Here is a 72089-nt window from a genome sequence, read left to right as displayed (position 1 = left end):
AAGTTCCTGACCTCATTGGTGGAAGATAGAGCAATGCTATCTAAGTGAATTGCAATGATGGAGAAATCATCTCTAATATGCTTTGGCCCAATAATAACGACTTCAGTTTTGTTACTGTTCAACATTAAAACATTTTGAAGCATCCAGGATTTAATATCCCTGAGGCAGGTTTCCAATTTAATTAGCTGGTCAGATTCAGTTGTTTTAATTGATAGATATGATAGTGTATTGTCATAAAATTAATTTTCATAACAATGAAAATTAATGTTATGTTTCCTTATAATATTTCCCAATGGTAGCATATAGAAATTAAACAGAATTGGCCCCAGAACAGATCCTTGAGGTACTCCACAGGTGAGAGTCCCTCGATCTGAAGATTTATTATTGACATAGAAAACTGAAATTGGTCGGATAGATATGACCTAAACCAGTCTAGTGCCGAGTTTTTAATCCCAACTTCCTCTTCCAATATCATTAAGAGAATATTATGGTCAGAAGTATCAAATGCTGCACTCAGGTCTAATAAGACCAGAACAGACAGAAGACTTTTATCTGACGCTATTAACAGGTCATTTGTGACCTCTAGCAGTGCAGTCTCCATACTGTAGTTTGTTCAGGCAGCACGCAGAGCATCATTGCTGCAGAACATGACCTGGTCAGTCATCACTTCCTGTTGCGGTAAGCGTTTTCCGTCATTTCCTGGTGTGTTTTTTTGACTGTGGCGTCTTAGTTTACTTTTGTCACACATCATTGTCAATATCTTGTGCCATTTTATAATTGTAGAGGAAGCTAGTTGCTTCTCTCCATCTCAAAGCTTAATAGTGAAAGCTCTCACATATTTCAGCTAAACTTTTACGAACTGTTTTATTAAAGTAATCTTCCATACTTCAGAGCTAGCTTAGTTTATCTTTGTTGCTAACTATGGCTACGCTTCCTTCTGTCCACTCTCCTCCCTCTCCTTCTCTCTGCTGCTCAGTGTGTCCAATGTATAGTTTTCCCCCTGCTTCCTTCAGCGAAAGAGGCATCTGCACAAAGTGTAGTGCTTTCTCTTGGATGGAAGCAAGGCTTAGTCAATTGGAGGCACTGGTTCGCTCCTTTACTGAAAACATAGCTTTGCCACCTACTCAGGTAGCTTTAACCGGAGCAGACCCACCAGGTCATGCTAGCCACTCCCCAGCTCAGGTTAGCCGTCCTCCAGCAGCCCCCGAGCAGGAGCAGAAGGTGACTGTTCGTAGGAAACATAGTGGCTTTTTCCCGCTCAGCAACACACCCCCTGAGGTACCTACTCTGGTGATTGGCAGCTCTGTGGTGCGGCACGTTAAACTAAAGACACCAGCGAACATAGTCAAGTGTATCCCGGGTGCCAGAGCAGGCGTCATTTTTGAAACTGCTGGCTAAAGATAAACATATATATAGTAAGATAGTGATTCATGTCGGCGGTAATGACACTCGGTTATGCTAATCAGAGGTCACAAAAATTTATATCCAGTCAGTGTGCAGCTACGCAAAAACAATGTTGGACTCCAAAGTGTTCTCTGGTCCCCTTCCCAATATGACCAGTGATGACATGTATAGTCGCATGTCTTCACTCAACCGTTGGCTGTCTCGGTGGTGTCCTGCTAATGACGTACAGTTTGTCGATAATTGGCGGACATTTTGGGGAAAACTGCATTTGGATAGACTGCATATATCCCACTTGGAATGGCGCTGCTTTCCTGTCAAAAAATCTGACCACGCTTATTTCAGCTCCAAAACCCTGACCCAGAGTTTAGACTGGGATGCAGAGTCACAGTCTTAAACAGGTCTCCGCACTCCTAGAACGGTCACCCACTGTACCTTCACCCACTGTAATGTTACCCACTGTAATGTTACCCACTACACTTTCACTTACTGTATTGTCACCCACTGTACACACCATTGAGACTGTGTCTGTCCCTCAACCGTTTAATGTTAACTCATGTAAACGTAAGTAATTTCAAGTCCAGAGGAAAGCAATTGGACATCCAAATTTAATAGAAATCAAAACCAGGACTTCAACAGCTCCGGAGTACAAAACAATAAAATATGGTCTTCCTAAATATTAGATCTCTTCAAAAGCTGTTTTAATAAATGACATTATATCAGATTATCATATAGATTTATTCTGTTTAACGGAATCCTGGCTAAGTGAGGATGAGTATTTTTCCCTTAATGAAGCTACTCCTCCTAGTTAGCTAAATTATCAGATCCCTCGAGTCTCAGGCGGAGGAGGAGTTGCATCTATTACTAATTCCTCCATCAAGTCTCCACAGCAATGATTTTATGAATTTCTTCAATAATAAGATCCTGCTCATCAGAGACAAAATTAATGGCGTCCTATCCTCAAACTCTGGTCCTTTTCTAGGTCCCTTAGATCTGGAAAACATACAGCTGAATCCTGATCCAATACAGATCAGTCAGCTGATTAAAATAATCTCCTCCTCAGCTAAACCATCCTCCTGTCTGTTAGATCCAATTCCAACTAAACTCATAAAAGAAGCCTTACCTTTACTTAGCAACCACTTCCTTAATATAATTAACCTGTCATTATCAACTGGATATGTACCGTGGTCCTTTTCAGTAGCTGTAATCAAGCCAATTCTCAAAAAACACCTAACCTGGACCCATTTCAAATCTCCCGTCTTTATCTAAGATCTTGGAGAAAGTAGTCACTTATCAGTTATGTGATTTCCTTAAATCCAGCAGTTTATTCGAGAATTTCCAGTCAGGTTTTAGGGAACATCATAGTATAGAAACAGTACTTGTCAAGGTTAGCAATGACCTTCTAACCGCTTCAAAAAGAGGACTTGTTTCTATACTGGTTGTCTTGGACATTAGTACCGCATTTGACACAATTGACCACAATATTCTTCTGGCACGACTGGACCAAACAATTGGTATTAAGGGATCAGCATTGAAGTGGTTTAAGTCCTATTTAACTGACCATTCCCAGTTTTTTAACGTTAATAACAACTCCTCCCAGTGAACTACAGTTAGCTATGGAGTTCCTCAAGGCTCAGTTCTTGGTCCAATACTGTTTGTCTTACACATGCTTCCTCTGGGTAATTCGATAAGGAAACACTCCATCAACTTCCATTGTTATGCCGATGATATGCAATTATATTTCTCGATTAAACCTGATGAAGTCAGGTTTCAGCTGTGCAAATTACAGGCGTGTATCAAAGAGGGTTAGTTTTTCTAACTCAGAGTAAGTTGACCCACAGTTTAACAGACACAACAACTTGAAAAAAAGCCATCATCAATGGAGCTCCGATTCATTGATTCACCATGACAACGGACGAGACGCGCACCGCAACGCTTTACGGAAGTCGGAGTACAGATTTTAATTTATGAATGTAAAGACTTTGAGGAAATTTCCAGAAGAAAGAGAACGGCGTTGCAGCTGCAAAGAAGAGCGAGATGTCGTGGGAGTGAATTGCTGCTCACGTCGATGCGTCCGTTGCACTCACAGTAAAAATACGTAGGTAAACGGCTTCAAGAATATTATTAATTTATTTTATTTAGGTGCGATCCAATGGGGGGAGAAGCGCACATCAGCAGCTGATAATGAAAATAAAAACATCAGTCACACAGGTCAGACTTCTGCATCATCTCGTTATGGATCCTCCTCATCCTCATTATGTTTGATATTGTACAGTAAATATTAAGTGGACGTTTGACTATTCAATTTTTTTATCGCCAACATAACGCTCTTTTCACGCACATAAATGCGCTCTCATCTATATCAGGTTCTGTTAAATAATGAAATACATTAAAATGTTTTATTTTTGTGTAAATAAAACAGTAAATCGACATATTCACATTACAAAAACAGTTGAGAAGGATATTCACACCATTGTGTATACCTATATACCATAAGAACTGAAATCAAGAGCTGACATGTAGCTCGTTTGATACAGTAATAGCCAAAACTGCTTTAGTTCTTACATCAGTGGCTGTGACATTGTACTGCTTAGAACCACTTTAAGGTATTCCAGGTTTTATTTTCTGTCTGTTTTAGTCACATGATACAGACAGGAGTTAATATTGATTAAAAAAAAAGAAGAAAGAAATTAACAAGAAATTGAAGAAGACAAAGGTGGGATAATATTTTATGTTACTGATTGTTCTCTTCCCATTGCTTCACATTCTGGTGGAATACAGAGTGTGACATTTATCCGCTACTAAGGTATTAACAGATTCTCATCCCTTTTTAACAGAGCATGGATGGACAGTAGCAGAAGGGTCCCAACTGCACAGACTGTCACAGTGAAATAGACGCTCAATGACCACCAGCGGTTCAGTCTGTGGAATTTATATGTAACTATGTTTTATTGTGCTCCTCATGTACTGTATTCCCATCTATCTGCTAAAGAGGTTTATAGAATTCAGTTTCTAAAGAAATACTGAAAATAGAAATGCTTTACTAGGACTTCCAGATTAGGAGGACAGATCTGGACATAGAAATACTGGACCACAAGTTAGAGGTGGGTAATGGTCACAGGTGAATCATGTTACGTATTAGAATGTTAAGTATTGTAATAATACAAAAACTAACTTTATATTTGTCAGAAATAAAGATTACCACAGGAAATGCGTATTGTATGTTTTATTGCCCGCTGTGATGGTGGTGATGGTGACTCCGAAATGATTCTGGTAGATGGTGTCTGTCACCGCTCTGACGTCCTGGATTTCAGGAATCATCCTGAGGTGTCGTAGGCTCTCTCCTGTAATGTATAGTGTATTCATTAGAGTGGATTACACAATGAAGACAAGCAAATTATTGTGCAAATCTGTAGATTACTGACCACATTACAGTCTGCTGCTCAGGTAAGAACATATATCCAAGAGTCAGGAACAGACCCAGACCTCCACATCAGAAATGTAGTCTGCAGCATCACATGATCTGGACAGATGTTTGTTTGTCTATGATGCAGTCATTAACATGTTGAAACAATGTTAAGTCTACATGTACCTAAATGGGAATGTGGGTACCATCTGTGCAGCCAATTACATTGGGAAATCCTAAAAGAAATTAAAGTCAATAATCCAAGTCTGAGGTTGTAGCACAATGTCATTAACAGAATATCATTTGAAATTAATTTATCAGATTTCTACATTATTCACCTGCAATCCTGTGGAACTCCTCCTTGATGATTCTGATGGGTTTATCTCCAGGGAAATAGAAAAACTGGGGTACAAGTTTCAAGGCGAGCTGCACTGAGCATCTCTCAAATTGTATAGAAAAACTACCATTTGCATATAAAAAAAATAAAAAAACTGACCGGACCACTACCTACACAGCACTGCTGCAGATGTGAGGATGGGTCAGTACCGCGCAGTATGATCGGTACCGATCATAAAGAGAACTGTCCAACAGGATATGACAGGACATCTGAACGCGATACAAAAAAAATTAAAATCTCTGTGAATTAATGCGGAAAGTCCATCAAGGGGCTCCTCGTCAAACGGACATGCCATGTTCACCTCTGAAATACGGAGTTATTTATAAAACCTCACTTAGGTCAAACTCTCCGTCCGACAGAACCAGGAAATGAAGCCGCGCGAGCGGCGGTGAAAGGAGGCGGAGTAAAAAGAAACCCTGGGTTTGTGGAATAAAACCTGCTCCCGACCAGGTTATGTTCAGAGAGTCTGTTACTGTGGTAACAAACCCAGATGTTCACTTTACCTTGCTACGTGAAACAGGCCAGGGTTACTGCTCTAACTCTGGGTTAAGTTATCCCCCTTTGTGAAACCGAAAACCCTGGTTTTGTCTGATTTCGGGGTTATCTTACTCCGGGTTTCCACTGCACCTGCTTTGTGACATGGCCCCTCCTCCAGACCAGGCTAGCTTTAGAGTCTGTTACTGTGGTAACAAACCTAGAGGTTTACCTCGTGACACAGGCTAGGTTTACTCCTCTGACTCTGAGTTAAGTTACCTCCCATTGTGAAACCGGAAACCTTGGTTTTCTGATTTCAGGGTTAACTTACCCTGGTTTTCCACTAAACCGGCTTTGTGAAACGGACCTAGGATCTCTCGTTAACACACACATTAAGCAAGTTTCTAGAACGGCCTTTTTCCATCTCTGAAACATGCTAAAATCAGGCATGTTTTAAAACGGAATGATGCAGAGAAATTAATCCATGCTTTCATCACTTCCAGACTTGATTACTGTAACACACTTCTTTCAGGCTGCCCCAAAAAGTTGCTGAAGACTCTTCAATTAATTCAGAATGCTGCTGCCCGTGTTCTGACCAGGACCAGTACCAGAGACCATATTTCTCCTGTGTTAGCTTCTCTGCACTGGCTTCCTGTGAAAGCTAGGATATATTTTAAAATACTCCTCCTCACTTATGTACAAAGCCCTTCATGGCCAGGCACCGACCTATCTGAAGGAACTTTTAGTTCCATATAATCTATCTAGAGCAGTGGTTCTTAACCTTTTTGGACCTACCGAACCCCACCAGTTTCATATGCGCATTCACAGAACCCTACTTTAGTGTAAAATATAGTATCTTTTTTTTTTTTAAATTCAAGACATGCAGTTTTAATACTGGTGCACAAAATGAACCGTGCAGAACAAAACCAACATAGTGCATGAACGCACAACAAATTACATACCTGCAATCAGTGTGACTTCTGCTGTTGTCTTTGAGACACCAGTTCGGCTATGCATGGCTTCACCTTGGCAAGGGCTACTCGCATGTCATTTTCACAGCAAAGTCCATTTCTTTTCTTTGTTTTTATCTTCAGCGTCCTCGAAAAGGATTGCTCGCAAAGATATGTAGCAACAAATGGTATAAAAAAACTCCAGGGCTTTCTTGGCAATAACTGGATACTTTTCCATTTGTTGACACCAAAACTTTGAGAGCGTTGTTATTCTGAAGAGTTGCTGTTGAACCTTGCTCTGCTGAATTTCATCGAGGTATTCGAGGTATTCATCATTAACTTCTGTCTCAACATCAAACGTGAACGGCTGTCTCACCCATGCTGGATATGAGTCTCGTGCAGGGAAGTATCCATCGAGAGACTTTGCAAGCTCATCTAAGTGCGTGGTAATTGCTTGTTTCAGTTCCATGGGTACAGAAATGTCACCAATTCCAGACACATCTTCAATATTAAGTACACAGTTGTCAAGAAGGTGAAAGTTTGCATAGCTATTGTTCTCTGTTTGTTGTTTCCATAATAGCAGCTTTTTTTGAAAAGCCCACCCCCACCCCCCTGCATCTGCTGATTAAGGTGATTGAGAGCTGCGAATATATCAGTCATGTATGCTAAAATGAGAATGAAGTCAAATTTTTTGAAGCAATCTGCATGACAATGTTGGTGCTCTTTCAAAAACTAGGCTAATTCTACACACAAGGCAAAAACATGATTCAGCACCTGTCCCCGGGATAACCACCGAACATTAGAATGGTACAGAAGTACCTCGAATTCAGTGCCAATTTCTTTACACAGCTCACTGAAGACGAGGTGCCTCAGAGCACTATTTTGCACATAGTTCACACATTCCACTACAGTTTTTAATACTTCTACCATTTTTGGAGGCAAAGTTTTTGTTGCCAAGGCATACCTGTGCAGAATGCAATGCGTACCAATGATGTGTGGTGCATCGGCTTTTACGAGCGTGCCAAAACCAGAATTTCTTCCCAGCATGACTGGAGCTCCATCCGTACAAAGTGCAGAAACCATATCCCATGAAAGATAATTTTCTCTGAAGAAGTCATCCACAAGCTTCTTCACATCGGCTGCTTTAGTTGTTGTTGTAAGAGGCTTACAAAATAAAAACTCTTCTTTTATCATGTTGTCTTTCACATACCGCTGGCTTAGGTTAGCAACGTCTGTGGTCTCGTCAAGTTCAAGGCTGAATTTTGCCGGGCTTGAAATCAGATCTGCGACTACTTGAGCCAAGATTTCTTTACTCCTGTCCTCTACTCTGTCGCTGATCCTGTCATTTGAAAGAGGAACTTTGGATAATTTACCTTTGGCCGCTGTTCCGAGTTCCGAGTATCAGATTTGCCATCTTTAACGCGGCTGGTTTTACAAGTGTTTCACGTAGAGTGTGTGGCTTGCCCTGCTGTGCGATCATGCAACTCTGTATGATGCTGTGAGGATCGGTTTCTTAATGGGTACAAATCCAAGAGCAGGCAGAGTGGCCTCATCAGCAAATCTGGCTCTCTTCACCTTGAATTCAGCAACCGTTGTGTTCTTATATTCCCCATCTCCATGCAACTTCTCGAAGTGTTCCTTTAGTTTTGGAGTGCAAGGCTCGAGTTACTCAATTTAGCATTGCAAATCATGCAGATAGGACGCTGACTCCCATCACGTTCCGCGATACATGAGAATCCATATTGTACATATTCGTCGGACCACTTTCTTTTTTTGCTCGACATATTTAGTATAGATTAATCTTTAGTCATTAAAATATGAAGAAAGTAATTACGCATAATTATCACTCCTGAGTGATAATTACTCCTGACATGATGAGTCGGTGAGTCTTTACCTCCGCTCCACCTAACCCCTGGGGTTCGGTCGAACCCAGGTTAAGAACCACTGATCTAGAGCATTACGCTCTCAACATACTGGCCTACTGGTGGTTCCTAGAATTTAAAAAAGTAGGACAGGGGCTAGAGCCTTTTGCTATCAAGCCCCTCTATTGTGGAACCACCTCCCTACCTCAGTTCAGGAGGCAGACACCCTCTCACTATTTAAGACTAGACTTAAAAATTTTCTTTTTCACAAAGTGTACAATTAAGGCAACTTAGGCTACTAATTTTTTTCTTATAGATCTACACTAATGGAGACTCAACATCCAGACTCGCTGAGTTTCTCTTTCCTCTTCCTTCTCTCCAACCATCTCTGTTACTCCTCCTCCTCTCCGATCTCACTCTCCAAGTCTCCAAATCACACCCTACTAACTCAACTTCTTCCCTCGAGTCTCTGTGCTCTATGTCCTCACAGGTTTTTCTCAGGTTCACCCCTCATCCACCCATCCGCTATGGACCTGCTCTTCTCATCCCACCAGTGTCACCCCTAACCTAATCATTGGCTGGGGTCCGGCTTCCTTTTTTTTTTCCCTCCGCGCCACCGTACTGATCCACCCCTCATCCACCCATCCGTTGTGGACCATCTGCTGTGGACCTGCACCTCCCATCCACCGGTATCACCCCTCACCTAACCATCAGATGGGGTCCTGCTGCCTCTTTTCCTTCATGTCAGCATACTGTTCCATCCCTCATCCGCCCATCTGCTGTGGACCTTCCTCCGTGGACCTGCACCTCCAAGCCCACCAGTATCACCCCCATCTATCCATGTGCTGAGGTTTATTTATTAATGGTAAAAATTCTTTGAGGAGCGTACTTGGAATCTTGTCTAGTAGACAGGTGGTGGATTTAGCAGAGGAAATTATGGAATTTAAATCGGAGATATTGCCAGAATTAGTCGATTTCTATGCTATTTTACCAGTGTTTGGCAGTACGTAATGGATCTCATCTCCAAGATTTGTAATTTTGCTTTGAAAGGGATGAAAGTCGTGACATTCCAGATTTAAAGGAATGGCAGGCTCGATAATGTTGTGTTTCTTAGTCAGCCTGGCTACAGTGCTGAAAAGAAACCAAGGGTTGTTTTTATTTTCCCCTATTAATGTTGAGTAGAAGTATTAATTTCTACTTCTACTGAGAAACTTCTTATATGATGTAAAGCTGTCTTTCAAAGTTGAATAGGCTATGTCAGTTTTTGTCGATGGCCAAATTCTCTACAGTCTGCAGGAGCATTGTTTAAGCTTGCGAACTGATGAGTTAAACTATGGGGCTGACCTTTCCTGTTTTTTAAATTTTCTTTTTAACAGGGCTATGCCATCAAGAGTTGTTATTCGGATGTCAGTCACACTGTGAGAAATTCAATATTTTGCCTAGTACTGGTATAGGGGTCAGGGGAGCATACTTGTCATGATCCTGTTTGTTATGTGTTTTTGCTTCCCAATGTTTCATGTCTTGTCTTCCTGTTTTATTTTGTGATCACTCACCCATCTCTGTTCCAGGTACCTGTTTGCACTGCCCCCTCCCCGTCTATATGCACCTGATCCCTGATTGTAATTCCCGCACCTGTCTCCTATCACCCCCATTAGTCCTACATATATTCCCCTTTTATATCTTGTCTCGTCGCCAGTTCGTTGTAGTTCATAGCTCACATTCCAGCCTTGTTTCATTGCTCTTGTTCTCGTCATCGTGTTTGAACCTTGCTTGTATTTTGACCTTGCCTTTTCACCTCCCGCCTTGGATACCTCTGCCTGGATTGACTGCCTTACCTGTGTACCGAACCTTGTCTGGAATAAACCTTGTTTTGTGATTTTACCGCTCAGCATCGTGCACTTGAGTCCTGCCTCCCTGCGCTACGTTCATGACAGAACGAACTGGCCAGAATGGACTCAGCCGATTCTGATACGGTTCGTAACGCCCTTCGACTACGAGAAAAGCTGGCTCAACAGCAGGAGCATCTTACGTCCCTGTGCGCCATTCTGAGAGAACTGGCGGCTCGCCAGGACTCGATGATGACATCGTTGGGCTCACAGGTCAGTCAATTACTCAGTCACCTGCCTCGAGAGGCACCTGCTGTGGTGGTGTCTAACCCGGCCACTCTTGCGGGTTTTGCCTCCAACTCTCAGTCACCGGCCAGCGCCGCTTCTTCCTGCCTCCACCTCTCTCATCTGGAGCGATTCTCCGGGGAATCAGGTGACGTGAGACCATGTTTAACTCAGTGTGAACTACATTTTGAACTGCGGGCTTCAACCTTCCCCACAGACTGAGCCAAGGTTGCGTTTATCATCTCCCATCTTACTGGGCGGACAGAGACGTAGGCCACCGCCGAGTGGAACCCAGGGCTCGAAATTAACATTTTTCCTTGGTAGCACTGGTGCTCCCAAATTTAGGAGTCAGTAGCACCAGCAAAGACTTTAGGAGCACCTACCCAAAGCAAGGCAGTGACGGAGCGATAGAGACCGCTCCGTCCATCTCCTTTCCGCGCGCCTCACCCAGGAGAGCAGCCGCAGTTGCGCTCTCATTGTTTCCTGGCAGGACCGCAGGAGTGCAGTCTCACAAAAAAAGGCGCACCAGATTTTTTTCCCTAGTCGCACCAGTGCTCCCAAATATATTTGTTAATGTGCCGCCATGTTACCATGACCTCACCAAAGTTTTTAAGACTAAGGCTACGTCTCTGCCACCGCACCGTCCGTATGACTGTGCTATTGACTTGTTGTCTGGTAGCACCCAACCAGGGGTAGGTTGTATTCTCTCTCTGCTCCAGAACGCAGAGCCATGGAGGATTATATTAAGGACTCTCGCCTCTGGGATCATCCGTCCCTCCTCATCCCCTGCAGGAGCCGGGGGTTTTTTTCGTGGAGAAGGACAAGACCCTCTGACCCTGCATAGACTATCTGCATAGACTAGACCTCAATGACATTTCAATTAAGAACAGGTACCCTCTTCCCCTCATCTCTTCAGCTTTTGAATTGTTGGAGGGGGCTAAAATTTTTTGAAACTTGACCTCCACAATGCATACCATTTGGTGAGGATCAGAGAGGGGGATGAGTGGAAAACTACTTTTAATACGCCCACAGGCCATTACAAATATCTTGTGATGCCTTTTGGTTTCACCAATGCTCCTGCAGTGTTCCAGAACTCCTGACGTGCTCAGAGATATGCTTAATGTTTTTGTATTTGTTTATTTAGATGACATCTTCATCTTTTCTCCTGATGAAGAGACCCACACTCAACATGTCTGCTCAGTGCTTCAGCGGATGCTTCAGCATCAACTGTTTGTGAAAGCAGAGAAATGCGAGTTTCACAAACCCTCTGTCTCATTCCTTGGGTTTGTGCTTGCTGAGGGGGAGATCAGGATGGATTCCGACAAGGTTTCTTCAGTTGCCGAGTGGGCCACCCCCAGTTCTCGCAAAGAGATCCAAAGGTTTCTGGGTTTTGACAATTTTTATCGAAGGTACATCCACAATTATAGCTCCATAGCCACACCTCTGCATGACCTGTCTTCTCCTCACAGACCTTTTGTCTGGAGTCCAGAGTGTGCAGCAGTGTCCCAGACTCTAAAGAAGAGCTTCACCTCCACCCCTGTTCTCATCCTGCCGGACCCCAGCCAGTAGTTCATGGTAGAGCTAGACACTTCAGACGTCGGGGTTGGGACGATTCTCTCTCAAGTCAGTTCCAAGGACGGTAAGCTGCACCCCTGTGCGTTTCTGTCAAGGAAACTCTCTGCAGCTGAGTGCAATTATGATATTGGTGACTGCGAACTGCTGGCTGTCAAGGTGGCCCTGGAGGAGTGGAGACACTGGCTGGAGGGAGCTTATCAGCCTTTTTTGATATGGACGGATCATAAAAATCTTGAATACTTAAAGACTGCTAAGAGGCTTAATGCTGGGCAGGCAAGGTGCGCTATCTTTTTTGGTTGTTTTAATTTCACGCTTTCCTACCAACTTGGCTCAAAGAATGTTAAGCCCGATTCCCTGTCCCGTATGTTTGCCCATGACAGTAGATTATATCCATACAGAGCCTTCATGACCTCGGGACAGCCTGGTGCCACCTTCACCAGGCTGTCCCACACACACACACACACACACACACACACACACACACACACACACACACACACACACACACACACACACGCACACACACACATGCACACACATGTATGGATATATTCATGCAATACAGATCACACCAGAACACCAATACAACAATCCAGGTCTTTGGTTCTATGGTTCTATGAAATGATATTATTTTATTGTATTATTGTATCGTATTTAAAACATTCCACCACAAGGCTCTCAAAAGTAATGTAGCTAGACTCAGGTTTTGGGTTAATAGCTAAATTAGAGTTGTAAATGGCTGCCATGCCACCTCCTTGTCCACTATTACGTGCTACGTGCCCATTGATGTGGCTGGGAGGAAAAGCTTTGCTAAGACTAACATACTCATCCTTATGCAGCCAGATTTCTGTTAGTCCAAAAATATCAATGGTATGATCAGTTATTAGATCATTAACTAATCGAGCCTTAGATGATAATGATCTAATATTTAAAAAAACACATTTAATTCTCCTGTCCAAAATTTGTCTGGGTCACATTTAATGTGGATTAAGTTATTAGGGTAAATTTAAGCAATATTTCTAGATTTTGGCAGTCTAACATTTCTATAGGTCTGAAGGACAGTCACAGTCTTAATGGGGTGTGTATTAGTTTAATTAGAGTTAGCTATGGCTGTGTACTGCAGTAGGGGAAACTCAGAGAAGCATGTAAGACTGCACCTCTGTTGCCTCATCTCCACTTCGGTATGTCAAGATTTAAAGGATAGACTTTGAACTATATTTTTAGATAAGAGGGTTGCACCATCCCAAGTTGGATGAATGCCATCCCTCCTAATGAGACCAGGCTTGCCCCAGAAAGCTTTTCAATTATCAATGAAGCCTACTGAGTTATTGGGACACCACCTAGTCAGCCAGCGATTAAAAGATGACATGCGGCTAAACATCTCATCGCTAGTTAAATTGGGGAGGGGACCAGAGAAAACTACTTATTCAGCCAGGGTCTTCGCAAATGTGCACACTGACTCTGCATTAACTTTTAGGACCTCTGACTTTCTTAGGCGAGCATCATTTACTCCACAATGAATTACAATTTGTTTAAACGTTCGTTTAGTTGTACTTGTTAACTTAACTCTCCCTCGATGTCGCCCGCTCTGGCCCCAGGGATGCAGCTAACTGTGGCCGCTGGCTGTCTTTAATGAATGTGTCTCACAATGGAAGAGGCAATAACCAGCGTGTGCTTCTCAGTCGGCATGCAACTGAGTGGGGCAAACTTGTTTGAGACACAGACGGAGGGGGCTGGAACAGTTTGAGGTTGGTGGTGTCCAGTAGGCGTCTTCTGCCTATGTTTCACCCTCAAAGTTATACAACCGTGCTGTTTCCCCGGCTGCTCGGGGCCGCTGAGAGTGGGGAGCAGCTAGAACTAGCACCAGTTGGACCTACTAACTGGGAAGCTACTCTAGGACTAGCGCTAGCCGGGCCTACTAGCTGCGGTGCTAAGCTAGGGTGCTCCACTCTGCTCCCCCTATCTGGGGGCTGCTTTTTGCGGGGCTATACCTATGCTCAATGGAGCGGAGTCACCCCTCGACCTGACTGAGCCTCGCCTCCAATGCTAAAACAAAGCTATAATTTACACAAATTCCTGACTCGCTAATGGAGGTCGAGGTATAGCTGAACATAAGACAGTTGGAGCAAGAGTAGATAGGGGAAGAGACGGAGGAGAGGCTAGTGGGAGAAGCCATAGTTGGTAGAGTATAGTTAGAAAAGTACGAGTTTAGAATAAGTTATATAAATGGAAAATATCACCTTACTGATCGGCTTCAGCTTGTGGGTAGCTAACACCAGCTAACACCGGACAGAAGCAAATGCAGGTGCTTCCTCACATAGGTGAAACTATGAGCAAGACACACACACACACACGTACACATTTATATGGTCATGGTATGCAGTACAAAGAATAAGAGTGTAAATTAGTAAATATGGGGTAACTTATGTATATTATTCTAAAACTACCCTGAAAGGTCAAAGCTATGCACTTGTCAGGTACTACTTCTGGGTACCCTGACCTAAGTCGCAGGATGTTGCAGTCTCTGACTGCCTTGGTTCTTGTTACATTCCGCTTCAAAGCGGTGATGCATTGTAATTGTCAGTGTTCATGTGTTCTTCCGTTCGTTCATCAGTTTGTTCATTCGTGTGTCCACCAAATTTCGACACCATTACAGATAGAAAGATGAAACAAAAAGCACCATTACTCACATGGCAAGGGGAATGAAAATGACATGATGACCTGGACCTTCAGAAAACTAGGTCAAGGTGAAGTTTTAACTCTAGTACACTCAGGAACCAGAAAAGATAGAAATACGAGGCAGAAGGCCAATGTGAGTAAGACCTTAGATCAAAGCTAGTGATCAATGACAGTAGGTCAGAGCACTAACTTTGATCTTTGACATATGCAAGTAGGTCAGGGTAAAAATTTGATATCAGGGGTGGTGCGGAATGTTGCAGTCTGTGACTGCGTTGGTTCTTTTTTTGATTACATCCCACTTCAAACTGGTGATGTATTGCAATTGTTAATGTTTGTGTGTTTGTCCGTTGGTTGGTTGGTTGGTTTGTTTTTTTAACCAAATACAGGTAGTCGTCGACTTACGACCGCGATTGGACCCGACAGACCAGTTGCAACTTGACTTGGTTGTAAATCGACTCTTAAGTAAAAATTCAATCCAGCATCACTGGTGCTGGTGCTTGGCTGTGGGTCGTCCGGATCATCAGCTGGGGCAGCGCGTGGGTTGGTGGGAGCAGGAGACGATCTTTTCATAATCATCGTGAGCTATGTCTGAATTGTTCATTTCTTTTTCTCCTCATAAATTTCACGATATGGACGGAAAGTGGTGTTTGCCATCCGTTCAATCCTTGCAAATCTTTCTATGTTTGGGTCCATTTCTTCAAAGTGTGCAAGGAGCTTATTTAACAGGGAAAAGCCTTCTGACAGGCCTTTGGTGGTGAAATTTTTTTCTGTTTCCTCCTCTTCTTTCTCTGCTTCTCTTCTCTCTTCTTCTTCTACTCTTTCTTCTTCCAGCGCGATCAGTTCTTCTTCCAGCGCGATCAGTTCTTAATTCTTAAGTTCTCCAAGGAGAGGTTTTTTGCCAGTTTCACTATTTTCTCCCGAATCTGATCAAGTTCTTTGTCACTTTCAAATCCAGTAGAAGAGTTCACGTAACGCTTGACAGTTTTTCCATATGCCACTCATACATTTCTCCGTCACAGCCTCCCAAGCAGCCCAGCCCATCAGTAGTGGGCTGGGCTACTGATCTCACAGTGTGACTGAACAGTGTGTGTGCGGCGTGGTGACTGAAGAGAGCGCGGGAGTCTCAGAGTGTGAGTACTGTGCCAGGAGGGAATGCCTGCGTTGCCCGGACATTTTGGTCGTAAAGTCGGTCGGTCATAAGTTGCATAGGTCGTAGGTCGACGACTACCTGTATCTTAGCAACTGTTACTTGGGTGGCAAAGGGCATGAAAGGGAGATGATGACCTTGACCTTGAGAAAAGTGGTCACTCAGGAACCGGATAGGATAGAAAGACAAAGGAGAAGATCAGTGTAAGTAAGACCCCAGATCAAAGCTAGTGCTTTGATCTACCTATGCACTAGCCCTGATCTATGATCTTACTCACACATATGCAGTATGTTCGCATGCTCTCCCCGTGTCTGCGTGGGTTCTCTCCGGGTTCTCTGGCTTCCTCCCACCTCCAAAAGCATGCGCTTCAGGTTGATTGGCCGGTCCCAAATTGACCATAGGAGTGAGTGTGTGTGTGTGTGTGTGTGAGTGATTGTTTGTCTCTATGTGGCTCTGGTACACTGGGGTGCCCGGGGTGTCCCCCGCCTCACGCCCTGTGACTGCCGGGATAGGCACGCCTGCGTAAGCGGATTAAGTGGGTTAAGAAAATGACTGACTGTGACAACCCCAGCTGGTGGTCGTGTGGTGCTCTTCAGGGCAGTGCCAGCAGAAGGGTAATCAGTGTCTCCTGGTGACACCCGGGCCCGGTGTTCACCAGCAAATAAATGAATGCCTGTTAATCACTCTCTCTCCTTCTTCGCAGGCACTGTCAGTTATGTGACAGCTTCAGTTTCTTTCATGAAGGTATTGATCCGAATGTTGATACACTCACACACAGCCCTCAATCACACCAAACATGCACTTCATGCTCATTTTACTAATTCTCCCACCCCATGATATGTGACTCTTGTTTGATATATTATTTGATAAAATTTCTATTAATCTTTAATCTGTGGGGGCAGCAGTGGCTCTATGGCAGAACAGACGTCTTGAAGATCAGACATTGCCCAGCCATCGGCGGTTCGATTCCCGCTCCCGCCGAGACACCCTTCGGAGTGTGAGCTGACAGCGAGAGTTGTTGGCTCACCTCCCAGCCACTGCTGAGGTGTCCTTGAGCAAGGTGCCGTCCCCCCCACAAGCTGCTCATTTGGGCTCATTTGCATGCCTACAGGTCCTAGTGTGTTGTGCCTGTTTCAGGGGCATGTATATAACTTTGTGCTGTGATTAACACATATACAGTATGTACATGTATGAGTGAAAAAATAATTTCCCCATTTGAGGGATCAATAAAGTGAACTTAATCTTAATCTTAAATGAATATTTTGTTATTCCTTTAAAACACAGTGTGTCTCCATCTTTGGCTGTGAGGGCAAGGCTGTGACAGCTAGTTTATACACTAGTCAGGTACTACTTTCAGGGTACCCTGACCTACCCTGAAAGTAGGTTAGGGTAAGACGAGGGATGTTACAGTCTCTGACTGCCTTGGTTCTAGTTTAGTTTTGTAATTGGTCTATTGTACATTTCCATTTTTGACTTGTTAGGGGTCTTTGAGCTCCCTTTACTTTTAGGGCTTTACTTTGGCTTTTTATTAATTAGTTCTTTTCTTAGTTAGCTTGTTATTTTATTTTTTATTTTGTATTTTTTTTGTGCTTGTTTTTTTCTGTTTTGGCCATTTGGCTGGGAGCGGACTAGGTTTGTTGTCCAGAGTCTGCAAACTCACCGCTGCCCAGCCCACTCTGTCTCAAGGCTCTGACTGTTTGACTGGCTATATTAGTAAACTTTACTTTTGTATTTTGGTTATATGGATACATGGTTAGTTGGATACATCCAGAGTACGAGTCCCCCCAAAAAAAGAGGGGTGGAAATTTGAGCAACCCTAATTCTTTTTTACATTGATGGTGGACCCCACGACCTTAAATTCTGTTCAGTTGAACATTCATATTTAGTTAAAACTTTAAAAAAATTAAACATTTACTTTTCTGTGGCAACCACAATGTGGAAGATGTCCTAATTAAGCTTCTGGACCATGGTTAAGGGCCAATCATGCGAACATGGCAAGACGATTTAGCTAATGTGAATGGTCTGTAAAATGTATCATCAAAATAACAGCAAATATAAGATTAACTGAAAAGTTTGCTTTGATATAAGACTTAACCCTTATGAGAGAATGCCCAGAGTGAACAACGCAATAACAACAGCAAAGGGTGGCTATATTGATGAATCCAGAATATAGGATCACTACGATCATGGCCCCGCGATCAGATCACATGCTGTTTATAAACCATTCTTAACAAATAAATCTGTCAGATGGATTTCTGTGCACATATGTACGTGACAGTATAGATGTGAAACTATCTTCCGGTTTTTATTTGGAGCCGATTGACACCGGAAAACCGGAGATAAGATTGTTGACATTTGATTAAGACAAATGGTTCAAATGGCTTCTTTTATTGGTATAATCAGATAGCACGCGCCATATTTCTACCATTGTACAAGCAGGGATGCATTTATTCATGTGATCTGAACATGTCTCGCGATTTGTGAATTTCATTCCGTGATGCAAACATGTACCGTGATTGGTGCATTTTGTCATGTGATGCAAATATGTCTCGCGATTCATGCATTTCACCTGGCACTGCCTCTTATTTTGAAAAACTCATTTGAAGAGTGGGATAAGTGACACAAACTGTATATACTGTAGCTATCTTCGAAGCCTATGGCAAACTTTTTTGAGTTCAAAATCAAATTGACGAGCATATTTTTGGTTTTTATGTGCAATAAAATACAATTGGTTTTGAATTGGACTGCGTGTCTATTTTAATCCCAACAAACTCCTTTGAAGAGTGGCATGAGTGACACAAACTGTATATGGTTATGTTAGAAGCCTATGACAACCTTTTTGGAGTTCAAAATCAATTCAATGATCATGTTTTTGGTTTTTATGTGCGATAAAATACAATTTTTTCCATTTTTGAATATGACTGTGTGTCTATTTGCCCCAATATGTCAATATAGTAAGTTCTAGGGAAATAATAACTATTTCTTCATCTAGCTGAAGTTGTGCTGAAGATAAACGTACCAAGCATGGGTATGTTAAATCATTCTTAATGTGGTATATAGAGACAAATATCAAAGGTACCAAAAAACAGCCAAAATAGGTCAGGGGTCTAATAATAATAATAAACCCTTATTGTCCCACAGTGGGGACATTTCTGTTTTCTAAGAGTTAATATGGTCTTTTCGACTTTCTTGTTGTCGCATCACCTGCAGCAATTTGTTCTTCCTTTATCCTCATCTCTGCAAATATCTGAGCAGGAAACAAACGCACAGTGTATTTATGTGCTTGGGGACGTTCGTGAACATCAAAACTGCCGACAGTTCAGGTAAGGTTGAAAGTTAGTACTAACAGTGTAGTCTTCATGTAAATCAGTCCAACACTTTGTGAGGTCATGTCTTCTGCTGACAAATGAGAGGAATTTTCTTATGACTACACTGGCTTCAGTTTCTTTAGGAAACTAAAACCAGATGTGTTAATTAAATAGAAAATTTATCAACAAATATTGAATATACTGTATAATAAAATGAGCAGGCAGAAGATGAAGTCTGAAGACTTTACCCTGACCTGGTGAACAATCTTGATAGGCTTTTTTCTCAGTATTTTTTTAATTGTTTTTTTTTTTTTTGTATGGTTCCTTTGGAAGAATTCATTATAAAAATAATTTTCATTAGATTGCACTGAGGGACGTCAGAAATTGCAAGTTTCTAAATGCATAAGGAGGATATTTTGGTAAAAGAAAAACACGATATTCAGGGTATGATTTTTTGGGGGAATGAGGGATCATCCTCTTGTGATTTTTACATCTGTACCTCTGTTGAACGACTTTCATCCTGGGGGGGGACAGCCCTGCCTGCCTGCCTGCCTGCCTGCCTGCCTCCAGTAGGCCAGATAAGTCTCGTCCACCACTGTGTCTTCCACTTTATGGTAGAGAGCCTACCCCAGCTGATTATCAGACTAGCTCATAGCGAGAGGTGGACACTGTTACAGACACATCACACCCTGTCAAACACATTTTAAAAAAAGAAAAACAAAACAAACAACAAGCAGGTTGTGACAGTTTTCTTATAGGTAGTCTATGGTATTCATTACTGTTATTAACTTTCAACCTGACCCAAATTGTCGGCACTCTTCATGTTTGTGAACATCCCCATGCACATAAATACATTGTGGGTTTGATCCCTGTTCAAAGGTTCATACAGATGTTGATAAAAGAAGGATGAAACGCTGCAGATGATGCTCCAACAGGAAAGGTGAAAGGCTACATCAAGTCCAACATCAGAGCAAACAGGTCACTTTGTCTGATATTTGCAGTTAGTTTTACATGATGTGAGATCTATGGGTACTAATGTTACATTTTACTGACTTTTCGCAATCGACTAAATACTCTTGCCATGTTCAAGTGACAAAATTTCGTGCCAGCGAAAATTAAATGTTTTGTGTCTTTCTAAGTTTGTATTAAATATGAATGTTGAACTGTTCAAAATTTAGGCTCATATGGCCTTCCATTAACCTAAAAAAAAAAAATTAGTCCAAATTGCATGTTTTTTTCTCTGTTTTTTTGACAAATGACTCCCTCATTATAATGATACAGCACTATTACTTTACAGAAGACAAAATGTCTTTCATCATTTTTAAACACTTTTTACTTATTTAAGACATGTTTTTTTAAAACTAAATGTACATACTTTCCACTTACAATAGATTACTATGCAAAAAGTTTTGTCTCATACACTCAATGAAACTGCTTTCAGTTGGAAAATGTTCCCGCATTAATGCTGACATTGTTATAGAGCACAACACATAACTCAACTGCATGGTTTGTCTTTTGCTGAGCACAGAACAGCACAAAAAGCAGTTGCACGTAATCAAAATTTTCAAACCTCCCCTATCAAGTGGTTGCCCCATTAACACTCTCTAAATGTTTCTATTATACTGCCTAATTATTCATGCATGATTGATGATTTAAGTCCACCATCTCTTTGTTACTTGAAATCGAAGATATATCCCTGAGTCTGTGGTGCAAAATTGCGTCTGTTTGAGGAATTTTAAACCATAGATTTTAGCTATAGCTAATAATATACACACCCTAGGCATATGTTTATTTAAAGAGATCAAATTAATCTTTGGCCTAGATCAGTGCAATTTCAAAACAGCTTGCTGGCATGAGACAGCAAAGCTCTCTATGTGTGGAAAAATAACAAAATGAGATGTGGACAATGAGGTCACCCTTGAAAATCATTCATTTCAGAGGACCTTTGGAGAAAAACAACACCACAACATTTGAGGCAGTGTTAAAGAATGAAGAGATAAAAAGCACAGCATTGCCAAAACATATTCTCTTTGATAGTACTGAAAAGGAAATGTTCTGCATCGACAGTCCATTCCTTTGGTGAAATTATTTCATTATGTTTCATTTTCTGACCAGAGACTTTTCCAGTCTTCCTCATTCATTTTCTTTATTCCTTTTCGCTGCTTTAATCACATTTTCCTTTTTCATTCCATTCTGATTTTTTTCTTTGAGACCTTCTTCATTTGCCACTCTTCTTCATCTGTTTCATTTTAAATTATGTCCCTCAGATTTATTTTTACATTTCTTTCCAGTTATTTGTAAAATCACGCTTTCTCTGTTTGTTCCAACCATTCACCCAACCAAACTCTTCTTGTTTTCTGCTTCTTTCTTCATTCCATCCAAAATTGTCCACTGAGTGGATGTGTTGCAGTTTTTATGCATGAAAATCAAGTTAAAATCTGTTCCAATATCTGACCAAACACCTAGTCCATGCTAAGCCAGTGACCAGTCCGTTAACCTAGCTTGCCCTTAAACTCAATTCCTATCCATAGTCTCAGTATGACTGCAGCTCCAAACAATTCCGGTGACAATCTACATTCCTAAAGGTGTGTAAGCTAGAGGTGAAATGGGGGATGGTGTATTTGTTTGTGCAGTGACGGATGAGATTGTATGTTCAGTATGTGCAAACAAATGAACAAATGAGTTGTATAATCAATGTTGAAAAATAGAGGTTAAACCATATTAATCTATATGGCTTTGGTACAGTGGAGGTATGTATAGCATGCTTGCCCTTGAAAAGTAAGTCAATGACTTGATTGAGATGCAGCAACAGAAACTGAGTTGTTCACTGTGAAATTTTCAGAGCTGGAATTGGGAATAAGCAGTGGATGGATCATGTCAAGACAATGGAAACATTAAGATCGAAAATGGAAGAGGACAGTTTTACCATAATCACATCTATCACTTTTTCTCCTTACCCACATCCCTCTCCCCCAGCATTTCATTTTTTGCTCTGTGACATGTTAATACACACATGCACCCTTCTCACTTTACTCTTCATTATTATTATTTTCTATTACTTTCTGTGAATTCTCAATGTGGTAATGTGGAACAGAACCTGGGTAGAAGGCAGTCTCTCCAATTACCTCTTTCCATGTCAAGGCACTCCGTCGCATTTAAAAATGGAGAGAATGCTTGAATAAGGAGGACATGAGCTGAGTCGGGAGTCACTGACAGCATGCAAATTCATGCATTTGTGTGCAAGCACAAAAATACACAGACACATGCATGCACAACTCAATTGTGTCCTGAAAGCACATAGCCTCCCTCACCAGTTTCTGTTCACCTCTCAGATGATTGGAAATAGAAACCTCCATATCATTTGCAATGGAAAAGTAATAAGACATCAAAGGAGCTTTCCCAGATATATGCATAGTGGGGGCAAGAGAGTACAAATTAAAAAAAAGTTTATCTCATAGAGTGCCTACTGTAAAGCACTCTATGAGATGCAAAGCCTAAGGTTAGATTAAATAATTTCTGTCACATGTACAGGGACATGAACTTTCTGTTTTGTGTGGATTTTTAATTAAGAGCAGATACTGAATTTCATTCAGTATCAGGAACTGAAGCTACAAAATATGAACGTTTCTGGCTATACTTTAACCTACAATGCAGCATCCCCCCACCCTACCATGCCCCATATGATTACATGGAAATGAAGCCAGCAGGTAATAATGTTTATCTGCTTGTATCTTTTCATACTACTGTTGTTCCGATCACGTCTCCTTCGCTTGGCACCAGCCTCGTGCTTAATTTCTTGAGTCAGACAAAACCATCTGTTAAACCTCTGTTTTAGCTTTCTACATAGATGAAGCATGCAGCTGGCCAAGAGCAGCAAGGACAGATTTGCTGATTTCTCAGCCATGGGGGAGGTGATAGAAAAGCAATGGGAGCCAGCTGGGAAAAGACAATAATTCAGAACGTGCCAGAATTATTCTAACAGACCTATTCCCCCCCCCTTTTTTTTGTCTGCATGTATTCTCATAGTCTAACCCCATAAAAGGGGATCAACCTTTTATGAGATCAATGTTTTTTTTAGTCTTGAAGAAAACTCTTTTATATATTTTAATGTGTGCATGTGGCCATCACCAGTCTTCTCTGGGAACTAAGTAGTTGGTCTAGTAGTAGTAGTCTTTATTAGAATTTCCTATTGTGAGCCAGAGAGGGAAGTGCTGCTCCTTTGTGTGTTAGTAAGGAAACCAGACAGAGAGAAAAATCACAAACAGGTTAATGGATAGACAATTAGTGCTGTTAGAGTGGTAGAGATTTGAGCTGTTTCACAAGTGATGCCTTTATACCAGTGTTATAGAACACCAGATTAGTGGACGTGCAGAAGGAAGATAGAGGGCCTGAGATAGGTGTGATTTCTGAAGAGAGAGTCATCACGTTCTGCCAGGACCCAACGGTTCTCAAAAATTGGACTCCACAGAAGCTGGTAGGCCCTGAACCAACATGCATGTGTGATGGAAACCAATGCCCACACTACTCAGGCAACGAGGAACCCCCAACCACTTTCTCACATGAGAGCTTATCATCCTCTCCATCTTCTCAACTCTTGTGAGTGTTAGGTCATACATGGTTAGCGGCCACGTGAGTAGAGGCAGTAATCCGAACTGTAGGCACCAGATTTTCTACTTGCCGGGCAACATGGATTTGTCGATGACCTAAAGACCTTTGATGAGTTCCTGCCTGAGTTCATGTGCCTGGTCAGAGTCCTTCAGCTTTGAATCGTACCATCTTCCCAGACTTTTGATTGGCTTTTCCGTGACTGTAGGGATAGGTTCTTCATCGATGAAGAACCTTTGCTCCGTCAGTTTGCCTTTAACTATGGAGATGCTTATTGATTTGGATGGCTTGAATTACATTCTGGCCCCAGCGATGTTCTCTTGAAGCTTCCCTAGAAGGTGCCTGGTACACGGTATTGTTGTTGTCATGGTTGTCATGTCATCAATGTAGGCCCTGATGGGCGGCAGCCGGATTCCAGGTGACAAGAGCTCACTGCCCACCACCCACTTGGAGGCTCTTATAATGACTTCCATAGCCATGGTGAATGCCAATGGGGAGATGGTGCATCCTGCCATTATGCCAATCTCCATGCGGTAACATGTGGTAGTAAAGTCTGGCATGGTGAAGCAGAGCTGCAGATCTTGGAAGTAGGACTTGACTAGGTGCTTCATAGTCTCAGGTATCCGAAAGAAATGAAGAAAATCTTACCCTCCACATTAAGCAAACTGACCAGGCGGAATTGGCTGATATCCGTTGATTCCTTCTCTTTTGGAATCAGGACTCCTCCTGATCGGCACCATGCTTTGGGCACAATTCCCTTTTCCCAGGCCACTCTCATTAGTTTTCACAGAAAACGAAGAACATCTGGAGCATTCTTGTAAAGTTGGTACGGAACTCCATTTGGCCCTGGCGCTGATGAAGCTCTCGCCCGCTTCACTGTGTGTTCCACCTCCCTCCACTTGGGAGGATTAGTGTCCATTTGATGTTCGGGTTCCTCGATTGGTGGAATATCAGATGGAATAGCTATCTGCTCGTGCTTCCTGACATCTGCACACATTCTTTACAGAAATGTTTCCAGCTCTTGATTTGATGTTTTCAGGTTTCCTCCCTTCTTTTTGGTGAAGAGTATTTTCACAAACTTGAAGGGGTCCTTAAAGAAACGGGATCTTGCTCGTTCTCTCTTTTTCCGGGACTTTTGCTGGTTCTCTGCCCGTCTCAAAGTGGTTAGCCGGCTTTTGATGTTTTCCTGTAGAAAGTTGATGCCCTCTTTCTCAATGTCAGAAGCCTTCCTCCACTGCTTCTTAAGCTGCTTTCTCTCCCGGTACAGTCGGTCGATCTCCTGTTGTCGTCTGGATTTGCTCTCTAATGCTGGTGCCCTTCTCTGCTTGTTCCTCACTCCATACCGCTCTGCTCCGTATGAGTAGATGACGTCTCCCATCTTGTCAAGCCTTCTTTCAACTCATGCTTTGCAGGATGCTGGCCAAGTCCCTGTTTATTGTCTCCCATTGTTTCTTCTGCGAGGCTCCAGGCCATTTCACCCGGGGTTTGTTTCCACTGATCTTTTTCTCCATTGCTGGTTTTGGCTGGATGGGCTCCATACATTCCTCTGTCTCCTCCAATGTCCTTGAGTGTCCTTCTTCAGGAGGACTTATGTCCTGCGAACTTTGGTGAGATTCCAGTCGCAAAACTTCATTCGACTGACTTGATTGACTTCTCAAGAGGTACATATCAATGCGAGGTTCCTGTTTTCTCTCTTTCAAGCACTTTTTTTCTGTCTTGATGTATTTTCAGGCCCAGTGAAGATGTCACACTCCTCCAGCCACAGGGACAGATCTGAAGCCTTTTATTGGACGATGTTGGTGCGCAGGTCTTCCTCGTAGTCTTTTCCGTTCCAGGATCTGTTGCCGCGTTATCCATTGCCGAGTCTTCTTCCGCCCCCACTCTCGCAGACTCTAGGGGTATTTCCTCTTGTATTGGGTTTGTAGCAATTTGCGAGTGTCTCCAAAATACTAATTAGTACTGGATCCATCTGACATGGGTAGCTAGCCCATGCCTGACCCAGGTGGGGTCTATTTCCTCCTGTCAGTTGTCTTTCCAGCAGTCACATGGTCTTTCCCTTGTTGTCAGCCATTCTGTTCACAGCAGTCACTGGATTACTCCAAAGTGAATTATTTCAAAAACACAGAACATGATGTTAGTAGATCCAAAGTGCCTAGGGAGTGTAAACAGCAGCAACAATAAATCAGTAAATTAAAACAGGGATCAGTCAAAAATTGGAAGGTACCAGTGTTAATAGGATTTTGCTTGTGATTAGTATCAAGTGAGGGAGAGTGTTGGTGTGGTTCAGGGTTTACATTTATTTTATTTATAATGTATTACCTACAGGTGTTTTGTATTGTGTACTGAGCGAATCCTCTCCTATGTAGAGATGCTGGGGGGTGTGATATCTGGACTCCAGAAGCTGCAAACCTTTTTGCAGTTAAGTCCATAATCTTACGTTGTAAATAATAATGTGATTCACATGTCACTGAGAGAACCCACTGTAATAGCAGTTTTCTGTTACAGTCTCATTCTAACACAGATGATGAAACAGAGTCTAAGACCAGGAAATAACAGTACTGAGGGAATGAGGGTGTCCCTTGATGCTGTTCTCAGGTTTTCCTGAGAATAGCATTGAGGAACAGCATTTTCTAGTAATTTTTTTTATTTATTCAACTGTCCCTGAGAAGAAATGGTTTCTGGGGAAGCTGGGCATGGGATAAAAAAAAATCACCAATGGCAGTCAGCTTTTGAAAGAATGAAGTTTTCAGGTTCTCCATCACACAAAGAGATTGAATCCTATCACAGAGCAGACCTGAAGCTTTAGTGGATGTTGTGTCCATTTCAGAAGACTAAACTTTTGTGTCTGAATTTGCTCAAGCTTTTTTGTTTTTATACATACATGCCTTTCCTACGACCATGATTTGTAGCTGGTCTCCTCAGCTGGTCACAACCGTAAGCACAAGATAGCTCTTCAGAAACAAGGCTTCAAACTGACAGGAAAAAAACATGTCTACATTAAAGAGAATCTCACTAACAAGAACGCTAATATCACTAAAAAAGCTCACCATCTGAAGAAGAATGGGTTGATTGACAACACCTGGATGAACAATTAAAGGATCTTCTTCAAAACAAAGCAGCTTTCTCCATAACAGATGAAAACAATGCTAAACTGCAGCGCAGAGGAGTTGGCAAAATACGATCAATTAGTTATGGCCAAAAATATAAACTTTGTAACTACAGCACAGCAAAAAAAAAAAAAGCAATCACTGTTCAATCTGAAGAAATGGATCTAAACCACAGAATTGCTAAGCAAGACAGTTTCGAGTTGATAAATTTGTGTATTGTGCCATGACTGACCTAAATGGAATTATTGAGCCTGACAACTTCTACAATGACAGGATTGACAAGAGTTGTTATTACAACAAAGATCAGTACTACAAAATCACTTCAATAGTGGGAGCCTCTACACCAATTTTGGACAAATTACAGATTACGTAAAACAGTTGAAAAACCACTCAACATCACCAGTGTGAGAAACATGGATTAATGAAAACAAATACAAATGGGATTTCTTCCCATGGGCTCACCAACTGTGGGAGGGGCCATAGGGGTCGGGTGCATTGTGAGCTGGGCGGTGGCCGAAGGCAGGGACCTTGGCGATCCGATCCCCGGCTACAGAAGCTGGCTCTTGGGACATGGAATGTCCGCTCTCTGGCAGGGAAGGAGCCTGAGCTGGTGTGTGAGGTTGAGAAGTTCTGACTAGACATAGTCGGGCTCACCTCCACACACGGCTTGGGCTCTGGTACCAGTCCTCTCCAGAGGGGTTGGACTCTCTTCCACTCTGGAGTTGCCCATCGTGAAAGACGCCGAGTTGGTGTGGGTATACTTATAGCCCCCCGGCTTGGCGCCTATACATTGGGGTTCACCCCGGTGGACGAGAGGGTAGCCTCCCTCCACCTTCGGGTGGGGGGCCGGGTCCTGACTGTTGTTTGTGCGTATGCACCAAACAGCAGTTCAGAGTACCCACCCTTTTTGGAGTCCTTGGAGGGGGTGCTGGAGAGCGCTCCCACTGGGGACTCGATTGTTCTGCTGGGGGACTTCAATGCTCATGTGGGCAATGACAGTGAGACCTGGAAGGGAGTGATTGGGAGGAACGGCCCCCCCGATCAGAACCTGAGTGGTGTTCAGTTATTGGACTTCTGTGCTTGTCACGGACTGTCCATAACGAACACCATGTTCAGACATAAGGGTGTCCATATGTGCACTTGGCACCAGGACACCCTAGGCCGTAGTTCGATGATCAACTTTGTGGTCGTGTCATCGGACTTGCGGCCGCATGTCTTGGACACTCGGGTGAAGAGAGGGGCGGAGCTGTCAACCGATCACCACCTGGTGGTGTGTTGACTCCGATGGTGGGGGAAGATGCCGGTCCGACCTGGCAGACCCAAACGTATTGTGAGGGTCTGCTGGGAACGCCTGGCGGAATCCCCTGTCAGAAGGAGTTTCAACTCCCACCTCCGGCAGAACTTCACTCACGTTCCGGGGGAGGCGGGGGACATTGAGTCTGAGTGGACCATTTTCTGCGCCTCCATTGTCGAGGCGGCCCACCGCAGCTGTGGCCGTAAGGTGGTCGGTGCCTGTCGTGGCGGCAACCCCAGAACCCGTTGGTGGACATCAGCGGTAAGGGATGCCGTCAAGCTGAAGAAGGAGTCCTATTAGACCTTTTTGGCCTGTGGGACTCCTGAAGCAGCTGATAGGTACCGGCTGGCCAAGCGGAATGCGGCTTTGTTGGTTGCTGAGGCAAAAACCCGGGCGTGGGAGGAGTTCGGTGAGGCCTTGGAGGACGACTTCAAGACGGCTTCGAAGAAATTCTGGTCCACCATCAGGTGTCTCAGGTGGGGGAAGCAGTGCAGCATCCACACTGTATATAGTGGGGATGGGGAACTGCTGACCTCAACTCGGGACGTTGTGACTCGGTGGGGAGAATACTTCGAAGACCTCCTCAATCCCGCAGACACGCCTTCCCATGAGGAGGCAGAGTCTGGGTTCTCTGAGGCGGGCTCTCCTATGTCTGGGGTTGAGGTCACCGAGGTAGTTAAAAAGCTCCTCGGTGGCAGGGCCCCAGGGACGGATGAGATCCGCCCGGAGTTCCTAAAGGCTCTGGATGTTGTGGGGCTGTCCTGGTTGACACGCCTCTGCAACATCGCGTGGACTTTGGGGACAGTGCCTCTGGATTGGCAGACTGGGGTGGTGGTCCCCCTTTTTAAGAAGGGGGACAGGAGGGTGTGCTCCAACTACAGGGGTATCACACTCCTCAGCCTCCCTGGTAAGGTCTATTCAGGGGTTCTGGAGAGGAGGGTCCGTCGGGAAGTCGAATCTCGGATTCAGGAGGAGCAGTGTGGTTTTCGTCTTGGCCGTGGAACAGTGGACCAGCTCTACACCCTCCGCAGGGTCCTTGAGGGGGCATGGGAGTTCGCCCAACCAGTCTACATGTGTTTTGTGGACTTGGAGAAGGCGTTCGACCGTGTTCCTAGGGGGGGTTCTGTGGGGGGTGCTTCGGGAGTATGGGGTGCCGGACCCCTTGATAAGGGCTGTTCGGTCCCTGTACGACCAATGTCAGAGTTTGGTCCGCATTGCCGGCAGTAAGTCGGATTCGTTTCCAGTGAGGGTTGGACTCCACCAAGGCTGCCCTTTGTCACCAATTCTGTTCATAACTTTTATGGACAGAATTTCTAGGCACAGCCAAGGCGTTGAGGGTGTCCGGTTTGGTGGCCTCAGTATCGCGTCTCTGCCTTTAGCAGACGACGTGGTGCTGTTGGCTTCATCAAGCCGTGATCTCCAACTCTCACTGGAACGGTTCGCAGCCGAGTGTTAAGCGGTTGGGATGAGAATCAGCACCTCCAAATCTGAGACCATGGTCCTCAGTCGGAAAAGGGTGGAGTGCCCTCTCCAGGTTGGGGATGAGATCCTGCCCCAAGTGGAGGAGTTCAAGTTTCTTGGGGTCTCGTTCACGAGTGAGGGTACAATTGAACGGGAGATCGACAGGCGGATCGGTGCAGCGTCTGCAGTGATGCGGACTCTGTATCGGTCCGTCGTGGTGAAGAAGGAGCTGAGCCAAAAGGCATATCTCTCGATTTACCGGTCGATCTACGTTCCTGCCCTCACCTATGGTCACGAGCTATGGGTTGTGACTGAAAGAACGAGATCCCGGATACAAGCGGCCGAAATGAGTTTCCTCTGCAGGGTGTCCGGGCTCTCCCTTAGAGATAGGGTGAGAAGTTCGGTCATCCGGGAGGGACTCAGAGTCGAGCCGCTGCGCCTCCGCATTGAGAGCAGCCAGATGAGGTGGCTCGGGCATCTGGTTAGGATGCCTCCTGGACGCCTCCCTGGTGAGGTGTTCCGGGCACGTCCTACCGGGAGGAGGCCCCGGGGACGACCCAGGACACGCTGGAGAGACTATGTCTCCCGGCTGGCCTGGGAACGCCTTGGGATTCTCCCGGAGGAGCTGGACGAAGTGGCTAGGGAGAGGGAAGTCTGAGCTTCCCTGCTTAAGCTGCTGCCCCCGCGACCCGACCCCGGATAAGCGGAAGAGAATGGATGGATGGAAGAATACATGGATTTCTGCTTGGAGGGATAAAATGAGATATGAAACGTTAAAGAGCATGTTGATATCTGTTGACAATTTAATGGAATTTGTAACTGTTGAAGTGTCTGTGACAAACTGGTTAGTTCTTGGATAAACTCTGCTGACGGAGGTTAATCCATCCATTCATTTTCTGCCACTGCTTTATCCGCTGTTGCGGGTCACAGGGAGCTGGAGCCTATCCCAGCTGGCTTAGATGGGGAAACACCAGGCGCAAGGCTAGTGCGCTGCAGAGCCACACACAAAGACACAGATAACTACACACTTACACACTCACTCCTACAGTCAATTTCGGACCGGACAATTACCTGAAGCCCATGTTTTTTGGAGGTGGGAGGAAGTTGGAGAACCCGGAGAGAACCCACGCAGACACGGGGAGAACATGCAAACTCTGCACAGAACGGGATGCAGATGCATTGCTGTGCAGCGGCAGTGCTACCCAGGTTAATATGATCATTATACTCTTGTCAAGAACACTGGCAAGGTCAGCTTCTTGTTTTGACCATCGATAATGTTAACAAACTTAGCTGTTCTCAGGAAGAATGTAAACATGGTTATGCTCTAGGTCAGGGATTCCCAAAGTGTGGTGCGCGCACCCCCTGTGGTGCGCGCACCCCCTGTGGTGCGCGAGCTGCCGCTAGGGGGTGCGCGAGTGTAATGGCAGCTGAGCACCTTGAAATACATAAATAATTAAATAAATAATTTAAACACTTTTTAATGGAGGATTAACAGTTTAAATATTTACATTCATTCATGTAAATCATTTGTAATTTTCAATTTAAAAAAGTTTTGGGAAAAATTTAAATAAAAAAAAAAATACCCAAAATGCACTTGGCTTTCTCCTAGCAACATAGCAACAACAATAATATGCCGAAATGCATAACTGGTTAAAAACGGGCAGTCTGTCCGGTACTAAATCTGGGAGAAATGAAAGAGGAAAGGATACATTGACCTCAACTGCGAGCTGGGCAGTCTACCAGGCTGAAGAAATCCAGCAGGAAAAAGAGAGTGATGATGACAACTGAAAATGAGGAGCACAGAACACAGAAAACTCACCCGGACACTTCATCGGGAGAAGGGGGTAAAGAACACAATGAGACTCGTACTCGAAAGAGAAAACATGATTTTGAACTTGGGCCTATGTTATTTTGATTCTTTGTGGGCGGAGTAGCATATTTGTTACCATTTAATAACTGTTACAGTTTGTAAATAGGCCTATTTGTTACATAGCAGGGCTCGAAATTGCGCCCATTTTGGTCGCATATGCGCCCAAATTTTTATCAGTGCGACTAATAAATATATTTGGGAGCACCGGTGCGACTAGGGAAAAAAATCTGGTGCGCCTTTTTTTTTGAGACCGCACTCCTGTGGTCCTGCCAGGAAACAATGAGAGCGCAGCTGCGGCTGCTCTCCTGGGCGAGAGAGAGAGGAGGAATGGAGATGGACGGAGCGTCTCTATCGCTCTGTCAATGCCTTGCTTTTGGGTAGGTGCTCCTGAAGTCTTAGCTGGTGCTACTAACTTCTAAATTTGGGAGCACCAGTGATACCAAGAAAAAAAGTTAATTTCAAGCCCTGCATAGTAATAACTGCTGTCCATCACTCATCTGTACTTGGCTCGCTCGGCGACCATTTTGACTTAAAATATTATTATTGTCATTTTTATATTGTTACTATTATTCTCCCCACCGTTTCTAAAGTGAGAGATCATTAGGCCCATTATTGCACAATTTATTCTGTGTTAACAGGAGCCTATATTATTAAACTTGATACCTATATGGCTATAAAGACTACGCCTGTTCTTTCTTTCTTTTTTTTCGTGTTTTGGGCATTGGGCTGCGTCAGCGCATTGGGGGTGCGTCAGCTAAGTCGGGAGGTAGAAGTGGGTGCGCGGACTGAAAAGTTTGGGAACCGCTGCTCTAGGTTATATCTGGGACAAAGGCTAATATCTGGCTTTGCAGAGAATTGATGTAATGATTTTATGACTACACTAATAAGGGAATGAATGGTTGAAACAAAAATGTGCCAGAATGAGTTTAAAAATTCACTGTATGAACTGGTTGAAGACATTTGATGTCTGACTTGGTTGATAAAGTGTTGTAATGAGAGAGGTGTTTGTTGATTCTGGGGGATGGGAATTTCAAAAGCCAAATGGCCTCTACTTGTCACCCCTTTTTTTTTGGATGTTGTTGATGTTGCCAATGTGAGGAAGATGTGAAGTCTGTAGTAATAACATATCAGAAAAAACAAACAAACCCTACTTTCTCCTGATTGAGGAAGGGGGATTGACACAAATACAAACAAGACGGCCTACGTAATGAATGTAGTTTGCCACAGCAGTACACCGAAAGTACAGCATTAAGGGAAGCATTTACTGAAGAATAAAATATAATAAAACCAATTATACATGAGATAAAATAAAATTAAAATCTCTTCTTGATTTATCTTGACCTGTATGACTGAGAACCTACATAGACATTAAGTAGTCATAGTTTACTGCAGACAAATGAGGTATTGACCATATTGATTATGTGTCATGCATGAACAATTATGAGATACTGAAGTTATTCTCATCAGTCAAATTTATTGAAGACAGTGAGTTAAGCATGGTTAATATTAAATGAGACTAATGCGTTAGAAATTAATGGTCCAATTGCAGGTTTGCTTTACTGGCTTGCGTTGATAGAAATAATAATTGAGTGAGATAATGATGATGCATCCAGTCACTACATCTAAATGAGACTTGACTCTTTAACAGCAGTGGTGTATTTTCACTGTAGTGTAAGACTCTGACTGGGTTGTTCAACAGGATCTTAGATAGTGAGAAGATGCCTGAAAAATGGAGAAGTGTGCTGGTGCCCATTTTTAAAAACAAGGGAGATGTGCAGAGTTGTGTCAATTACAGAGGAATAAAGCTGATGGTCCATACTCTGAAGTTATGGGAAAGAGTAGTTGAAGCTAGTCTAAGGGCATTTGTGAGCAGCAGTATGGTTTTATGCCAAAAAAGAGTACTACAGATGCAGTATTTGCGATGAGGATGTTGATAGAAAAGTACAGAGAATGCCAGAGGGAGCTGCATTGTGTTTTTGTAGATCTAGAGAAAGCTTATGACCGGGTGCCCAGAGAAGAAATGCGGTATTGTATGAGGAAGTCTGGATAAGCAAAGAAGTATGTTAGAGCAGTGCAGGACATATATGAGGACTGTAAGACAGTGGTGAGGTGTGCTGTAGGTGTGACAAAGGAGTTCAAGGTTGAGGTGGGATTGCATCAGGGATCAGCTCTGAGCCGCTTCTCGTTTGCTATGGTGATGGACAGGCTGACGGACGAGGTTAGACAGGAATCTCCATGGACTTTGATGTTTGCAATTGACATTGTGATCTGCAGTGAGAGCAGGGATCAGGTGGAGGAGAAGCTAGAGAGGTGGAAGGTTGTCCTTGAAAGGATAGGAATGAATGTTAGTTGTAGTAAGACAGAGTGTGAATGAGAGGAACTCAAGTGGAAGAGGTTACAGGGAGAAGAGATCAAGAAGGTGGAGGACTTTAAGTACTTAGGGTCAACAGTCCAGAGCAATAGAGAGTGTGGGAAAGAGGTGGAGAGCGTGTCCAGGCAGGATGGAATGGGTGGAGAAAAGTGTCAGCTGTGATGTGTGTCAGAAGAGTTTCAGCTAAAATGAAAGGAAAAGTCTATAAAATTGTGGTGAGACCAGCGATGAAGTTTGGTCTAGAGCAGTGATTCCTAACCTTGTTGGGGGTACCGAACCCTGATGGTTTCATATGCTCACTCACTGAATCCTTCTTTAGTTAAAAAAAATAAAAATAAAATATAAATATAAATATATATATATATACAGTATATATATACATATACATATATACACACACACACACACACACACACACACACACACATATATATATATATATATATATATATATATATATATATATATATATATATATATATATATATTAGGGCGGCACGGTGGCGCAGTGGTTAGCGCTGCCGCCTCACAACGCGGCAGACCCAGATTCGAGTCCTGCTCTGTGCGGAGTTCGCATGCTCTCCCCGTGTCTGCGTGGGTTCTCTCCGGGTTCTACGGCTTCTCCCACCTCCAAAAGCATGCGCTTCAGGTTGACTGACCGGTCCGAAATTGACCATAGGAGTGACCGTAGAAAATGACTGACTGACTATATACGTATTTATTTTATTTTTTGAATTTAAGACATAAGTATATGTTTTACTGGTGTATTTAATGAATTGTGCATTAATTGTCACCTTTTTCAAAGAACAAAATCAAGACGGTGCATGAACTCACATGAAAATACCTACCTGCAAATCAGTGTGACTTGTGCTGTTGTTATTGAGAAATCAGTTATTGAGAGTGTTAGATATCTGGTCCAAAATGACATGCACATGTGACTATAGGGTTGTAGGATGAGTGGATTTCTTTGCCAAGATAACCTTTGCGAATTGGTCATACATTGAATAAACACACAAACAACAACAACAACAACTAGAACCAAGGCAAGTCAGACTGTAACATCCTGTGACACCCCTGAATTCAAAATTTTACCCTGACCTACTTTCAGGATAGGTCAGGATAAGTCGCGGGACGTAGTTTTCTCAAGGTCAAGGTCATCATCTCATTTTAATTTCCTTTGCTGCCCGAGTAATCTGTTTTTTGTTTCATCTTTCTATCTGCTACGGTTGCGAAGATATATTTGGTGGACTAACAGAATGACAGACGGATGGACGAACGGACTGAAGGACTAACGGACGAACGGACAAACACACAAATGCTGACAATTACAATACATTACCGCTTTGAAGCGGGATGTAATCAAACAGAGATAATTCTAGGATATGAGGCTCTTTTGGAGTCAGACTGCAAGGATAAGAGGCGCAAAGGAATGTGCTGGAGCATCTCACCACTTTTGACACATCTCCCAGCCTCTGGCATCAGATAAGTCACTCTGCTCAGAAGAAGAATGTTGAAATCTGGGCTAACAGCTCCTGTTGAATCTGCTTAAGTTGATATAAAAGATTAATGTGCACCATTAAAAAGTGATGATAGAAGCAGTGGAAGTTGACTAAGCCTATTGCAGATTATTCAAAACTGATCATCCTGGGAAAAACCTTAATACATTTCATTGTAATGTTCTAAAGGTAGATTCAGTCTTTGTAAGACATGTCAAGCTTATATAATGGTTCACCATAATGTTGTTTGTGGACTTCAAGATGTCAGTGCGTGTGCCACCAATTCCCTTTTTAAAGGGCAGTAAAAAATACATTGACATTGCTTTGGAATTTCCCTGATTAAAGTCCTTAGAGTGGCTGATGAACATAGTGGCTGTTGATGAGTGGTTAACTCCTGAGAAGGTTTGCTGCGTAATAGAAGTAAGTCTTGAAGTGTGACAGGACTGACTGTTCAGAGGTAGCAGGAGTTGGCAGGCAGATCTCCAATGATGATCTGGAGCACAAGGAAAAAACACATGCAAGAAATGAAATCACGAAGGTGGTAGGGCAGACTACCACTGAGGACTGTCAGGATGGCACAGTGGTCTGTGTCTGCTATGCAGGAGATATTTCTCTCTCTCTCTGTGGTGTGTGGTGTCTGTGTTTCTGTGGTTAGAGATCCTCTCACAGTGTTTATATCTAGTGAATAAAATAATTGTAGGCTCCTTCTGAACCATCTACGGCGAGTCACAACCTCTTTTCCTGATCTAAGATTCTCCACCACAAAATGATTCTACATCAAAAATTCCCTGACACATGAGGTGGACATTTACTGTACTTATGCCTGTGTGTGCATGAGCAGGTGTTTTCATTTTTGAGTAAACTAATGAAATGGCTTTAGTTTGAGTTTGCCATTGTGTAAACAGACTCATCCGCAGAGCGGGCTCAGTGGTCGGGCTGAGCCTGGACTCTGTGGATATGCTTCTGGAGAGCAGGACCATGTCTAAAATTAAGGCTATCATGAACAACACCAGGCACCCCCTACACACCACCTTCTCCCAGCAGAGAAGCACCTTCAGCGGCAGACTGCTGTCACACAGCGCCTCCACAGAGAGGCTGAGGTCCTCCTTCGTGCCCCGTGCCATCAGGGGGTACAATGACTCTCTCAGGAGGAGCGGGGGGGAGGTGGCGAGGTCAGCACGGGGTTGAAAATGGATTTAATTTAATTTTAATTTTATACTGTTATATATATATATATATATATATATATATATATATATATATGTATATATGTATATATATATGTATATATATATATATATATATATGTATATATGTATATGTATATATATATATATATATATATATATATATATATGTATATATGTATATGTATATATATATGTATATATATATAATTTATTTATTTTTTATACTGTTTTATATTTTAATTCAATTTTATACTGTTTAGATTTTATTTTATACTGTTTATATATTAATACTGTAATATTTTTAAATTTTATACTGTTTATATTTTAGTTATAGTTTAGTATATAAGTCCTGTTAGTGCTGCATGTGTCTGTCTGTTAGTGTAATGTATGTCTTGTGGTATGTCCTGTGATGTCAGTGTTTCCTTTTCTCCTGGTGTTTATCCAGTATTATTTGTTATGTAATTCCTGAGCAGTGGATATATGCAATTTCCTCTGGGATTAATAAAGTATCTGTCTGTCTGTCTGTCTGTCTGTCTGTCTGTCTGTCTGTCTGTCTGTCTGTCTGTCTGTCTGTCTGTCTGTCTGTCTGTCTGTCTGTCTGTCTGTCTGTCTGTCTGTCTGTCTGTCTGTCTGTCTGTCTGTCTGTCTGTCTGTCTGTCTGTCTGTCTGTCTGTCTGTCTGTCTGTCTGTCTGTCTGTCTGTCTGTCTGTCTGTCTGTCTGTCTGTCTGTCTGTCTGTCTGTCTGTCTGTCTGTCTGTCTGTCTGTCTGTCTGTCTGTCTGTCTGTCTGTCTGTCTGTCTGTCTGTCTGTCTGTCTGTCTGTCTGTCTGTCTGTCTGTCTGTCTGTCTGTCTGTCTGTCTGTCTGTCTGTCTGTCTGTCTGTCTGTCTGTCTGTCTGTCTGTCTGTCTGTCTGTCTGTCTGTCTGTCTGTCTGTCTGTCTGTCTGTCTGTCTGTCTGTCTGTCTGTCTGTCTGTCTGTCTGTCTGTCTGTCTGTCTGTCTGTCTGTCTGTCTGTCTGTCTGTCTGTCTGTCTGTCTGTCTGTCTGTCTGTCTGTCTGTCTGTCTGTCTGTCTGTCTGTCTGTCTGTCTGTCTGTCTGTCTGTCTGTCTGTCTGTCTGTCTGTCTGTCTGTCTGTCTGTCTGTCTGTCTGTCTGTCTGTCTGTCTGTCTGTCTGTCTGTCTGTCTGTCTGTCTGTCTGTCTGTCTGTCTGTCTGTCTGTCTGTCTGTCTGTCTGTCTGTCTGTCTGTCTGTCTGTCTGTCTGTCTGTCTGTCTGTCTGTCTGTCTGTCTGTCTGTCTGTCTGTCTGTCTGTCTGTCTGTCTGTCTGTCTGTCTGTCTGTCTGTCTGTCTGTCTGTCTGTCTGTCTGTCTGTCTGTCTGTCTGTCTGTCTGTCTGTCTGTCTGTCTGTCTGTCTGTCTGTCTGTCTGTCTGTCTGTCTGTCTGTCTGTCTGTCTGTCTGTCTGTCTGTCTGTCTGTCTGTCTGTCTGTCTGTCTGTCTGTCTGTCTGTCTGTCTGTCTGTCTGTCTGTCTGTCTGTCTGTCTGTCTGTCTGTCTGTCTGTCTGTCTGTCTGTCTGTCTGTCTGTCTGTCTGTCTGTCTGTCTGTCTGTCTGTCTGTCTGTCTGTCTGTCTGTCTGTCTGTCAACTCACAGCCTGTACCTGGACTGTACCTGGACTGTGAGTTAACTGAGACATAGCCACACTTAAGAGTCGGACTGACTCTGCATCTAACAGCGACAGTGTGGTGGGATTCATTTCTTCTACTTGTTATATTAGAAGCCACATTTGTTAGTTCCTTCTGGCCGTATTCCTTTTTGTTTCCCAAATATCTGTCAGCATGGCTATATTAATCAGAGAGAAAACAAAAGCGACACAAACAAACAAACACCACAAAAAACCAAACACCATTTGGATTGATATGAAGCCTAGTTATATATCTGATCAGTAAGATTTCAAGTCAAATGTACGATCAATTTCACAGTAGGAGTAAAGTTGATCCTCATCATAAATATTAATAATATCACTTTGCATTGCTTGTAACCACAATGACTTCGTCCCATGCTTACTTCACATGCACAGCTGCTATACTCAATTACAAAGGTAAACAATAGCTGCCACCCTGCTTCTGTTTCCACCACAACATACATCTTCAATCACTATACTTCAGGAACAGTGATTCATTCATGTCTCAACAAGTTAGTGTGACAGGGAACCAGCATTCATAAGAGTGAATCAGTCTTATAAATTTGGCTTGCTTTTAAAAAATATTAAAATAATTTAAAAAATATTTTTAAGTGTGAATCTGTTCAGCATTTCTGTATTTTTTGGGAAGAATGTTATACTTGGTACTCTTATCAAATATCAAATAAAGAAACATGCCTGTAATGGGGCCATACGATGTCCTGCTATTTTCTGAAGTTTAGCGAAATTCAATCCAGAATAAATTCTGCAGACAAATTTGTCTTACATACAGTAATCCCTTGCTTATTCACTCTTCAAAATGCATGGCTTAGCTACATTGTGGATTTTTAAACCTTGGTTAATGACCACAATTCGTTCCAGAAGGCTGTTTGAATACCGATTTGTTCAAATTCCAAATACGTTTTTCCCAGTACTAATAATGTAAATGGTGTATATCTATTCCAAGATGCTAGAAAACTACCTTTTTTCAACATAATATGTTATTTCATAATGTCATTTATATATCAAATTGTATAGTAATGAAATACCTGTATATCAAAGAAATGTAAAAGAAAGAAGCAAACACGAGAAAGAGAAAGAAATAAATAAAAACATTGACGTAATCAGATTAGCCTAAGGTACGAGTTACCGTCGTATTTTGGACATAAGTTTACGATACCGTAACTCGTACCATAGGCAATGGAATGCAAATTAAGTGAAAAATTCTTGAATACAGTAAACTAAAATTAAAAAACACATTACCTTCACGAGAAGTAATAATAATAATAATAATAATAATAATAATATGGATTAGATTTACAGTATATAGCGCTTTACATTGTATCCATTATTCATTCACTTCTCATTCATACTTGGTGATGGTTGATTACGTGTGTAGCTACAGCTGCCCTGGGGCAGACTGACGGAGGTATGGCTACCTATCTGCGCCTACGGCCCCTCTGCCTACCAGCGGAACAAGCACACACATTCACACACATTCACACACCACTGGAGGCAAGGAGGGTAAAGTGTCTTGCACAAGGACGCAACGAGAAATGACTCGGTGGGAGCGGGAATCGACCCGCTATACCACTGAGCCATTGTCGCCCCAAAAAGGCGTTTGTTTCGCGTTCGACTTCCAAATTTTGTTCGACTTCTAAGACAAAAAAATTCCATATTCTTTAGAAGAATTTCAATTTGTTCAATGTCTATAGCGTTCGAAAACCAAGGGTACATATATACATATACTTATATATATACAGTATATATAAGATAAAAGTTTCATCTCATCAAGGACAAGGGAGAGAGCAAGAGGCAAGAAGTGTCTCGTGTGAGCTGTAGTCACGTGATACCGTGGGTGCATGCTATTGGCTGACAGCATCCGTGTGTGTCCTGCGTCCGAGACTCATGGTTCCTCCAAGTTTATTTTTGCCTAGTGAAGCAGAGTTTTTTCTTTGTGAAAACATTGCAATGGCTTCTGATTTAATATCAGTATTTGCAGGGTTAATACATTTTTAAATTATTCTTAAATAATAAATATTTGGTCGCTATATCGCATATTTTCATTTTTCACAGGTTTTTCGCGAGTAACGAGGGATTACTGTACTATTATACATGTACATACAATTAAAGTTCAACGTCCAACAAATATATGAGTGGTTTTGTCCCTTCACTGTTCAAAGGAGCTTGTTAATGTCTATGTTATCTCACTGTACCTCATAGAAGCTGAACTGATCATAACGGAAGATCATGTTATATGGTAGATGAACCTTACCTAAGTCATTCACTTAGATATTCTGCTTTGGGGACAGAACTGAACAGAACAGAACAGCTATGACACTGTTTGTACAGTGTTTATTCAAAATGTTTACCGAGTAAACATTTGACACCAGTGACCATAGGAGCTTGACTACCCAGCACTAATTAACTCAGGTATAACATTTCTCTAAAGATTTTTGTATTATTAATATAAATTAATTAATATCAAATATGACAAGAATATTTTCAATTGGGGATGCCTAAATTGTAACATACTTGTCATTCTCTCTTATTTTGACATAAACTGTTTTCAAGGGGTAACTGCACTTGTTTTTTGTGTGATGTTGCATGGTGAAGAATCTTTGAGTTGGGGGAAGCCATAGGGTTGGCTGGCTGGCTGGTTGCAGAGGCTAGCAACTGTCAGCTTACATAGACAGTATAAATAACCTCTTTTTGCATGGATTTGCATTGCACACGCACACACGCACGCACGCACGTACGCACATACGCACGCACACACGCACGCATGCATGCACACACACACACACACACACACACACACACACACACACACACACACACACACACTTGTATTAAATGTTAATTGTAGTATATCTCCCACAAATTCAAATTCAATATATTTCACTTGAACTCAGTGAGAAAAGAAGCGATATGATATGATGTATGATGTGTGATAAGTAGGTCATAGAGCTTGGATTCGGCAGACTGAAGGAAATACACCTTTAAATTATGGTACCAATCTTCTTTGAAAATATTTTCCTTTATATTTACATTAAAAATTCAATATTTTAATACATATTAATGCTGAAACAAGTTTGTAAATAACTAAAAGTGAATTGTGAGGTCTTCTTAAAAACTTTTTCTCATTAACTTCAATATTTAAATTTGGCTGAGGTGAAGTTTTATTGTTTTTCATGTGAGATGTGAACACCAGGAACTCATTTTGAAAGCAATATAAATCTTGTAAAATTGAATACAAAGACACATTAATGGCACTCTATTGTTTACAGACATAAGCTACAGGTGAATTAATAGACACTGACACAAGAAGATGGAGTCGAAACCTGAAATATTTTCTTTGTTTATTGAGTAAATCAGCACATAATACCCACATGCACCAGTCTCATACTTATTTTATGCTTTTAGCAAACCAGGGGTCTTGAATATTTCAGTGTCTTGCTACACACCAGCAATGTATTTGTCAGATTCTATGAGTCAGACAGTTTGGAGTTCAAACTTTTAGAGTCAGAGTTTCATGCTGCAATTTCCTGTTATTCCCTCCTGTCCCTGGAGCTCTCAATTCCCTGTTTTCTCCGTTATTTGCAGCATTTTATGTTGGGCCTTGAAGGCATCACCAACCCAAGTTTGACAATGAAGCAAAGTGACTGGCAGCCCAAGTTTTCTTTCCACAGTATCTTCCTCTTTACCCCTTTTTCACAATCCCCAACACCTTCTCTACCTAAATCACACCAAGTCATGGCTGCTTCTTTTTCTCTTGTTTTGTATTTGTCCTTTTCTACATTCTTTTCTGTCTTTATTCTTCTCTCCATCATATCTCAGTACTGTTTTTCATGTTATTTTCTCCTCCATTCATCTTTTGCTCGACTGTCTTTCATGGACAGTTTACCAAAAGTGGTATTCACCTTTCAGCTTGAGCTTTTATGTGATTTTTAATCCAGAATCCCAGAAGTAGAGATCTAAAAGAGAATTGAGAAAAAGTGTGAGAGACCTAGAAAAGGAAAATAAAAGAATTGGTCAAAAACAGCTTGATCTCATAAGCCTTAAATCTATTTTGCTCACACATTTCAGTGTGGCATAGGTGAATGTGTACTGCAACACACAGAGTAATGTGTGTACATGTCTCACATGGTTAACGCTGAATCAAATCTACGCATGAATATTATTTCATATCCTGACACTCAAGCATACGTCTATGGTCCTAAATCTATGTTACTGAAGCTGTGTCTACATCTAACAAGTTGTCTTACAGTCGTTTTGTGGAGTGATAACAAATTGCACATATTGTTTTTTTGCTGGGAAAATTTTTGATCAATGAGGAAGGTTATAATTTAAGAACCAAACCACTTATTCTGAAGGGATATTAAAATATTTTCATTGAGCATACAGAATTAGTGTAAAGTAATATTCTTAACACTAAGCCTGGAATTAAAAATTATTTTTATCATTTTGTATCTTCATCTGTAATAACACTATGAATTTGTGTCGAATACAAAATTTTATCTTAAACAACAACTCTTAAATCTTCAAAAGGTAAGAGTTTTTTTTTTTTCTAAATCAAGAAATAATATCAAAAAACAAATAGACAAGAAACCCCAACAAAAAACAAAGCAAACAAAAATATTTCCACTTCAAACAGGACACTAATTAATATGATGTGTTCCAACCAGATTGATTCATAAAGTGGATCCACATGCTAATTATGTGTTAATATCACCCAGTCCAAAATGCAACCAAAATTAAAATACTTTAAAAATGTGTGTAGCCCCTGACAACTTGAGGCTTTTGGAAGTTATCCATGAATGCACAAGGACAACACTTGGCACTATACAGCCCTGTCAGACTTAGCTTTTGTTCCTATATTGTATTCTCAATTCACCAGTTGTAAAAAAAATCCTTTCTCATAACTAGAGCCTCATATTTTCCAATTACAGAATGGAGCAATAAAGCAAAGTGCCATCTGTTACTTGGCTCCTCGTGAAGAAGAAATTGGGGTCACTAACATTCTATGTTAATTAGTTGCGCTTAGTCAAGCTTTATCCCAGATAACGGTAAATTCAAACTGATGTGCAAAGCTGCAGAGAAAGAGCTGCACAATCAGATAAAAGCACAGGCGGGAGTAACAAGGTGAGACACATGAGAATGGAAGACAGGGTGGGGCAAAATACAGAAAGGACAAAACATGAAAGGCTAGACAAGAAACATACATCAGGTTGAGGCATGGTGACGTATAGCTGAGCTAAGATAGAGGTGTAAATATCATCTTTTTTTATCAACCATTCAAAATAATCTGAAAGAATACGAAAAGTCATCACCATTTGTACAACAAAACTCTCTGAAAAATCTGAAACCTTGTTAATTCTAATGAATGAGAATTATCATTGCAATTTGCTGAGCCATCTTTGTCTAGATGTGTAAAATATATCTATCCTCCAGCAGAGCGAATAGAGTTCTTTATTAGTGCAGTTTTACAGAGTTATCAGGTCATTTCCTATTGGTGTTTCCACCTAATTACTTTTCTCTTATCTTTTCTCCCTTCTCTGCTCTTTTCTATCTCTCAAGCCAGTGAGTGATACTAAATGAAGTGGACTCTATTTGGCTGGACAACATCGTCTCTGATGCTAAATGAAGTGGACACTATTTGGCTGGACAAGATTGTCTCCATTTTCTCCCTTACAGATACAGAACTATTGACCTGACACCTTCATATACTAATATGCATTATTGGTCAGTGAGTCTGTCAATACCAATTGATCTATGATGCAGTTAACATAAGAGCTTTTTGGCCATGATTATCACGTTATCATGTGTTAGCAAATAATATTTGTTTCTTTACTTGATCTAATGTGATATTTAACAGTATGAAAATAATGTGTAATGAAAACAATGCACTGTGTACAGTGGTCTCAAGATCAGAGCATACACAGTAATCCCTTGCACATTAGCGCTTCAAGATGCCCGGCTTCACCTAATCACAGATTTTTAGTGGGTAGTCATGTGATACCATACGTGCATTCTCAGAGTTCATTTTACCTCAAGAAAGTAGTGCATCCCTGGGATGTGCTTCAACAAAAAATTGTTCATCCCAACAGGACGTTTATGCATCCCAAAAATAATAACAGAATATACGGTAGAAACGTACGTAAGGATTGTGTTTTGCCAATAGTACAATAAAAAAACCAAACTTAATTTGAAAGATTTTATTAATAACAATGTCATAGCAGTTTATGTAAAAAAGAAAAAAAAGGAAAAGGACACATTTTTATCAAATTGTTAAAAGATGCCAGGAAGATAGTAGATAATAGCCAATGGCAAAGCAGCTATGGTAGTCATTCTTAAAAGAAAAAAAAACAGTTTAAGAAATAAAGAAAGATGTAATACAGTTTTTTTTGCCTTTTGCTTTTCACTAAATAGTTTTCTTTGCCTTTAGGATAGATAGATAGATAGATAGATAGATAGATAGATAGATAGATAGATAGATAGATAGATAGATAGATAGATAGATAGATAGATAGATAGATAGATAGATAGATAGATAGATAGATAGATAGATAGATAGATAGATACTTTATTAATCCCGGAGGAAGTTGCACATATCCACTGCTTAGGCATTACATAATGAATTAATACTGGGTAAACATCAGAAAAAAAAGAAACACTGACATCACAGAACACCACAAACCATACACTACACTAACAGACACATACAGCATTAACAGGACATATACTGTATACTAAACTATAACTAAAATATAAACAGTATAAGATTAAATAAAATCCATTCAACATTCAATTTAATTAGAATATTCTCCTGTGGACACTGCATCAAGCTGACGGAGCCTTCTCTACACACATTTTTGACACCCTGCTTCAAAACAGTGATGTATTGTGATTGTCAGTGTCCGCAGTGTCCGCAGTGTCCGTGCGTCCATCCGTTTGACCGTCCGTCCATCCTTCCATCCGTGACTATGTCCAACAAATATCTTCGCAACTGTTGCAGATAGAAAGATTAAACAAAAAGCAGATTACTTTGGCAGCAAAGGGGATGAAAATGAAATGATGACCTTGAGAAAACTAGGTCAAGGTCAAATTTCAACTTTTGTCCACTCAAAAACCAGATAAGATAGACAGACGAGGGAGAAGGCCAGTGTGAGTAAGACCATAGATCTAAGGTAGTGCTTTGATCTACCTATGCACTAGCTTTGATCTATGGTCAAAGCTAGTCCATAGATCACTATGCACTAGTGATCTATGCACTAGTGCAAACATCCTAAACATTCTATTGTTTATGATTTTTGCAATAGAATGCTGTCAGGCATTCTATTGTCTGATAGCATTCGGACCTGTGCTGCATTCTGAGACTCACATAATGTAATGCACTTCCGTGTATTCAAGAAACAGTGAAAAGTGCTTTAAACAATCTATAAGAGTGTGGGAAAAGGTAATACACATATAAGGTGGTTTAACATCAGTATGGGAGGGTTCATGCACTAGCTTTGATCTATGGTCAAAGCTAGTGCATAGCTTTGACCTACCCTGAAAGGTCACAGCTATGCACTTGTCAGGTACTACTTTCAGGTTGCCCTGACCTACCCTGGAAGTAGGTCAGAGTAAGTTGCTGAATGTTGCAGTGTAAGACTGCATTGGTTGTTATTCTAAGCTGCATTTTGTCTTGGGTGATGACATTTAGCCGTGCCTCAGCCATGAAATCAATTGTGTCAATAATGGGACAATTGTTCTGATCTTTTTCTGGTTTTGGCTTAGCTTCTTCTTCATCTTCTTTCGTATTGTCCACAGTAACACCTGTCTCTGTCTTTTCATTAACTTTTGGTTGTTTTTATTCAGGAAAACACTCATTGTCACTTGGGTTTTCTCCAACTTTTGCCTCTTTTTCGGAGGCATAGTGATAGTGTGAGACTAACTAGTCACTCTCTCACTGCAGAGTGAAAAACGAGCAGAGGTCGTGTTGCCGTTTGGTCGATTTTATTCATTCATTCATTTATTATCACAACCACTTCATCCGCTGTCCCGGGGAGCTATACCCCTTTCCCAGCTGACTGAGGGCGTGAGGCGGTGGAAACTCCGGGCACGACGCCAGTGCAATGCAGAGCCACACAGAGACGCAGACAAACATGCACACACTCACTCAAAACCTACGGTCTATTTGGACCGGCAAATTAACCTTAAGCGCAGGTTAATTTTGGAAGTGGGAGGCAGCTGGACCACCTGGAGAGAATTCACGCAGACACGGCGGGAAGATGCAAAGTCTGTAGAGTTGCTATGCGGCGACAGCGCTACCCACTGCAACACCGTGCCGCCCCTGGTCAATTGTTATTAGACTGAATCACGCAGATTAGTCATGTGACAAGAAACTCACGCGAGACAAAAACACAGTGGCAGTTTCTGGGTTCGAAATACAGTGGTACCACTACTTACGAATGTCTCTACTTACGAAATTTTCTACTTACGAAATTCCTCAGCAGGAAAATATTACCTCTAGTTACGAAAGACATTTTGACTTATGTAAGGAAAAAATACAGTATCGGCTGATACTCGCGGCTCCCACAGGTTCCTGAACGCAACATTCTCATAGCTGCTTTACCATTGGCTATTATCTACTATCTTCCTGGCATCCCATTGGCTAAGAGGGACCTCTGTGTGGAGCTAGATCTGTGTTTATGCAGGGTCCTCGTCATTCGGCTCTCGACCCGTGACGTGTTCTGATAGTTTTGCGCAAATATACTGTATTAACTTTTGAGTATTTGCTATGGACCTCAAGAAAGTGTGGGGGAAAGAGGAAAAGAAAAGAAGAAAAGAGTTTTTTGTCCATACAAACAATGCAAGAGATAATAGAAAAGCATGAAAAAGGGATGCATTTGGTTGATCTCGCCAAAAAATATGGCCATTATGCATCTACAATCGCCACGTTATTAAAACAAAAGGAAGTTTAAAGAGTTCAAGGCATCGCATGGGTAGTTGGAGAAGTTCAAAAGGAGAACTGGGATTCACTCTGTTGTTTGGCATCGTGAGGCAAGAGCGCATGAACCAAAGAGGGCAAAAAACAATGACGACAGCAGTTAAAAGGTAAATAACCATCATTTTTATTCTTTGCTCTATTGTTTGTTTTTTACATTCTGCACAACGCTCATTTATTGTGTAGTAATCTAATCATATGCAATTTCCTCCGGGATTATTAAAGTATCTATCTATCTATAACATGTATTTGTTACATATTTTGATGCATTTTTATGCTTTATAAGACATTTATGTCAGAATTTTTGGGGGCTTGGAACGGATTAGGGCATTTCCATGGAAAACAGGTCTCTACTTACGAAATTTTCTACTTACGTAATTGCTTTCGGAACCAATTAATTTGGTAAGTAGAGGTACCACTGTATAAGTGGAGAAATGGATAAATTGCAAATATTTTTGTTGAATGACAGTTCATTTAAAGCTTGCGTCCCAGGAACGCACACTATTTGATGATTTTGTGTCCCTGTCAAAAAATGTGCGTCACGGACGCACACAAACAAGAACACTGCACTCTATTGCCTGACAGCATCCGGACCTGTGCTGCATTCTGAGACTCACAGAATGTAACGCACTTCCGTGTATTCAAGAAACACTGAAAAGCGCTTTAAACAATCTATAAGAGTGTGGGAAAAGGTAAGACACATATAAGGTGGTTTAACATCAGTATGGCAGGGTTCATAAAAGTTTAAATTACCTTAAATAATAAAATAAAATTCGTCACAATGTTGCAAAATTTCATTATTTGCGGATGGTCCTGGAATGCATTAACCACGATAAACAAAGGATCACTATACTGTATTTGTATCTGTTTTTGTCACGAGAGGCGGGATATGGACCCAAGTGCAGGACACCAAAAGCGAATCTTCCATCCATGATTTATTCAAAACTGAAAGAATTCCCCAGACAGGCAAGAAACATAACAGACTTCTAGGAATCAAACAAGAGAAACGAACCAGCACCTAGCTCTCATTGAGCTAGGCTTAAAAAGTCTCATGATTACCCCAATGAAGTTCAGGTGTGAACGATAAGAATGGGGGTGTGGATGGGTCTCAGGTGTGGAGCCGTGGCTCCACCCACCAGCCTGGCCTCTCCCTGCCACACACCAGAAGTGCCACACCAAACCGTGACAGTACCCCCCCTCAAGGGACGGCCCCAGATGTCCCAAAAACGGTCCCAAGGAGGGTCAGGGTCGTGCCCCCGAACCAAATGGAGTCCAGGCCCAGGGTTAGGAACAGGTTCTGGAATTTGGTGGGATCCAAGTGCAGGAGCAGACTCGAGGCGGGGTGCAGGAACAGGAGCAGACTCGAGGCGGGGTGCAGGAACAGGAGCAGACTCGAAGCGGGGTGCAGGAACAGGAGCAGACTTGAGGCGGGCTGCAGGAACAAGAGCAGACTCGAGGCGGGCTGCAGGAACAGGAGCAGACTCGAGGCGGCGTGCAGGAACAGGAGCAGGCTCAGGAAGAGAACTTGGCTCTGGTGCTGGAACAAAGTCTGGCACGGGGACGGGAGCAAGCTGGCGTCCGGGCATGGGGACTGGAACAGGCTGGGTTCGGGATGCGGGGACCGGAGCCGGCACTGGAACAGGCTCGAGGTCAAACAGAGAAGGTGGAGCTGGAATTCTAGCATATGCTGCCAGCCATGCCCATGTGTCTCTTTCCCACTGTCTTCACTCGTCAGCCTGTTCCGGACTCCAGGAATTGCTGCTGGTCAGGGCAGCAAGATAGTCGGTGTCTGCTGGGTCCAGTTGTGGCTGGTTCGTTCTGTCACGAGAGGCGGGATATGGACCCAAGTGCAGGACACCAAAAGCGAAACCAGCACCTAGCTCTCATTGAGCTAAGCTTAAAAAGTCTCATGATTACCCCAATGAAGTTCAGGTGTGAACGATAAGAACGGGGGTGTGGATGAGTCTCAGGTTTGGAGCCGTGGCTCCACCCACCAGCCTGGCCTCTCCCTGCCACACACCAGAACTGCCACACCAAACCGTGACATTTCCCCCACCCTCAAGGGATGGCCCCCAACATCCCAAAAACGGTCCCAAGGAGGGTCAGGGTCGTGCCCCCGAACCAAATGGAGTCCAGGCCCAGGGTTAGGAACAGGTTCTGGAATTTGGTGGGATCCAAGTGCAGGAGCAGACTCGAGGCGGGGTGCAGGAACAGGAGCAGACTCGAGGCGGGGTGCAGGAACAGGAGCAGACTCGAAGCGGGGTGCAGGAACAGGAGCAGACTTGAGGCGGGCTGCAGGAACAAGAGCAGACTCGAGGCGGGCTGCAGGAACAGGAGCAGACTCGAGGCGGGGTGCAGGAACAGGAGCAGGCTCAGGAAGAGAACTTGGCTCTGGTGCTGGAACAAAGTCTGGCACGGGGACGGGAGCAAGCTGGCGTCCGGGCATGGGGACTGGAACATGCTGGGTTCGGGATGCGGGGACCGGAGCCGGCACTGGAACAGGCTCGAGGTCAAACAGAGAAGGTGGAGCTGGAATTCCAGCATATGCTGCCAGCCATGCCCATGTGTCTCTTTCCCACTGTCTTCACTCGTCAGCCTGTTCCGGACTCCAGGAATTGCTGCTGGTCAGGGCAGCAAGATAGTCGGTGTCTGCTGGGTCCAGTTGTGGCTGGTTCGTTCTGTCACGAGAGGCGGGATATGGACCCAAGTGCAGGACACCAAAAGCGAAACCAGCACCTAGCTCTCATTGAGCTAAGCTTAAAAAGTCTCATGATTACCCCAATGAAGTTCAGGTGTGAACGATAAGAACGGGGGTGTGGATGAGTCTCAGGTTTGGAGCCGTGGCTCCACCCACCAGCCTGGCCTCTCCCTGCCACACACCAGAACTGCCACACCAAACCGTGACATTTCCCCCACCCTCAAGGGATGGCCCCCAACATCCCAAAAACGGTCCCAAGGAGGGTCAGGGTCGTGCCCCCGAACCAAATGGAGTCCAGGCCCAGGGTCAGGAACACGTTCTAGAATTTGGTGGGATCCAAGTGTAGGAGCAGACTCGAGGCGGGGTGCAGGAACAGGAGCAGACTCGAGGCTGGGTGCAGGAACAGGAGCAGACTCGAGGCTGGGTGCAGGAACAGGAGCAGACTCGAGGCTGGGTGCAGGAACAGGAGCAGACTCGAGGCTGGGTGCAGGAACAGGAGCAGACTCAGGAACAGAACCGGGCTCTGGTGCAGGAACAAAGTCTGGCACAGGGATGGGAGCAAGCTGGCGCCTGGGCATGGGGACCGGAACAGGCTGAGTTTGGGATGTGGGGGACCGGAGCGGGCACTGGAACAGGCTCGAGATCAAACAGAGAAGGTGGAGCTGGAATTCCAGCATATGCTGCCAGCCACGCTCAGGTGTCTCTTCCCCACTGTCTCCACTTGTCAGCCTGTTCCAGATTCCAGGAATTGCTGCTGGTCAGGGCAGCAGGATAGTCGGTGTCCGCTGGGTCCAGTTGTGGCTGGTTCGTTCTGTCACGAAAGATGGGATATGGACCCAAGTGCAGGACACCAAAAGCGAATCTTCTATCCATGATTTATTCAAAACTGAAAGAAATCTCCAGACAGGCAAGACACATAACAGACTTCTGGGAATCAAACAAGAGAAACGAACCAGTACCTAGCTCTCATTGAGCTAGGCTTAAAAAGTCTCATGATTACCCCAATGAAGTTCAGTTGTGAACGATAAGAACGGGGGTGTGGAGGAGTCTCAGGTGTGGAGCCCTGGCTCCACCCACCAACCTGGCCTCTCCCTGCCACACACCAGAACTGTCACACCAAACCGTGACAGTTTTCATAATTCCCCACAAAAAAGGACACTTTGAATCTTCAAGATTGATACACTCTTAAAGGATTAAGTGGCTTTAGGTAAATCATGACCAGCAAATATCTATCTTCAGTCTTTTTGGTTTAGATTTATAACGAAAGGTTTTAATATAATTTAACCAATAAAATAAAAAACATTTCCTGACTTCCCACTTATTGTCAAAGCTGGGAAAATGAGTATCCTGATGTCAAAGGATTAGAAAACTAGACAGATAGTTTAATTTTAAATTTGAAGTCAGTTGGCCTTTGTAGGTGAAACTTCATTCAATTAATTTTGAGATAGGGTTAGATAACCAAAGATCCTACAAAGTAGTGATGGGCAGATGAAGCCCCATGAAGCATTGAAGCCTTTCATCCCAATCAGTTCACGGTGGATTCGGAGCTTCATGAGGCTTCATTTGCTCTAGTACGACATCTACTGGATGCTACAATATCAGGTGGCATGAGTTTGAAGTGTGCGGCATTTTGCAGAAAGCCTGTTAATAAAACTCTCAGCATAAAAAGGAGGAAGTATGCAAAACATGTATAGTTTAGTGATTATAATATACAGTATATATATATATGTATATATACACAGTATATAATATATACAGGCAAACCTCGGTTTCCGACCACAATTTGTTCCGGAAGGCTGTTCGAATAGCTATTTGTTCGAATTCCAAGTACAATTTTCCCATTTCAAATTATGTAAATGGTCTTAATCCATTCCAAGACGCTACAAAATTACCTGTTCTGGTAATTCAACATGTTATGTCATTTATATATCAAATTGTATAGTAATGAAACATATCAAAGAAATGTAAAAGAAAGAAGCAAACATGAGAAAGAAATCTGGTTAGCCCAAGATGCAAGTTATCATCATCTTTGGGACCGAAGTTTACGGTACCATAACTCGTACCATAGGCAATGGAACGCAAATCAAGTGAAAAATTATTGAATACAGTGAGGGAAGGGTGGTTGGGTTTGGGACAATGATTGTGTTTCTGTAACATTGAGGTATAGCCAGTGATTATGCTTTGTGACATCATTGGTTTGTATTTAGAAACAACATTTTCTCCACTGTGGCAGGTTCCATTTCCTGAATCTCCTAAACTGACTCTCTCCACACTATCTATACCTCGCTCCAGAATATATCTAACACTATCTAATTTCCTAACTGTCTCCACACTATCTAACCACAACTCTCCACCAAACAACCACATTCTGAATGGAGTGTGGTTGCTTTATATCGGTGGTGGAGCGCGTGTTGCTTGCCGAATCAGTCACGTGGTATCGGCCGCTTAGCGAGGCGTTCCCGTGATGGGAGCATCGATACGGAAGACACGTCCGATGCCTCGCTGCCGGCGAGGCTTTTATAAATTCCTGCACCTCAATGAATTTCAAAGATTCTTAAAGTCCCAGCTTAAGTCAAACTTGTATATGGAGTGCAAATGTGCCTCGTTATCAATCATGGATCAGCTGGTTAATTACCTGAATTTTGTATAGTATCATTTGACATTAATATGTGTGTGGAAATTGCCATCCATACAGCCGCTTCTTTCACTTTGCCAGTCATTGGAACCTATCCCTGCTGATTTGAGCGAGAGATGGGTGTGCATCGCGGGTGGGTAAATAGATACTCAATATTTCTTTGTTATCATAATCACCCATCTTCGATCACCAAATGTCAGGCATATTGCATTGTATCAATAAATTTTAATCACAAGATGACTTTTTTTTTTACCTTGAACGTCCTGACACATCATTCTCCTTTGTCACTTGAGTCATTTTAAGTAGAGAATGAATTAAGTGCCAGCCTGTCAGCAGTAGGTGCCATAATGTGTTAGAGAGCTTGGAACAAGGCATATCTTTATGCAGGTGTCCTTGTGTTGTTGGTTTGAGGTTATGGCAGGTGGAGTACTTCATTTGTCATTTTCTCTTCCTCCTTCCTTTGCACCACTTTTCTGCTGTGTCACCACAAATGTTTTTGGTGGAGGTTCCTCCTCACTGCTCCTCTCTGGGAGATCGCCTCAGGTTTACCTTTGAAGTAAATTCATCTCGGCACCTTGTGGACGGACGTGCATGTGCATGCACATGGACACGTATCTGCATGATTGTCTACTTTGCTTCTGTTTTGCTAAATAAGCATGACACATTCTGCAGTGTTTGCTTCTCCAGTGGCCCATGCATCAAATCTGTTCTACCTTGCCAAGTCCTTCCTATGGTCAAAAGGCTTAATTTAGAATATAGGTCAATGTAAGTATTTAAATATTATTAATGTTACATTACCTTGCACTTTTATCAATATTTTAGGACAAGGTGAGTTAATGTGTCGCTGAGTTGATTTAGCAGTCGATTAAAGAGAATAATGTAAACATTCATGTCCCACAGGCAAAATTATGTTCAAATATTTGGTGACAACTTAACTTGTGCCCTTTTCACTTGGATGATGCATTAAAGAGACAGGGTGCCATATTTCTCTATAACAGCTCCTCCATGGGAGTGTGTGTGTGTGTGTGTGTGTGTGAATACAATAGCACACAGTTAAATAGTCGTGTTTTTATACTGGGCAGCATGTCCCTATGATGAGCGATTTTATCTGGGATGTTGGGATGTATCCCGCCTCTCGCAAGCTGAGATGGGCTCTAGCAGACCCGTGACCTGCAAGGTGGATAAACTGCTCATCTACAGGTAAATGGATGGTAGGATGCTTGTATACACTGAGCCGGGGGTTGTCCGACGGAGATGATAATTCAGAATACTCCATTCAGACTGAGTACAGACTTTGTTCACGTTGAATGACTGTCTAGAATTATAAGTGTCATCAAAGTCAAAAGGCTTTCACTTATTTTTATATCAAAATGCAGAAGAGTTTATCAGCATCTGTAACAACATTCCAATAGTTCAAATTTAATTAACCTAAGGTAAAATGTTTTAAATCAACGACTGGCTACTTGTACGATACAACAGTTCTTATATAGCTTGTAATGGCAATTTACAAGCTATATAAGCTTGTAATGGCAATTTTCATTATTTAATATTTTTAATAACATCTTGCAGGTATAGTAATGAGAGATATGAGATGAAATGAGATCAAACTCCAATAATAATATGCAACAGAGTTGAATGAGATAACAGTAATAGTAACGCAATCTAATTACAGCAGAAGACAATAAAGGTAAAAAAAACAGAGACTGTCAAGTGCTGGTCAGTAACGTAATGTCAGTCGGTGAAGAAAGTTAGTTGTCTCCTTTGCAGAAAGGCCAGGAGTCATACAGTCTGACAACCACAAGTAGAGAAGACTTCCGGTAATGTTCTGTTCTTATTTTCGGCAATCTCTGCCTGTGTCCTGTGATGCTCCTATAACCATTCAGAGTGACGTTTAGGGGGTGAAATATGTTTTCTCGGATGCTGATCAGTTTCCTCAGCATCCTCCTCTCTGACACCTCCACAAAGGACTCCACTCTCAAGACAGAACCAGGGTTTCTGATGACTTTATTAAGTTTATTTGTGGAATGGGATAAACTTCCAGAGTTGCAAATTTTCAGAGAGAACAATTTAAGCATAATATTCCTGTGCAAATTCTCATTTTCTCTTTAGCTCCATCTCTTTGTATGCCCCTCCGTATTTACAGTAAATGGCTTATTTCCGCCCTCTCTCTAATAAAAGACAATGCAGTCAAAATGTCACTAATTTCTCTCTACAACCCAAACAAGTGATCTGGGCCATTATTGACTCAACAAACAAACATAAATCCTGGTGATGTAAGGAAAGTGTAATTGAATATGAAATAGTCTACATAGAGATTGAGAGTGCCTCAGTTTTCAGACATCTACACTTGTTGGAGTAGTCGGTCCCACACGAGTATGCACCAACACAGACTCTTTGTGATAATGGAGACAATGTATTTCTAATGGCACCATCCTCCAGACTGAGTAGGTAATTGTGATGAATTAGTATGCCATGACTGAGATTAGATTACAGACGACAGGGTATTGCACTTTGTGTATGTGTGTGTGTGTGTGTGTGTGTGTGTGTGTGTGTGTCTGTGTATGTCTGTGTGTTGCTTTTCTTACCCCTGCACCTGTGATTGGTCCCCAGTGTAAGAAAAGGTATTGACTCTTTTTGCTCTCATTGTAAACCATGATTAAGTATGTGGCCTCCTCCTTTGTCACTCCACACTTAGGCTGTCTAAGGGGTTGTAAGAATTGTGGGCCACACAACAAACAAGTATGCATGATTCAGGTTGTTTAGGATGTTAGTTCTTCAATAAGATACAGGTACATGGTCATTTTGGTTTTGTTTAAGATATTTCCTGCAAGTGCTTTGCTACTCCTGACATAATGAATGATTAGAATTCCCATGTTAAATAATGCATTATCGTCTTATTTTGTCATTTAAATAAAACACACTGGGGGATAGCATTATACTTTTTGAATAATCCAGTTGTGAGGAGTTAAGGTGTAAGCATTTTCTTTCTCCAACATCTAATGTTTGTCCACGGGCAGGAGATGTCATCTTCTGGCCTTGTTTCTTAACCCTGCCTTTTTCTCATTCTTCTCTCCCTCCTGGGCTTTGTGAGAGGTGGTTTCCCCTATTAGGTACCCATCAACCATTCATAATTGGGCTGCCATTAGAGCTGAGAGAAGCAGGTTCTGCTGGCAGTGAGACAACAGCTTGCTAAAGTGGGTTATTATTGAATAAATGAATTTCATTTTCAGTGCCATGAAGTGAAGAGAACAATATATGGGGTTTATAAATGCTCTTGTGCTGTCGACAAGACAAAATATGATGGATGAAACATAATACAGTGTATGACCATCATTACGTTTTCGATTTTTGGCTTACATTAGAAGGATGGCAGTTTTATAGTGCAAGGCAATTTGTGTACCAATGTGTTCGTGCAGTAGACACATGAGTCCATTTGCTGAGCACACACACACACACACACACACACACACACACACACACACACACACACACACACACACACACACACACACACACACACACACACACACACACACACACACACACACACACACACACAAGCATGCATACACACATAGATCAAATGCAATGTCAGGAATTGATGGGCATTGACAAAAATAGCTTATTGACTCTTAATACATATAAAATGTTCTAAGTAAAACTGCAAAATGTGGGAAATAAGAAGTAGAGACATGCACTGGGTATTAAATTATCCAACACTTTGTTAAAAATGCCAGAACAGCATTTCCTACTTGTTAATCCCCAGAGGGATAGGATAGCCTTTTCACTTTGAACAGATAAGTCTTGCTGGTAAGCTTGTGCACTGACTATTTATCATTTTACCCTTCTGACTGAATGGTAACATGATCTTGCTCAGCGAGGTCAGTATTCTACCCTTGTTTCCAACTCTTGATGGTGCAGTGGAGGAATCTGGCTAAACTAACTGATAAAGAAGAATATGTATTTTCATGCACTCAGTTATTTCTATTGGAGTCTATTGGAGAACAGTGTATATCCAGTGTGAATACCACTAATACTTAGATTCCCTGCAATTAACAGTTGCAACAGCTTTTGCATAAAACATATCTTCTCTGGCTCATACAGCACACTGCTGCTACTGCTGAAAACACAGTGCATGAATCACTCCAAGTGGTTATGTCATAACATAGCATCTAAGTTATTCAAAAGCCAAAATGTTATGAAGAATATGGTGACAGAAAAAAATCCATATTTTTTATTTATTTATTTATTTTTATGGTAGATGTTTGTATAACATGTTTTTGTTGTTCAGAGTCTCTGTTGGGAAAAATATTCTCTATTCTCAACAAGTCAGGACAAGACAAAACAACATCAAAGCTGAAAATAATTTTTAAAAAATCTGCTACTCCTGTAAATGGTTTATTGGTGGCCCTTTAATCATTATCATTAGGGTTACGGTTATTATGGTTTAGGGTACATGTTAGGCTTAGGATTAGGTTATTATGAGTCAAAAATCCACACTGTTTAGAAAACAATATTTCACTAAGTTTGTCTACTTATACTGTATGTTTATGATGTCAGTGCAGAAGGATTTGTTCAAATATGTTTCCCCCTTTTTACATATTCAGAGGACAGTGCGCCTTCACGCATCCGCGTATCAAAGCTTGCGACTTCACCTCATTATGGATTTTTGGTAGGCGGTTGCATGATAGCGTATGCACATTCCATTGGCTGACGGCATCCAGAAGTGCGCTCTGTTCCATGAGTCTTGGACTTACGTGAGAGACGAAAGTGCTTTAAACAGTCGATAGGAGTGTGGGAAAAGGTAATAAAGACAGAAGGTGGTTTAATATCAGTATGGGGAGGGTCGTAAATGTTTAAATTACCGTAAATAATAAGATAAATAGTTTGTTGCTCTATCGAGGATTTCATTGATCATGTGTGGTTCCTGGAATGCATTAACCGCAAAGAACGAGGGCGCACTGTATTCACATCAAAACATATACAAACAATCAAGCGTGGGAATCCACTTATTGTTTTACATTTTGGACACTTTTACATTTTCCCATTTCCTGTAGAAATTACTTTGATATTTGTAATGGATGTGTTTTCAATTTAAATGTTAAGTTATGAAAAAAATAACTATACACTAGACTCCTTACAAGTTCTCCAACAAGTATCTCTGCCCTTTATAACAATTTCATGCAGTCCTATTTAATTCACTGTGGTCAATATAAAAGTTATCAATCAGAGTTAATGTGCTGCATTCTGATGTTAAGCGTCACCAGATGTCTGTAATATGTTTTACCATAAGGAGACACCCAGCAGGACTTTCTCAGCTAGATGGCTTCCTCCTTCTTCTTCTGCCCATCTGTTTCCATGGATGAATCCTCTCCTGCCAGGCTCAGTCACTGTGAGGCATTCGCTGAGAGCTGACCTCCACATATGGCCGCTTTATTTGATGATCATCACAACGGAGCTGATGCGGATCTTTGCTCATTGCATCAAGTTGGGTGATTATGTGTAACGTGATGACTGTCTCTTGGTATGGACTTAAAATTCGGATTGAAAGCAGATAAAAAATGTCTTAAAGATGTTGACCAGTGGTGTCATGCTAAAGCGAAAGTGTCTTTAAGGGAGTGATAAACAAAGCACTATATGGTGTTTCCATTTTTCAAATAAGTTTAACCCTTGTGTGGTATTCAAATTTTTGTTTTTCAGCCAGTGTTCATGGTCTGGAGGACCCACTGCATTTTTGGGTTTTTATCACAACCCAATCTAACAATTTTATGCTAAAATACTCAAAAGATGTTTACTTCATCCCAATTACAAGTAATACAAATAGCATATATGGTTAATATTTGACTTTTACCTTTGTTAGATCACATTTATGAATTAAAGTGCAACTCGGTTTTTGTTTGTTTTTTAATAAAATGTAATTTAAAAAAAAGAAAATCAATTATAATCAAGATATGAGTGGAAAAATCAACAAATTTCTAAATGAAGCAAGGTTTTCCATAACAATTGATTTTTATTTATTTGAACTTTACAAATTTAACACATTCAGGTCAGTTTACACAGCTCAAGCTGAACACATACAGTAATCATGTCAGTCTAGACAACACATCAGCCCCATTGAAAACATTGCCTTTTCATATCAGCCTATACAACACATGACGGGGAGAAATTTACTGTGCGTATGTTGCATATGTACTTGCACTTGATGAATGTATATTGTGTTTTTTGTCCTTCTTGGATCCACACACTTTGCAGCACTTCTTTTTGTGGCTGCTGGCCGCAACCTAGAATAATAGAAAGATAAGGATTTTTACTAACATCCCACTCTCTCTATCGCAAGGCACGAGTGTCAGACATACACTGCAACAGTATCACACACTGACTTCAGGCTTTGCAGATGGTGGTTCTGTAGGTCGGATGGATGGGGCACCAGCATTCTACTCCCGAATCTTCATCATGATGGCTGCAGAGGCTGGGGCTCTTGAACATATCTTCTCTGGATTTGAAGTCTCACCAGTGCCTTTCCCAGTTCCTCAAGAAAGAGGCGTCTCCTCTGGAGCTTCCCTGTGTTACACTCTGGGTTCAGTGCCATCCAGATGATAAAGGCGTACCCTGAGATGTCCAATATGTCAATGAATATCACCAGTGGCCAGCGTACGGTCCTCTGTTTGCAGCTGTAGGCAGTCACCAGCTTGTCCATGTTGTCCATCTTTTCTTTTGTGGCATTGTAATCCATGATGATCTCTGGTTTCTGATGCTCCTGACCACAGATTCTCCCATCCCTGTGCAGTGTACTCACGAGTACTACATTCTTGCCTTTCTTTGGCACATAGGATATAAGGGACGTCTCATCCGTTTACACAAACTTGGAAGACTTGACAGGCCTGTTCTTTGTAGTCAGCAGTTGGGGTGTGAGTTTAGGATTGTTTTTCCGTATTGTTCCCACCATGGTCAGCTTCCTCTTTAGGAGCTCCTGTCACAGCTTGTGCGAGGTAAAAAAAAAAACCTGTTGCATGTGATGTTGTGTCCACTGAGTCCTTTAGTCACGTCCATGACAACTCTCATTCCTTGATTTTTCTCAAGGGCTCCTCCATCAGGTTTCCCTATGTAGACTTGTAGGTACCAAGCATAGGAGGAAGTGGCATCACAAGCGGACCAGATCTTTATGCCATACTTTGTAGGTTTAGATGGTATGTACACCCTAAAGGGACAGCGACCCCTAAATGGCATCAGCATCATCACATGTATAACACACACACACACACACACACACACACACACACACACACACACACACACACACACACACACACACACACACACACACACACGCATGATTGTGTTTAATGTTAATTCGAGTATATCTCCTTATCTCCTTATCTCCTTTCACTTCTACCATGTCCTCCCAGTGAGGCAGTGGATACAGGTCTGGTATCTGTGGAGGTTCCCTAGCCAATACTAACATCTGCTTCTCTACTCCTCGCATCATCATCGACTTCATCACCGGGATGCAACAACAGAGCATAAAACCTGGTGACTCCCGTTTCGCGAAAGCAGGGTTAACCTACCGGGAGGTAAACCTGTGGTTCTAGGTTGATTTACCCTGAACTTGGAATTTCAGTTTCACAAACTCTTTTCAGGGTTTTAGTTTTGTTAACCCAGTGTAAGCTGACCTGCAGTTTAACAGGCGCGACAACTCGAAAAAAAGCCATTATCAAACCATGACGACAGACGAGACGTGCACTGCAACACTTTAGGGCATTCGGAGTACACATTTTAATTTATGCATATAAAGACTTTGAGGACATTTTCAGAAGAAAGAGAAACAGAGCTGCTGCTGCAAAGAAGAGGGGGATGTTGTGGGAGTGAATTGCTGCTCAAATAGATGCGTAAGTTTAAATGTAGTACGTTGCACTCATGGTAAAAACACGTAGGTAAACGGCTTCAATAATAGTTTAATAATTTATTTTATTTAGGTGCAGTCCAGTGTGGGAGAAGCATACATGTCAGCAGCTGAGAACGAAGGATAAAAACATTGTTCACACAGGTCAGACTTCTGCATCATCTCATTAGGGATCCTCCTCATCCTTATTATGTTTGATATTGTACAGTAAACATTAAGTGGATGTTTGAGTTTCCAGTTGTTCTATTGCCAAAATAACGTTCTTTTCACTCTCATAAATGTGCTCTCATCTATATCAAGTTCTATTAAATTAGGGAATCTATTCAAACTTTTTAATGTTATGTTAATAAAACAGTAAATTGGTTTATGCACGTTCCAAAAACAGTTGAGAAGGATACCATTGGGTATACCTATATTATCTAAGAGCTGAAATCAAGAGCTGACATGTAGCTTGTTTGCAGGGTTTCCCTGATACAGTAATAGCCAAAACTGTTTTAGTTCTTACATCAATGGATGTGTCATTGTACTGCTTATAACTGTTTTAAGGTATTTTGAGTTAGGGTTAGGTTCAGGGGTTAGGGTTTTATTTTCTGTCTGTTTTAGTCACATGATACACACTGGAGTAACTAATTGACAAAAATAAAAATAAATGTATAGTTTATAGAATTTACTGTCTAAAAAAATACAGAAAACAAATGGTTTACAAGAACCTCCAGACTAGGAGGTTAGATCTGGACATAGAAATACTGCAGCACAAGTTAGAGGTGGGCAATGGTCACAGGTGAATCATGTTAACTATTAGAATGTTAACTGTTGTAATGATACAAAAACTGTCTTTGTATTTGTAAGAAATAGAGATGACCAAAGGAAATGTGTATTGTATGTTTTTATTGCCTGCTGTGATGGTGGTGATGGTGACTCTGAAATGATTCTGACAGATACCCTCTCACTATTTAAGACTAGACTTAAAACTTTTCTTTTTCATAAATTTTACAATTAATGGCAACTTAGGTTACTACGTTTATATTCATATAGACCTACACTGCTGGAGACTCAACATCCAGACTCACTGAGTTCCTCTCTCCTCTCCCTTCTCTCCAACCATCTCTGTTACTCCTCCTCCTCTCTGACCTCACTCTTCAAGTCTCCAATCACACCGTACTAACTAAACTTCTACCCTGGAGTCTCTGTGCTCTATGTTCTCCCAGGTTTTTCTCAGGTTCACCCCTCATTGCCCATCTGCTATGGACCTGCTCTTCCCATCCCACCAGTACCACCCCTAACCTAATTATCGGCTGGGGTCCGGCTTCCTTTTTCCTCCGCGCCACCATACTGTTCCACCCCTCATCCGCCCATCCGCTGTGGACCATCTGCTGTGGACCTGCACCTACCATCCACCAGTATCACCCCCCACCTATCCATCGACTGGGGTCCTGCTGCCTGTCTTCCTTGGTGTCATCTTACTTTTCCACCCCTCATCCGCCCAGCCGCCGTGGACCTTTCTCTGTGGACCTGCACCTCCGAGCCCACCAGTATCACCCCCATCTCTCCATGTGCTGTGCACCTTATCCTCCAAGCCCACCAGTACCACCCCTCAACTATCCATCGGCTGGGCTTCCTTTCTTCCTCCGTGCCGCCATACAGTCATCCACACAGCTGTAATTGTGCCTTGACTTTAGCAACCTTAACCATATTGATACTGTCTCTATCTGGCCTATCTGTCACTCTCTCTCTGTCTCTCTCTCTCTCTGATGCTGTTCTTGTCTTCCTTTGATTTCTTTTCCACCCAACCGGTCGAGGCGGATGGCCGCCCAAAAGAGTCTGGGTCCTGCCCGGAGTTTCTTCCTCATGGAGGGAGTTTTTCCCCGCCACTGTCGCTTATGCTTGCTCTGGAGGGTTCAGTTGGGTTTCTCTGTCTGTTAAAGTGCTTTGAAATGTTTGCTGTCATGATTAAGCGCTATATAAATAAAACTTGATTGAACTTGATTGAGATAGTGACTGTCACTGCTCTGCCGTCTTGGATAGCAGGAATCATCCTGAGGTGTAGTAGGCTCTCTCCTGTAATGTATAGTGGATTCATTAGAGTGGATTAAACAATTAAGATAAGTGAATTATTGCGCAAATCCTTAGGTAACTGACCACGTTACAGTCTGTTGCTCAGGTAAGACCATAAATCCGAGAGTCAGGAACAGACCTAGATCTCCACAACAGAAATGTAGTCTGCAGCATCGCACATGATCTGGACTGATGTTAGTTTACCTGTGATGCAGTCTTTAACATGTTGAAACAGTGGTCAGTCTACAAGTACCTTGATGAGAATGTGGGTACCATCTGTGTAGCCAATTACATTGTGAAATCCTAAAATAAATTGAATTGACATTCTGAGGTTGCAGAACAATGTGATTTAGAGAATATAATTTCAAATTAATTTATCAGATTTCTACATCATTCACCTGCAATCCTGTGGAACTTCTCCTTGATGATTCGGATGGGTTTATCTCCAGGGAAATAGAAAAACTGGGGTAAAAGTTTCAAGGTGAGGCACACTGAGCATCTCCCACATTGTATAGAAAAACTACCGTTTGCAAATAACAAAAACCAAAAAAAAACCCTGACTGGATCACTACACACAGCATTGCTGAAGATGTGAGGTCGGATCAGGTTGTGTGTGTGTGTGTGTGTGTGTGTGTGTGTGTGTGTGTGTGTGTGTGTGTGTGTGTGTGTGTGTGTGTGTGTGTGTGTGTGTGTGATGGATTGGGACGTGAACTGGTACCGATCATAAAAAGAAATATCTGGATATGACAGGCCATCTGAAAGCGATAATTCTCTGAATTAATGCTGAATCTTCACAAACGGGATCCTCGTCAAACAGACATGACATGTTTGCCTCTAAAATACCTCTAAAATACAGCATTATTTCTAAAACCTTACGTCGGTAAAAATCTCCGTCCGACAAAACCAGGAAATTAAGCCACATGAGCGTGGCTGAAAGGGGGCGCAGTCAGAGGAAAACCTGGGTTTGTGAAATAAAACCTGCTCCCGACCAGGTTAGCTTCAGAGAGTCTGTTACTGCGGTAACAAACCCAGAGGTTCAGCTTACCTCGCTTCATGAAACAGGTCAGGGTTACTGCTCTAACTCTGAGTTAAATTACCTCGTTTGTTAAACCGAAAACCCTGGTTTTCCCTGATTTCAGGGTTAACTTACCCAGAGTTTCCACTGAACCTGCTTCGTGACATGGCCCCTCCTCCCGACCAGGCTAGCTTCAGAGTCTGTTACTGTGGTAACAAACCTAGAGGTTCAGTTTACCTCGCTTCGTGACACAGGCTGGGTTTACTCCTCTGATTCTGGATTAAGTTACCTCCCTTTGTGAAACTGGAAACCCTGGTTTTCCCTGATTTCAGGGTTAACTTACCCAGGTTTTCCACTAAACTGGCTTTGTGAAAAGGGCCCACTGTCTCTAGCCCAAACAACATCATCTCCATTTAATAACTCAAAATTTTGAAAACTTCATGGCACCCAAACAAAATTGAACATCCATCACAGCTAATAAATCTCTTAGCCTCTAATCTTATCGTGGCTTTCAAAGCTCTGTTGATACTTTATTGTTTTTCGTTTCCTCCTCTCCTCTGCCTCTCTTATACACCTAAGAAAACCAGAGTAGGGGAGCGAAGTCGAGGGTTTGGCAAATCCCTTGTTAAGGAATCATTACTCCTTATACCGAGATATCATACCAAACCAATGACTAGGGTTCTATTACATGACACTACATTAAACAGTATTATCCCAACACATTTCACCACATTGTCCTGAATTGGGGGGGGGGGGCAGTAAAATTAGTGTCCAGAGTGCATTCAGCAATTAGTGGACGATCGTAGCAAATAATCAAAATTAATATGTTTACTTTTTGTTTGGTTTTAGTATGTATGTCTGGAACTCATGTGTATCAGCTTGGGGCTGGTCCAATAAGTCTGGTTACCCTGTGTGTTTTTGAAAGTAGTGCATATGGTGTGTGTTTGTAAAAAAGTTTGTAGGGTGACCACAATATTTAAAAGACAAACCATGATGCTGAAGCCAGTGATAAGGAGTGTGGAAGGCACAGAAAGCAACATCAACTCAGCCACACAAAGCAAGTCTTTCCAACGGCAATTAATAATAAATTTGAAAAGAAACAAGGAATAACAAAATGAACATTAATAAAATTTGGACTCTTCTCAAGAACTGATAAAGAGGTGTGCAAAGACGCACGACTATTGGACTAAATGGACGGATCAAAATAACAATGAGATTGATTAGTGACATACAAAGTATGTCTCAGCACTGATGAAAGTAAAATCTGTTGTAATAACATGTCTGGAAAGAAGAAAATAAACGGAATAAATAAATAAACAAATAAATAAATAATTTCCAGTATTTAATGTAGGTGTTTGGCTCACGTCTGATATTAATGCAAAACACACACACACACACACACACACACACACACACACACACACACACACACACACACACACACACACACACACACACACACACAAATAATAAGCTTAGGTCTCTCTGTGACTCTATTGATTGATATTTTTGTTTTGTTGTATTTTAAATACCAAGCATAATGTGTAAAGGGCATTTTTTTGCTTATCCATAATTAAACACAAATAGATATATTTTGAATCCTACACAAGCTTAACTTTCTAAAGGGTAATACCCTCTTGCATTTTTGACTGGCCTTTCATTAAATTGTTTTGGGAAAGTGTTGCAAAATAAGTTCATTCATTCATCTTCTGCCGCTTCATCCGCCGTAGTGGGTCACGGGGAGCTGGAGCCTATTCAGCTAATTAATTTTAGTGAAAAATGGACTGATGTTAAATTCAATCAAGTGTACTGTATTACAAATTGCTGAGCATTACTTCTTTTCAACTCTTCACACTCAAACAGCTCAATTCTTCTATGTTTAACCCCCTCTGGATTTCTGATAAGCCTCTAACCTTTCAAAGTGGTCACAGGGCATATTGGCCCCAATCCCTATCAAAGCTACAGTACCCACTTTTGTCTGAGGAACAATCACTTCAATAGATTCACATAGTTTCAACAGTCCTTAACGGCTGGCTTTTCAACTCTCTCAGCACAAATGGCCATTCATTGCCTGTATACTCCTACATCAATCCATTTACATTTCTTATGTGCTAGTCTGTTTAATTCTCATCTGTATTCCCTCTGCCTTGGGTCAATTTATCTCCTCTGTGACATATTTCTTTCTTTCTTTTTTGAGATCATTGTAGGTCCAGCTTCATGTTTCTAAATTCATTATTTGTTCAATTCTTCATCTTGACTCATTGTCAGAGTTATGCATTTTGGATCTAATATTCATTGAAAAATACATAACTATTATATATTTAAAGGCTACGCCATACCATGACAACTTTGATGGCCTTTTCTATGAAAAGCCTGAGAAAACATGTTGCGAAAATGCTACAAATTTCTCATGATAGTTACTAGTAAATCTCACTCCTCATCTCATTTATTACTACTATTAGGCTCTTCGTCCATGTATCAAGGCCTTCCACATTCACCAGTAGTCAAACATCAATTTATTTGCAAAGAATTTCCCTGGTATCAACTCATTTTAGCCAGAGTTGATCTTGTGGATGTCACTGTGGCTCATTCACACTGTCTTTGCTTCTTTGCTCTCTGTTGCCTTACATCCAGCCCAAACCCATCACAGTCATGTCAGCTTCTCTGTCTGTCACAACTCTAAAAACTGTGTGTCTTGTTGTAGAAAGTTCTTTTAGTGATTAATAGAATGACATCTAAGACTCTGTCAGTGTGTGAAGGTGAGCCTCTCCACGTCTGCTTTTCCACAGTCATGTAATCTGTCAGGTCTGTGTAGCACACGTCAGCTATACTTGGTTTTTGGATGCAGCAGAGGGTGGTAGGCTGTGATTGACTGATCTGTCCTTAATTTGACAGCCATTATGCTTAGTCTGACAACTGTGTGTTAAAAGGTTACAATGGAGGCAGCAGCTGCTGAAACGGGATTCTGTTACTTATTCCATTCCCTTCTCAGCTCTACTTTTCTAGAATTAAGCTATGTCTAAGTTTGCAAATGGCAGATGTCATAGCTTTTTCCTGACAGTTTCTGTTTTACGTGAAGTCTAAGGATGATTATCACTTCTCTTTCTATATCACAATCACACTAAAAATAGATATAGGTCATGTAGTGACAGTCAGCATGTTATTAAGGAAAACATGTTGCAAAAAATTAAATCAATCTATGCAACTTAGTCTTTTCTCTTTTTTATTCAAATTACTTAAAGGGATGGTAAAGTTAATTTTAAGGGACATATATGTTATTCGGGTGGCACGGTGGCGCAGTGGTTAGCGCTGCCCCCTCACAACACGGCGGACCCGGGTTGGAGACCCGCTCTGTGCGGAGTTCGCATGCTGTCTGCGTGGGCTCTCTCCGGATTCTCCAGCTTCCTCCCACCTCCAAAAGCATGCGCTTCAGGTTGATTGGCCGTTCCAAATTGCCCGTATAGGAATGAGTGTGTGTGTGGATGGTTGTATGTCCTTGCGTGTGGCTCCGCGGTGCACTGACGCCTTGCCCGGAGTGTCCCCCGCCCCATGCCCTATGCCGCCGAGATAGACTCCGGCTCCCTGTGAACCGCTGTGGCGGATATAGCGGTGGTAATCTGAAGATGACTGACTGATTTGTTATTCATCATTATGAAAAATAGAAAAATAATTTTTATATGTGTAGCATCATCCGTTTGGTCAAAAAAGCTTAAAATCTGTGCCGCAGCAGCTTCCTCATTCAGTGGTCATGTGGGCCACTGGGATAACTTTGGCAACTTTCATTTTCTGTGGAAATGTACCAGTTGTCAGTGACAAACTGTAGATGTAGGTCAGTGTATCTATAATACAATCAATCACTTTCTTGATTATCGTCACGTAGATGATTTATTCTTGCACTTATTGACAATATCAATGCTTTCTCTTTTTCCTACAGCCTTTAAATAGAAGGAGTTGAGATTTCTTGTGATGCTCCCTTCGGCATCCCTATCACTAAAAGTGGCATTTATTTTTTTGACCAAGTTTGGACCTATATTCACAAAGAAATTGTTGAAGCCATTAACCACACCATTCATGTTATTTAAAGACCTCTCAATATCAATAAAATATTCAGGGTATTTCCTATCATTTGAGCCATTTCTAATACAGTAATATTGTTTAGTATGTTCCATACATTTTTAATGTTTTTACTATTCTCTAATAGTTTGGTATAATATTCCTTCTTACATTTCCTCATTATATTAGTTAATTTGTTTTTATATTTCTTGTATTTAAGTTTGGCATCGACAGTTCTTTGTTTCAAAAATTGTTTATAGAGAGTGTTCTTTTTCTTACAGACATTATTCAATCCATTTGTTATCCATGGTCTGTTGATGGTTCGGTTTTCCCTGTCATTGATTTGTTTAATTTGACATTTTTTGTTGTATAACAACTTAAAGGTTTCAAGAGATATTTCATAAACTTTGTCAATATCCTTTTATTCCAATTTTGAATCAATAAATACTTTCTGAATGCATTAAAGTTTTGTTCTGTTCTCATTCTCCTGTGCTTAAATGTATGTTTCTCTTTATCTTTGACATATTCATAGTCATGGATAAAAAAAATGGGAAGATGGTCACTGACGTCATGCATGAACAGCCCACACACTACGCTGTTCTTCATGTAATTTGTAAATATGTTATCTATTACCGTTGCACATTTTACTGTTATTCTACTTGGTTTGGTGATCAGCGGATATAAACTCATAGTGTTAATAAATTCTTCAGTCAGTCCATGTTTATTGGGATTTAATATGTCGATGTCCCCACAGATATTTAAATATATATAACCTTCAGATTGTCAGTTGAAAACAACTCCTCCATGTTATCCTTGAATTTTTCAATGCTTGAATCTGGTGTTCTATACACACAACTACAAATTACATTTTTAAGTTTTTCCAAGCATTTCTCAACTGTGATACATTCCATTTGGTCATCAATAGATGTTGTCATATTTTCCATTACTTTGTATTTTAGGCTATTGTCAATGTACAGTATAGAGCCACATCTCCACCTTTTTTCCCCCTTCTATTTGTATAATTGAGCTCATATCCACTCAGCTCAAGATCAAATCCCTTCTCAGGACAGAGCCAAGTTTCAGACAATGCAATGATATTGAATGGCTTTTTAAATTTACTTAAGTAATCTTTGATGCTATTGTAATTGGCATACGGACTTCTACAATTAAAGTGAATTATTGATATTCTATGGTCTTGTTTAACATTCAGGTCATTGTATTGTTCATCTGTGTAGTAGCAACATGTGTTGTTCAAGTGGTCAAAGAAGTTACTGTCCGGATCAATGTCTTGTTCAATTGCCTTCATGTTGAGTTAGGTGATTTTTCGGTGCATACGTTACCATTGTCTATGGGTTATAGTTACCTTGGTGGGGTCCCTTTTATTTGTCCAGCTTACCCAGGTCTCTGATGACCAAAACCTTGGTCTCCTTTGGTGATCCATTCAACTTAATATATACCTTACAGTTTGCAGTCCATGTTGAATGAATTTTCCCGTGCTTTCTCAGAAAGCATGCTTTCCTGGCAATATCTGCATTTTTCTTAGTTAAGTGCTCGTTTACATAGACATTTGACCCCTTTAGCTTTCTTCCTTGTTTGAGCAGTGCAGCCTTGTGCTTCCCATTGGCGAAGCGAATAACTATAGCTGGCTTGTCTGTTTTATTTCTCCGAGGGAGAGCATGGCACACCTTAATGTCACTGTCATTTACCGGAATGTCTTTGCTGCTGAAAAATGTAATCACCTGTTGCTCGATGGAATCCTGGTCAGAGACGATGGGTCCACTGCTCGCTGCTGGTGAACCCACCTGGGTATATGTCCAAGGTTTGGTGTGTAGCCAGCTGACAACAATGTCATTCATGCGGGAGTACTGGTCCAGGTCTGCTAAACGGCATTCAAGAAAGGTCACCATCTTATCCTTCTCGGCACACTTCCTGAGTTGTTTAATTTCACCCATCATCTCCAGAATCAGTTTTTGGTGTTTTGAGATTGTTGTTATTTCACCAGGCATAAAGTCCAGTGATTTCTTTATATCCTCAATCTCCTCCTCCAAGGCTGCGTTATTCATTGATTTTGGTGGCATCTTGTTTGCTCTAGCAGCCGGGAAGCTGCTTTTAGATCAGGTAGAGCCTGGTGTTGGCCTGGGACTGGTCCAGCGGCTTCTGCTCACCTCCTGTGGCTCCTGTTCCGAGAGCTGTCGATGTCAGCAGGCTGCAGAGGGACGGTGGTCCGATGGCGAATGTGACATATGAACAATAATTTATGTTAATAATTGGTGAATGACAGGTATTTGATCTTGATTTTGGAACATCATGTTGAAGAATTTTTGGACATTATACACATGTTCTTTGCTAATGCTATTTGCTAGCTTCACAGTAGTCAGCTTTAATCACACTCTCATTTAATCTTTGCAGACAGTTGAACCCTATTCCAGTACACACAGAGCTCACAGAAGTCATCTAATCTTTTCTCACCCTTGAAGTCTGTACACATTTGAACAATCTCACACACACACACACACACACACACACACACACACACACACACACACACACACCTCCACACATCCAAGGTAACAGTTCCATTTATGGAAGTCTTCACAGTTATGGGGTGATCACGATGTAGGCAGGATTGTTTACAGGATGAGACCGGAGACGGAAACTACGTCGAGAAGATGCGGCCGGAAACCTGTCACGGATTGGTCCAGAAGACACCACATCCCCTCATGCATATTCTTAATCTGAATTGTTTAAATCTGACCGGGCCAAGATAGAATTTGCTCTTCTTCGGCTGCGTCTGATGTAAGACCTGTGTATTACGGGCAGTCAGGGACTGTGGAGAGCCCGGATATCTGTATTAGACTTGTTGTCAGGAATAAACTTTTTAAACTTATGACGATCGGCTAAGTCTCCTACTTTACCTCAATAACAAGAACCCACGGAATAAAGAAGCTTTGAAAAGACTTTGCTTCAATGTGTAAAGAATTACCTTCTGGTGAGAAATGCTGCCTTTTAGTGCAGTACTTCATCAGCAAGGAATGGAAGACCTCCTGAAACAGGTGTTGTTTGGACCCAAATGCAGTACACAGGCGCACAGGAACAGTTGGTAATGACCTTCACATCACCACAGCAAACAGGGTATGCAGCATGCAGATTTATCACACAATAAAGTTCGTTCTTCAGGCTGAGAGCCCTCGCACAGTCTCTGGGGCTCAGAGGAGGGAAAGGGAGGTGACTGGGATCAGCCGCGGCACCGAGTGGAAGAGATGTAGCTTACTTCAGGCGAAGAAGACGAGCGGGACGCTCTGTGTTCTGGAGAGCCGGCTGCACGTGCTATGAGGCCGACGAGGAGTGAACTGAAGAGAGGTCGGAGACAGACGGGGGGGTTGTAGCCAGGTGAGCAGTCAGCGAAGACAGAGGCACCGTTGGGGAGCAGGCAGGAGAGGAGACAAGGCCAGGCGGAGGAGTCAAAACCAGACGAGCAGGCAGATACCAGAGACACTGAGGCAGAGCATGACGTCAGGGACAGAAGGCAGGTGAGTTTACCGGGAGGCAGATGAGTATGGCAGGTCAGGGACAGGCAGAGTCGACACCGGGAGATCAGACAGGGTATGAACGCTGGAAAGTCTCGCATGATGCTGAAGAACAATCTGGCAAGGAGTGAAGGTGCTGGAGAGACTATATGCAGGCCTGATTGCAGTGATCTGCAGCAGGTGAGCAGAGTGGGCTGATGCAGTAGGCGTGGCCGGCAGGTAGAGTGGAGCAGAGGGAGGGAGAGAGGAAAAATACTGCAGCAGTGTGACAGAGGGGAATTAAAGGCAGGGGCTGTGACACCTCCAACTGTCCAGTGTGGCAGAAGTCCACAAGACCATGCAAGTCTCACAGCAAGTACTTGTCGTACATGACATCCTGACACAATCAAACAGAACAATATGCATTTTAAAACTAAAACAAAATATTACAAAGTGATAACACTGAATAGCAGCATCTACTGATCTTGAAATCACTTTAAGATATTGTTTCTACTTAGACTGTTATAGCATATACCTTATTCAACTGATTTTTTTTTAGTCCTTGTCACTTTATAAATGATAACATGATCATTATTATTACAATACTATTATAATAATAGTATATATTACTTACAACAAGTGCTTTGTGAGCTGCAGAGCCCTTCTTGATCCATTTGGTACGGCGAGCTTGTGTGGACGGCACCAAATGTTTACGGCGAGTTCAGAGTGAACCCCCAGGTGGGTTCACTGTGAACTCATCTTCAGCTTCCGATGACGACATTAAATTTGGCGATATTTGGATAAATAACTAATAACACTTGACTCGTTACCTGTTCGCTAGCTTTATCTGCACTG

This window comes from Antennarius striatus, chromosome 13 (genome assembly GCF_040054535.1).
Source record: "Antennarius striatus isolate MH-2024 chromosome 13, ASM4005453v1, whole genome shotgun sequence".
Lineage (NCBI taxonomy): Eukaryota > Metazoa > Chordata > Actinopteri > Lophiiformes > Antennariidae > Antennarius > Antennarius striatus.
This window is presented reverse-complemented; position numbering follows the sequence as displayed.